Genomic DNA, 72089 nt, shown 5'->3' with positions numbered 1-72089 from the left:
ATGTGGACGACATGATCGCCAAGTCTAAAACCGAGGAGGAACACCTTGTCAACTTGCGTAAGTTGTTCGAAAGGCTTAGGAAGTATCGATTAAGGTTAAACCCCGCTAAGTGCACCTTCGGGGTCAAGTCAAGGAAATTGTTGGGTTTCATCGTAAGCCAGAAAGGGATAGAGGTGGACCTCAAAAAGGTGAAAGCCATCCTTGAGATGCCATAACCGTGTACCGAGAGGCAGGTCCGAGGTTTCCTGGGGCGTTTGAACTACATTGCCAGATTCATATCACAGCTCACCGCTATCTGTGAGTCGTTGTTCAAACTCTTACGCAAAAACCAATCCGTCCGCTGGAACGAGGACTGTCAAAAGGCGTTTGGAAGGATCAAACAGTGCCTCATGAACCCTTTCGTGCTTATGCAGCCGGTGCCCGGAAGACCTCTCATCTTGTATATGATGATTTTGGATGAGTCAATGGGGTGTATGCTGGGGCAACATGACGAGTCCGGGAAAGGAGAGCGTGTCGTCTACTACTTGAGTAAGAAGTTCACGGCCTGTGAGATGAACTACTCCCTACTGGAAAGAACGTGTTGTGCTTTAGTCTGGGCATCCCACTGTCTAAGACAATACATGCTGAGCCATACCACCTGGCTGATATCCAAGATGGACCCGGTCAAGTACATCTTTGAGAAGCCTGCTCTGACGGGGCGGATCGCCCGGTGGCAGGTTTTGCTATCTGAGTTCGATATAGTCTATGTCTCCCAAAAGGCGATAAAGGGAAGCGCCTTGGCGGATTATTTGGCTCAGCAGCCTCTCAACGACTATCAACCCATGCATCCCGAGTTCCTGGATGAGGACATCATGGCCTTGTTTGAGGAAAAGCTAGACGAGGATCGGGACAAGTGGATCGTGTGGTTTGATGGAGCGTCAAATGTTCTAGGCCATGGCGTTGGAGCAGCATTGGTCTCTCCGGAAAATCAATGTATACCTTTCAAAGCCAGGCTGGGGTTCGACTGCACCAACAATATGGCCGAATATGAAGCATGCGCCCTGGTCGTCCAGGCAGCAATTGACTTCAATGTCAAGCTACTCAAAGTGTACGGAGACTCGGCGCTGGTAATTCACCAACTGAGAGGGGAATGGGAGACTAGAGACCACAAGCTGATACCCTACCAAGCCTATATCAAGGAATTGGTTGGTTTCTTTGATGAGATCTCCTTCCATCACGTTCCCCGAGAGGAAAATCAAATGGCGGATGCGCTTGCCACTTTAGCGTCCATGTTCCAGCAGACACCGCACGGAGACCTATCGTACATTGAGTTCAGGTGTCGTGGCAGACCCACACACTGTTGTTTGGTGGAAGAAGAGCGGGACGGTAAGCCTTGGTATTTCGATATCAAGCGATACGTTGAAAGCAAAGAGTACCCACCGGAGACTTCTGACAACGACAAGAGGACGTTGAGGAGATTGGCGGCCGGCTTCTTCGTGAGCGGAAGCATACTATATAAGAGAAACCATGACATGGTTTTGCTACGCTGCGTGAACGCTAAGGAAGCTGAGAACATGCTGGGGGAGGTCCATGAGGGCTCTTTTGGTACGCACGCTAATGGGCACGCCATGGCTAGGAAGATCTTAAAGGCGGGTTACTATTGGCTCACCATGGAGAGCTATTGTTGTCTCCATGTGAGGAAGTGTCACAAATGCCAGACATTTGCAGACAATGTCAACGCTCCGCCCTTGCCTCTGAATGTCTTGCCGCACCGTGGTCGTTTTCCATGTAGGGAATATATGTGATTGGGGCCATAGAGCCCAAAGCTGCAAACGGACACCGTTTCATCCTAGTGGCAATTGATTACATCACTAAGTGGGTCGAAGTTGCGTCGTACGCTAGCGTCACCAAGAGTGTGGTGGTCAGGTTCATTAAGAGGGAGATCATCTGCCGGTATGGTTTGCCGAGGAAGATTATCACGGACAATGGCACTAACTTGAATAACAAGATGATGGGGGAAATGTGCGAGGAGTTTAAGATCCAACATCACAATTCCACACCCTACAAACCAAAGATGAACGGAGCCGTGGAGGCAGCCAATAAGAATATCAAGAAGATTATCCAGACGATGAATGTGTCGTACAAGGATTGGCATGAGATGCTCCCATTCGTGTTACATGGTTACCGAACCTCAGAGCGCACGTCAACCGGGGCAACACCGTTCTCATTGGTATATGGAATGGAGGTTGTGCTACCGTTTGAGGTGGAAGTCCTGTCATTAAGAATCTTGGCGGAATCCAGATTAAAGGAATCGGAGTGGGCCCAAACACGTTTCGATCAGCTTAATCTCATAGAAGGCAAGCGTTTGTCCGTCATGAGTCACAGGCGTTTATATTAGAAACGAATTAAGAACGCTTTTGACAAGAAGGTACGCACGCACAGGTTCAGCGAAGGGGACTCGGTGCTAAAGAAAGTCTCCCAAGCTCTGAAAGACAACAAAGGAAAGTGGGCCCCGAACTACGAAGGGTCTTTCGTTGTAAAAAGGGATTTCTCCGGAGGGGCCCTGGTGCTCGCCAACATGGATGACGAGGAGCTACCTTCACCCGTGAACTCCGACGTTTTCAAGCGATACTACGCATAAGATCAGGGGCAATTGAGGAAGTCGCTGCATGTTTTTATTTTTGTGTGTTCTTCTTGGTTTCCCCCAGGGATTCTTGTCCTTTTTATTTTCTCTCATCGCGATCTTTTAAAAAAGGGAATGTAGGATTGAGGTTCCGATCCTCGCTTTGTGCTTTAAAAGATGTGTAGTATTTGATAACCTGAGCCTTTTTACTCAGTCCATGGGATGCCCGACAAGCTTTTGCTAAAAAGATTATTGCATTTAAAAATGCTTATGCATACGCATACACATGCATATTTGTTATCTTATGACAGGAACCAGATCATTTTAGGCAATAGTCAAATACCGAGCCAAATCCAAAGACAGAGACGAATCGAGGTAAGCGATAACGCGGCCACGTGCTGCGCAATGTCATTTCCTGCTTTCAGGTACTTAGGGACGGACACGAGTAGAGGCTAGGCCCATGATCGACGGATCGTCGTCCCATGTCTAGCTCCGGACAAGCGAGAAGCGGTACTGGGAGGAAGCCTAGTATCCTTTAAATTCCTAGTTATTATTACTGTTGTGTCTTTAAGGTGATGGTCGGATGCCTAATTTACCCTAAGGGGGTTTGAGTAAGTGAACGCCGACCCATAGAGAGCGCGTACCTTTGTTTTTATTTTTAAAAAAATGCCGGGTTAGCTCGCCTGGGCGAGCACCCCCTGCACGAAATGGCTTAAAAAGAGAGGGGGAGTGTAGTTTTCACCCAAGAAACTTCTCCCCTCACTTAAGAACGCTGCACTCACAGGATTGTTGGATTTTTCTGACCTTAGGCCACCATTGTGTGATTTTTTTTTGCTTCCATTTTAGTGTCCTTGCCACTCCATACAAGAAATGGCTCCGAAAAAACTCTCCACGAAGAGGTCTAGAAGAGACGCCACATGAGAAGGGTCCAGTGCCGCCTCAGAGTTTGATAGTCATCGTTTCCGGAGTGCCGAGCACCAGCAGTGCTTCGAGGGCATCAGGGGATGGTCGTTCCACAAGGAGAGGCATGTCCAGCTCAGGGAGGATGAGTATACGGACTTTCATGAGGAGATAGCTCGCAGACGTTGGACACCGCTGGTGACTCCCATAGCCAAGTTTGACCCTGAAATAGCCCTGGAGTTCTATGCTAATGCTTGGCCCACGGAGGAGGGAGTTCAGGATATGCGCTCATGGGTGAGGGGTCAGTGGATTCCCTTCGATGCAGATGCCCTCAGCCAGTTCTTGGGCGACCCGCTTGTTTTGGAGGAAAGCCAGCAGTGTGAGTTCAGCCAGAGGAGGAACAGGGCCGACGGTTTCGATTAGGAAGCCATCGCCCAGCTGTTGTGCACACCGGGGCAGGATTTCACCCGGACTGCTACAGGGAGGCGGGTGCGGATCATGCACACTAGCATGACCACCTTGACCCAGACATGGATGACACTGCTGCTCAGCAATGTCATGCCTAGCGATCACAACTCCGATCTCCCTCTGCCTAAGTTCCAGTTGGTGTATGCCATCCTGACACGGATGAGCGTCCACGTGGCCCAAGTGATTGCTAACGTCATTTATTTGTTTGCAGGTATGGTGCCTACTAGGCACCCTCTAGACCCAGATAAGTCCTACAGGGCCCTGGGGTTTCTAGCGTTGATCACCGGCCTCTGCTAGTCCTATGGAGTTCCCATCACCCCCAGTAAAGTAATCCGACCGCCGATCACCCGAGCCTTCATCGAGAAGTACTGCACGCCTAGGCAGGAGTAGGGTAATGCACATCAGGGCGCAGACGCACCGCCACCACCTCGGCAGGCCGATCCAGCTGGGTCACTGGGCGTGGAGCGTTATCTACAGCATTTGGTTCGCCAGCATGCGGCCAACCACTGTGGGTAGGTGCAGATACATGAGTGTCTCTACTGGTTCAGCCTCAGTCAACAAGGGCAAGGTTCCACCCCTTTTGTATGCCCTACCCCGGAGCAATTTGGGGCTGAGGTCGCATGGCCTGGAGACTGGCCCGATGCCCAGGCAGGGGAGGAGCCTACAGGATCCCTCGGTGAGGCAGATGAGTCCCGTATGGATGGGATATGACTGACCTGCTCGGTTTCTTGGGAGGGAGCGGAGCCACGTGACCAAGGTCACCGTACTTTTGTTATTAACATTACTGCTTTTGGTTATTGTTTTTGTTGTTATTAACATTACTGTTTTCAGTTACTGTTTTTGCTAGAATTTGGCATTATGGCTCTCAGTTATTTCGTCACTATTTTTATTGCGACTGTCGCAACATGCCCTTTTGCGGGCGTGCAAGGCGAGGCTCACGGGTGCGCTTTCCAAAGGAGGAAAGATGCGCGGAGTCGCCACCAACGTTTATTTGTGGAAAATGTCGGAAAAACCGAAGGAAACCGATCAAAACGAAAATTCTAAGTTCGGGAGTTGTATTTACGTTTGAGGAAGGTATTAGCACCTCTCACGTTTGTCTCAAAGGACAACAGCCTATTTTTTAGAATTGTGGAAATTGTGTTACCTTAAATTTCATTTCTTTTTATTTTTTGAGCTCGACAAAAGCGAGACTCTTGCTCCTACGTACCCTCCATCGAAGAGGAAATCAGACATACGTAGTTCTTTCTTAAGAGTGAATCAAGCGATTCTTTTTACTTGAAATGTGATCATTTTAAGGCGTTGGACCTTAAAAATGATCCATTTACTTGGTAAGGAAAACTGAGATAATAAACTTTCAAATTCTTTTTTGTGACTTTTTGTGGACGAGCTTGACTAGGCGGGTTGATTTGAGCCTTAGTTTCACCTTAGTTATTAGTCAATTCCATTAAGAATGAGAAATCCCAAAGAGAAAATGTCCGATTGATTTTTTTCCGCTTCATTTTACTGAAAGGTATTTTTTGGATCATTATATTATTATTTTACCTCTTTTTTTATTTCCAACGTGGTTACAGCATGACCGAACAATCGGAATTCATTTTAACAGAAATTAACAGATATTACAAATCAAATGAACGGTGGAAATTTATTTTATTTTTTGATTAGGCGAGAAATGACTTAAATAAATGACTGAAGCACGTCAAAAGGGGGTACGGAAAGTAAATGAAAGCGAGAATAAAAATACATGAAACAAAATGGGGACCACCACGGGTACATAGAATGAATTGAAAAGCTCGGTTTGGGATACTTACCAGTTGAAGACCGAAGAAAACGAAGAACGAACGATGAATGTCGAAGAACGGTTGAAAACCTTCGCGTAATTACTCACGGAAACGTTACAAAAGCGCCTCGGCTTCGAATTTCTTCACGGAAACAATTTTCCTCAGCAAATTTAAGAGAATACGAAGTGTCAAGAAGGTTGAACCCCTTCCTTCTTCACTCCTCCCCCTATTTATAGCAAAATAGGGGAGGAGCTTGCCACCCAGCTCGCCCAGGTGAGCAAGGTTGCTTCCTCCAGAAGCAACAGCCTTCTAGAGGAAGAATTTGGAAGGCCCAAGTGGGCTTGATTTCTATTTGTACCCCCCTTTTTTACTAAATGCACCCCCTTCTATTTTTTTTGCAATTCTTTTTCCGTAACATTACGAAACTTTACGCATTTCGTAACGATACTTATTTTCTTTCCGTAAGGTTACGAATCCTTACGGATCATGTATTTACTCTTTTTTAGCTTTCGAAGAAGTTACGGAAACTCACGGATTGCGCAACAACACCTCCTTTTGGTTTCCGCCGCACTACGGAATTTCACGGATCGCATAACCCTGCTTCCTTTTGACTTCCGGCGCGTCTCGAGACTTACATATTGTGCAACCAAGGGTGCCAAGTATCTTGAAACGACCAATCAAAGGTTGCATGTCATCAAGTAATAATCCCCGGACGAAATTAGGGTATGACACACATAAAAGCTTTGTGTAATCAATTACACTAATTTGGTAATCGATTACCAGTGATTGTTTCTGAATAAAATCAAAAGATGTAACTCCTCAAATAGTTTTTTGACTTTTTCAAATTGGTTTTTAAGTTTTTCTAAAAGTCATAACTCTTCTAATGGTTGTCTTGACCGGACATGAAGAGTCTATAAAAGCAAGGCTTTGTTTTGCATTTCAATAATCTTGAATACTTTTCCAATCAATTTCTTACAATCCTTTACAAGCCTTGAATCTCTTTGAACTTCTTCTTCTTCTTTGTACCAAAAGCTTTCTGAAGTTTTTTGGTTTTCCAAACCTTGAAAACTTGTGCTATTCATTTTTTCATTCTCTTCTCCCTTTGCCAAAAAAAATTCGCCAAGGACTAACCGCCTGAATTCTTTTTGTGTCTCTCTTCTCCCTTTTCCAAAAGAACAAAGGACTAACTGCGTAAATTCTTTTGTGTCTCCCTTCTCCCTTGTCAAAGAATTCAAAATGAAACAGTCTTAGAATTCTTTTGATTCTTCCCTTTCCCTTATACAAAAGTTTTCAAAGGACTAACCGCCTGAGAATTCTTTTGTATCCCCATTGACAAAGTATCAAAGGTTTAACTGCCTGAGATCTTTGTCTTAATGATGGAAGCTTGCTTGTGGGGCTTCTATGGAGGCTGGATCTTTGAGCTTCAATGAGGTCCTTTAATGGTGATTTTCCACCATGGAGATGCAGCGAAAGACAAAGGAGAAGAGGTGAGAGGAGGCGTCATCCACTAGGGAATAAGCCATGGAAGAAGGAGCTTCACCACCAAGATGAGCCTTGGATAAGAAGCTTGGAAGGATGCTTCAATGGAGGAAAAGAAAGAGGGAGAGAAAGAGAGAAGGGGGAGCACAAAATTGAAGGAATAAAAGAGGGAGAGAAATGGAACTTTGAAGTATGTCTCACAAGACTCTCATTCATCAAAGTTACAACAAGTGTTACACATGCTTCTATTTGTAGACTAGGTAGCTTCCTTGAGAAGCTTTCCTGAGAAAACTTCCTTGAGAAGCTTCTTTGAGAAAACTTCCTTGAGAAGCTAGAGCTTAGCTACACACACCCCTCTCATAACTAAGCTCACCTCCTTGAGAAGCTTCCTTAAGAAGATTCCTAAAGAAGCTAGAGCTTAGCTACACATACCTCTCTAATAGCTAAGCTCACCTCCTTGAGATGAGAAGCTAGAGCTTATCTACACACCCCCTATAATAGCTAAGCTCACCCCCATGACAAAAAACATGAAAATACAAAAAAAAGTCCTTACTACAAAGACTACTCAAAATGCCCCGAAATACAAGGCTAAAATCCTATACTACTAGAATGGCCAAAATACAAGGCCTAGACGAAGGAAAAACCTATTCTAATATTTACAAAGATAAGCGGGCTCATACTTAGCCCATGGGCTCGAAATCTACCCTAAGGCTCATGAGAACCCTAGGGCCTTCCCTTGGATCTCTAGCCCAATATACTTGGAGTCTTCTACCCAATGCCCTTGCGGGGTAGGATTGCATCATTCCCTCCACCTTGGAAAGGATTCGCCACGCCGTAACCACATTTAAAATCAAAAAGAGGCAAAATAATAATAAAATAATCAAAAATATCTTTAAATAAAATAATAATAAAAAATCAATCGGACATTTTTCTTTGGGATTTTTCTTAATTGAATTGACTAATAACCAAAGTGAAACTAAGGCTAAAATCGACTCACAAATCAAGCATTGTCATTAAAAATCACCTAAAAACCATTTTAAGGTCCAACGCCTTGAAATGGTCCTCTTTGCTTTTATTGGTTAAATGTGGACTTTTGAAAGCCTAAAATCAACACATAACTTTGTCACCTCTTTCAAAAAACCAAGAGATCATTAATGGTCCAATGCCTTAATGTTTTCTCTCCTTTCAAAAGAATCAAAAGATCGTTTAATGGTCCAACGCCTTAAATGACCTTTTATTCAGTCAAAATATATCTTGCAAAAAAGATAAAAACAACTTAACCAACGTTTAGTTCTCAAAGACCTACGTAGGTCTGATTTCCTTATCACAATTGAGGAATACGTAGGAGCAAGGGAAACACTCTTGTCAACCACAAAAAGATAAAAATATAAAAGGCATAAAAAGACATAAAAAGCGTAAAAGAGAAAATAAGACAAATTGAAGTCATATTTACACACTCGATTAAAGGCTGTCGTCCCTTGTGACGGACGCGTGGGGTGGTAATACCTTCCCTGTGCGTAAATACAACTCCTGAACCTTTCACACTTAAAGTTCGTAGACCACGCCTTTTTCGGTTTTTCCGACGTTTTCCTCAAATAAACGTTGGTGGCGACTCCGCACATTTTCCTTTCTTGGAAGACGCACCCGTGAGTCTCGCGTCGCCCTCTTGCCGAAGGGTAGGTTGCGACAAGTATAAATCTTGTGTTTGTCTTCTTCTTCCCTACACTCTTTAATTTCCGCTCTGTACTCTTTATTTCCGCTTTACTTTTGTCTAACTTAGTAGTAAAGCCTAATTGAATCTAGTAATATTAAGAAGGATACATTTTTAATTAGTCTAGACATGTTCATAATTAATTCAACCCCCTCTTCTTAATTATTCCGAGGCCACTTGATCCAACATTTTTTAGTATGTTTACACTGGTAAAACATACAATTAAAATTAATATGCCTCAAATTGATATAAGCCTTTGGATTTTTGTAGCTTCTCAAATTGTTAGTTTTTTTTTATATGCAATGTTACGTTCCCGAACTCAAAGGAGATAACTATAAGATATGGAAGAATAAAATTCTTCTATGATTGGGGTGGATGGACATAGACTATGCTATAAGGAAAGATGAACCACCTGCAATCACTGATGAAAGTAGCCCAAATGTTGTTGTCCTATATGAGCAGTGGGAGTGATCCAACCAACTCAACATAATGTTCATTAAGAAGAAAATCTCGACTGGGATACATGGTTATGTTGACTAGCATGACAAGGTTCGAGACTTGCTTAAGGCTATTGATGACCAATTCATTACTTTAGATAAGGCTTTGGCAAGAACCCTGATCATGAAGTTCTCCTCTCTCCTACTCACCAGTGTGAAAGGTGTGCGTGAGTACATAATGCAAATGCGAGATATTTCAACTCAACTTAAGAAACTGGAGGTTGATATGTTTGAGTCCTTCCTAGTGCGTTTTATTTTGAACACCCTTCCGCTGAAATATGGGCTATTAAAGATTTCCTACAACACACATAAGGACAAATGGTGTATTGATGAATTAATGATCATGTGTGTTCAGGAAGAAGAAAGGCTTGTAATGAAGATGGGTGAAAGTGCATTGTTAGCAACTGCTTGTGGGGATAACAAAGATACTAAGTCTCAAGCTAATCAGAAAGGAAATGGTAAAATACCACCTCCAGTTGGTATTAAGAAGGTGACAAATATTTTCTTCTATAAGAAGAAGGGACACATGAAAAAGAATTGTCCCAGATTCTAGAAATGACTTGAGAAGAAAGGTAAATTAATCTCTTTAGTATGTTACAAATCTAATATGGCTAGTGTTAGTATTAATACTTGGTGGATTGATTCTGGATCTACAATCCATATTGCAAATTCTTTACAAGGTATGCAAAACCTAATAAAACCAGTGGGAAGTGAGCAAAGAATTTTATTAGGCAATAAGCTAGGCTCACATGTGGAGGCTATTGAAACTTGCATTTTAACTTTAAGTAGTGGCTTTATTTGGAAATTAGAAATGACTTTTTATGTGCTAAGTTTTCCTCAAAAATTGATTACTATTTCCAGACTCACCACTTTTGGATATTCCTTTAATTTTAAAGATGTATTTTTTTATTTATTTTATAATTTTGAATGTGTTGTGAATGATACCTTGTCTGATAGTCTTCATCTCTCTACATACAATATTTCATAAATTCTAATGGTGTGAATGTGAGAAAATAAGTTCCGAAGGTGGTGTCTAAATTTTAGAATGATCCAACGGTTAACGAATCTGGGATCGTAGTTTTATTAGGACAAATTTGGGTGTATGCGAGAAAAAGAGAGGGTTTCGGGAGAGGAAGAAGGGAAAACTAATTTGGTAGGAAGAGAGAGCGTAAAAACATATTGTAAATGTAAAAATTCACCTAATATGTCTCTTCTTCATCAATGGAGTCTTTTTCTTCTTAAAGATCAATGGCAGCGGAATGGAGAAGGAAGAAAAATGATTGGAGATGCCACTTTAAGAAAAATATGAGTCAAGAACAAGCTCACCACCATAGGGAGCCATGGATAAGAGCTTGAAGGTAGGAGAATATGAGTGAAGGGAGAAGGACAGAAAGAGAAGGAAATTTTATTCCTCAAATGAGGTCTGAACTTTGAAGGGTAATTCTCAAATGATCAAAGTTGAAAAAATGCACACACTTTGTAACACCCTAAAATATTACTAGTTATAAATCGATGTTTATTTATATTTATCGTGTTATTTGACTATATGGTTGACTTGAATGAGTTGAGGTATGACTTGAATTAGTCATGTGTGAATTTTTTGATGTGGATGTTGAGTCATGTGGAGTTTTGTTGAGCTAAGTTGAAATTATGAGATTTCAAATTTTACCCAAACCTATTTCAGTAAAATCGTGATCCCAAATTCATTAACCATTGGATCATCTTCAAATTTTGTTTGGAGCTTCCTAAGACATCTCCCCATAGTCCAACCGTTGGGATTTTGAAAATAACATCTTTTGATGTCTTGCTAAGCACGAAGGGCGCTCTAAGCGCAATTCCAACCCGAGAGGGAATTGCGTTGAGTGAGAATTGGCCCGCTGAGCAAGCCTTAGTGTAGAGGGAGTTGCACTAAGCGCAAAAAGTGGACTCCCGCTTAGCGAGACAAGCTCGCTAAGCGAGATCTAGAGCTTATAAATACGTTTCTTAGCGTGAAAAACATGATTTTTCACTCTCCTCTTCTCCAAAACGCCACCTAAACCCAAACACCTCCTTCTCCACCAACCACGAGCACCGGTGGCCGCCACGAGCCGCCATTACTTGCCGCCAAACCCCCACACCAACAGGAACATTTTAATCGGAGTAGAATCCTTAGAATCCTCCTCAAGGATTCGGTGGAGAAAATTCCCCTAATCCTCCATTTCATAGCTTCTTTGAGGTAATCTTGACTTCTAAGCCGTTCTCCTAGTTAGTTTGAGTTCCTCTTAGTGTCTCTTGTGTGTTGGGTACCATAATAGGGTATTTTTCCACTTCCTTTGAAAAACCCTTAAAAATGAGACATTGTAAAAGTTATCTTTTTATAACATTGATGTTATTTTCGTGACCTTCACTGAACCCCGGTCACATTGGCGTAATCGGAATTTCAAAATGATGTCTCCTTTTAGTAGAATCCGAAACACTTCTCATCCCTTTTATGTTTTGACAGGGGTATTTGACTCTGAACATTGTCATTAACCTTGTTTCTGAAATCTATACTAAATTTCCTTCAATTTGGTATACAGAACCTTGTTTTTGGACTGACAAATGTGAACAAGAGAGGTCTCTGAGTGACGCAAAGACAAACTAACATAGAGCTCACGATAGGTGAGGGGAGTTTATTATTGTTTACAGTTTTTAATATCATAGTTGGGGTCAGGGAACCTAATTATGGGGATGTATGCCTGTCCCTGTTGCATGCTGGTTTTCAAGAAAACAATATTTTTGACTAATTGGATGCGATATATCTATTATTGATTAATAACATTATTGTTTCTTTTAGACTTGTGTTGTCTGAAGACCTATGGAGTGTGAATCTCATATATGAACTGTATATGTATATGTGGAGTGTGACTTACTGATGATATTTCTATTGATGACATTAATTGATATGAGGTGATGTTGATGTTTATGATAATATTGATATGAGAAAATGTTGTTATTGATGATTATGTTAATATGAGTTGATGTTGTCATTGATGATTATGTTAATATGAGATGATGTTGATGTTGAGAATGATATTGAGATGAAATGTTGATGATGTTGAAAATGCATTGTGATGATGTTATGTTGTGTATGTACATGGGGCTGTAGTGACCTTGTTGGATATCCCTGGTAGGGGAAATAGAGTGGTTAAAGAGTTTTACGCATCTCTAGAGGGGGATGGCTTAGAATCTTTAATTATCCATGGTCAGTGCATTGATGGTGCCCATGTTTCATAAGTTGTGTGTTGTGTATGTACATGGGGGGTGCAGTGGCCTTGTTAGATATCCCTGGTTGGGGAAATAGAGTGGTTAAAGAGTTTTAAGCATATCTGGAGGGGGATGACTTAGAATCTTTAATTATCCATGGTTAGTGCATTGATGGTGCCCATGTTTCATATGTTGTATGTTGTGTATGTATATGGGGGGTGTAATGACCTTGTTGGATATCCCTGGTGGGGGAAATAAAGTGGTTAAAGAGTTTTAAGCATCTCTAAAGGGGGATGGCTTAGAATCTTTAATTATCCACCGTCAGTGCATTGATGGTGCCCATGTTTCATACTTCATATGACATGGAAATAGTATAAACTTTGTCAGTAAGTACTTGTAGTTTCTCATGAGAAGGAATACTTGTATTTGGGGGCATGTCACTCGGTTTGGAACTCCCTTTAAACTCAGGCTGATCACCATGGGGGGGAGTTGCCTGTGCACGACAGGGTGACATCAACACTTACTGTCTAGTTTTCTTAAGTGAGAATGTCGTGTGGATACGCTTAGGCTATTTCCTTGGGGATGGTACCACATTGCATTTGAGAGTTGAGGTCAGGTGCATGCATCATACTGAGCATGATTGATTGGAACTATGGATTGATGATGACTATTTGTTGAGCGTGTGTCGGACTAGTGAATGTTTGTGTAAGCATATGATATTTGTTAATGTTTTCTTACTAATTGTGGTTATTTGATTTTTGTATTAATTTCTTTTATAATAAATTCACCCCTCGCAATTTTTGTACCGTATGGTTGGTACCTGTGATGATCGCGAACCTTTGTTTGTGGGAGCATAATGACAACAGTAGAGTACGAGAAGTGAGATTCTTTTGTGGAGCCGCCGAGGCGACGTGATAACATTGGGATTATTTTGGAAGAAAGTTGTGTTTTGTTAATCAACTCCTCCATAGATGGTTCTATAATTCTTTTTGTTGAATTGAGGATGTAAATCACAAATTTAATTATATGTATGAACAAATTTACTTTCATGTACTGAGTTACTATATATATATATATATATATATATATATATATATATATATATATATATATATATATATATATATATATATATATATATATTTACATATATTTACTTAGGTAATGGTGCGTTGTTTGGTGAATGTATATCGAGAAAAAAATTACTTTCATTTTTTTATAAACAAATTAAGGGGTTTTTCATTTAAAAATTGAAATTCTCGCGGTTTAGAGTGGTGATATCATAGCGACGAGATGGGTCGTTACACACATGACCTCTATTTATAGCCTAATTGTCACACAAAATTGGAGGGAAATTTGAATTTTTATTCAAATTTCTCTTGAATTTTGAAATTGCATATGTGGAGCCAAAATATCACTAATTATGATTAGTGAATTTTAGCTATGGTTCAGTCCACTAATCCAAGATCAAGTCCAAGATTCTCTACTAAGTGCACTTAGATGTCATGAGGCAGGTAAAGCATAAAGGACATGCATAAATTGTGACTATATGATGTGGCAATGGGGTGTAGCAAGCAAATGTTCACCTCCCCCTCTAAAATTTAATTGGATTTGAGCTTCTCCTAATTCTATTAAATTTATTTCCCAACACACACATCAAATATTCACTTAATGTATATGAAAATTACAAAGCTACCCCTAATACAAAAACTAGTCTAGATGCCCTAAAATACAAGGGATGAAAAATCCTACATTTTTAGGGTACCCTACCTATATTATGGAGCCCTAAATACAAGGCCCAAAATAATGAAATTCTAATCTAATTTGTACAAAGATAAGTGGGCTCATACTGAACTCATGGGTCCAAAATCTACCCTAAGGCCCATGAGAACCCTAGGGCCTTCTCCTGCATCTCTGGTCCAATACTTGACCTTGACTTGTTTTGAAATAGGTTTGAAACAATAACCCACTCCATTTTAGAATGAGTTGATTGGTTGATTTGCCTAAAAAATGAAAGAAATAATTAACAAATAAAACAAAAGGGAGAAAAATTTTAAAAAAAAACTTAAAGAGAGAATTATTAAAGTCTTATCTAATATGATAAAATTGGCTGATCATAATCAAATTGAAATTATAAATAAATTCAACAAGCTTCCCCCTTGTTCATTATTTTTCTTAACAAAAACATAATTTTGTTGTGTATTTTACTCAAGGAAAATATGTTCTATTGTGTTAAATTTTTAAGATTTTTAATTAATTATGCAAATTATTTTTATATTAATCAAATTAATTGAGATATAATTTATTTTTTAAAATTAAAATTAAATAAATTAGATATAAGGTACCATTTATAAGATTAATTAAATTAATTATTACATGAATTGTCTTTATTAATAGTAATCAAATTATTTTTTTTGAGAAAATAATAGAATTAATTATGATACTAATTATTTTCATAATTAATTTGATTATAATTAAAAATGATAATTTTTGCCATCATTAATTCAAACTTAAATTAGAAAAGGTAACGTGTGAGTGTGACGTTATTTAATTAAAAAAGGTAACTTATATTATTAACCATAAAAAACAAGAGATGTAAAAATAGTAACTTATATATACAATTAATTATAATTTTTGTAAAAATTTAAAGAAGTGAAAATGTATTTTGATTGTGTAACAAGATATGTGAAAAATACATAACCGAAATACATTTTTATGGTAAAATGCACAAGGAAGTACACAACAGAAACATTCCGTTGTATAGTTTTTGCACCTACTCTTACACGATGAAAACATGTTATTGTATACTTTATACAACAAAACGTGTTTATGTTAAAAAGGATATTTTGAAATGTTTTTTTTAAAGCTATTGGGCTGTGAATAGAAAAAGTGTTCAGAAAATAACAAATTCTTTTTGAATGGGGTGTTATTACGCACACCCAGCAAATTGCTAGTACACCCGCATTTGTGCACGATTCCCGTTTTGTCCTTCCTATATCCGTATGAGGCTTACGAATTAGCCCAATCTATAATTGGCCCAAACAATTTTTTTAATTTTTTTAAAATATGTTTTACGAATTAATTTAAAATTAATGATCCAAGTAGAAATCAAACTTGTGACTTTGGCGTTATTAGCACGACACTCTAACCAATTGAGCTAATAAGTCAATTATGTTATAAAATAATTAATGTTGTTATATATAACACTAAAATTTTTAACGTATATTTAATGCGCATGTAAATTTAAATAATAAATTTTGTGAGAATTAATTTTGATATAATAATTATTATATTTACATATATAAATTGTAAATAAAAATCATATGTTTATTAACATAAATATACTAATGTATTTTTTGACCCTTTTACAATTGATTTTGATCTAATAATATATTTTTTTACATATATAAATTTTAAATAAAAATCTTAGGTTTCATAAAAATTCATATATGTAAACATATTAATTATTATATCAAAATTAATTGTCATAAAATATATTATTTAAATTTACATGTCCATTAAATATACATTAAAAATTTTAGTGTTATATATAGTGATATTAATTATTTTATAACATAATTGGTCTATTAGTTCAGTTGGTTAGAGGGTCGTGCTAATAATGTGAAAGTTGGGTTTGATTCCTACATGAGCCATTAATTTTAAATTAACCTGTACGAGACTTATGGATTGTCCAATCCGTATCAATTTTATGGAAGGACAAAACAGGAATAACGCATAATTGCTGGGTGCATATAGCAACACCCTTTCGAATGGTATGGTACCCAAGGTGGATAGGTCGATAGGTTGTAAATCCATAAATGAGTAAACTTTGCTATCGACACCCCTTCATTGCTATTTAACCTTCCTTTAAAATTGGTTTCTTCATATTGATGAAAATGTCTCTCACAAAGGAAACAAGTATTCCTTGTGTATGTCACCACTTATGCAACAAAAACTTGTTTTCATTTTGTAGTTGGATACAATTAAAACAAGTTATCATTGTGTAATACTTTTTCACACTCCTTATTACACAACGAAAGCTTGTTCGAACTTAACACTTTGTGATAGTTTTATATTGTCACAAAATTGGATGAGAGACTAAATTTACCTCTTTTCAAAAGTTGAAGGAATCAATTCATAATTTGAAACTATATGGTCCAAAATCAAGTTTGACCAAATATAAAAGACTAAAAACATTTTTTCCCTTAAAATTGTTATATTTTTTATCTTTACAAATATTGGTTAGAATTTGGTCCAATACTTAGGAGAGATTATACCTTTGTTTAATAAGATGTGTGTGACAATTGTATGTTTTTGAATTGTATTAATAAGCATGCAATAAACACTTTAACATTAACATGTTATTTTGTGTGAGTCATTATACTATTAGCGAGATATAAAAATATATCTCAAACTATTTCTTATTTTTCTTGATATTGCTCATTGTAAAAGGCACATTGCATACCATGTATACATGTTTATAAACCAATTAAATAATTCAAGGAAAAACGTTACGACCTTCATACATGTAAAAGCTATTATAATAAGCCTCTATGAAATCAATCATGTGCAATCCACAATTTTAAAGCAAATCTATATTTCTTTTAATATATAATTAATTGTGTTTGTGATAAACAAAATGGACAATGATAACTCATTGAATGTACTAATAAATATAAAGATGACAACATAAATATAGGAAGCCCAAAATAATTTGAATCTCGATTACCGTAAAAAACACTACATTTCATATATTGGTCTATTAACCAATGAAATAACGACAATCATAGTAAAAGGGGGTTGAGTATTGTGTTAATCAAAGATAAGAACTTTTTGCTATTAAGTATTGTATTACTGGTTTAGAAAGATATATGTACTAGAGTCGTCCATTGATGAGAAAAATAAATTCGATCATCCAAGCAAAATGTTCAAAAAGGTTTTCAAATAAGCACTTAAAATGACAATGAAAACTAAGAGAATACTTAGTAAAACCACTTAAAAGAGACATAGAAACACTTGATTTATATTGATTCAGTCAAATAGAGATACATCCAATTCTCTTTTACGCAACTGTAAAGGGTTCCACCAATCAAAACTTTGATTACAAAACAAGTATTGTGTCCATTCCTTGCTATACAAGTATTATGCTAGCCATTTATGTAACTCCCTTAGATTCCCCTTGAATCTAAGAACACCCAAGTATTGTTTAACAATAAGTCACTCATGGCTTTCACAAACAAAAGTTTGAATGAATACAATGATTCAATAACACTCAATCGAGTGAATAAACAATAAAGCTCAAATAAAAAATAACTTTGCTTAGTAAAGAATAGACAGTGTAAGATCACATGTATTGTCCAATGATTTTGTAGAGTTTTGCTTAAGAGAGTTTCCTTATTTCTTTATGATAATGTTTGTACTTTGCTTTTGGGTAAAGATGGTCTTTTATAGACTTTAGTGAATGCTCCATTATAGGATTAGCGTCAAGTCTTGAAATGGTCGTTTTCTAACACCGGAGGCAAGGCGACATGACACGCTCTAATTGGAGAGGAAAGGAATCAAAGTATAGACAATAGCATGTACTCCTTATTTGCGACGAAAACGGAGTATGAGGAATTTCTGTAAAAATCTTTTATCCTCTTCTATTTTTTCCTTTCCTTAAATTCAAATGTTAGCAATTCAAATAAATAGAGACAAAATTGAATTTCAAAAAGAGAGATTGTGTACTTCCCTTTGCGGCTAACACTATATTTTCGTACATATTTGGACATCACATATAAAACTATACAATGAATATTTAAGTGACTTATACCAACTGGGTGTGAGTAATGAAAACACTCAATGTATAAACACTAGTTTTCACAAGAGTGGACACAATTGATTTTACTATGCGTTGGACACTAGATATACCTTAACAAAATGTTTTTCACTTTAAGCATGGATGTGACTTGTAGATAACAATTAGGTCCTTTTACGAAGTTAGTCATGTCCAATTAACATCAACTCATTAGATTATAAACAATTTATACTTTAGTAAACATCAAAACCTAAGGTGTGATAGATCATCTAGTTTAGTGGATTGTCCAGACCTAACAACCTATTCAATAAAAAAATTTAGAAATATGTATATGAAATCCATATATACATACATACATACGTTATTGGTTCCTTGAATTTATAAATATTTTAAGTCAAATAATATGTCTTCAAACAAAACATGAATCAAATCATAATGTGAGAATAAGGGTGACGACAAAATAATCCAAAAGTAATCCTATAAAATATTTAAATCATAAGTAATAAATGTTAATTGGAACTATAAAAATAATAAATAAAGTCATATAATTGAAATAAACTATTCAAATAATTATTTGATAAAAATATATGTGCAACATTCACTTTAGGGAATGGAACAATGTCGATCAAATGAGTCATATGATTTTTCATATAAATTTCATACATTGTTTTGTCTACAAATATACAGGAAGAAACTTCAAATATTTTTTATGTTGCTATTCTTTGATATTGTTATTATAGGAGCACATTAAATGCATGGAAAAAAATAATAATTTTTTTAGCATACCATCATTAACATTTATTTCCACACAATATCAATCAACTAGTGATTATAAATATTACATATTTATACTCACAATATAACATACAAATAAATATATAACACATAAATATATTCACTCATGATGATAACACTAATCAATATAAATATGACAATACATATCATAAACAATTATCTTTGCTTTCTATTTTAAAATTATTAATTAATATGTATATAATTATTTAGATTGCATATTGTTAGTCGTTATTTACAACTAACTTTTATATTGAATAGTTATATGAAATTAGCATTTTTCCTCCAATTTATGGTTCTTTTTGTAGGAATTGTACATATTTTTCATGTTTAGTTTGATTTTACTAAGTAGGTACCCCCATTTTGTGAATTAATGTTGAATCAACTTCAATTTTAGGCTAAAAGAAGAAGAAGAAGGTTTAAGCAGCTGGTGTCTTGATAAACGAGGCATATGCGCTTAGCGAGTGACATCCACTAAGCGAGACACTCTGCTCGCTTAGCGGGTTGGGAAACCCTAGAAGAGGATCAGTCTCAGATGCACGCACCCAGCGCGTCGTCAGCTCGCCCAACGAGTTGTTTGTCCCTTCTAGTGCTCAGCGCGCTCAGCTCACTAAGCCAGAATTCACTAACTCACGCTTAGCGAGAAAATCTCCCTAAGCGAGCCTTCAGAATTTGAAACGTCAATGAGCTTTTAAAACACTAAAGTTGGTGTAAAACAAAAGGAGGAGTCGAAAAATAGAGCAAGAGAATAAGCTAAAATGTTAGAGCACCAGCCTCCAAGAGAGTTTAGGTTAGAGGAGTGATTTTAGGGTTTTAGAGGTTGGAGGAGATATCCTCAACCAATTGTAGCCTTTATCTTTCCTCAAAATCTATCCTTTGTGCTAAAATTTGCTAACTTGTAATGGAAGGCTAAATCTCTTATTGGGGAGTTCTGTTGAACCTTTGATGTAATATTCTCTTACTATCTATTTAAAGTTGTTTTTATGTGTTCATTGCTTCTATCTATGCTTATTTCTTGCATGCTTGTGGCTTGATCACCCATTTGTATGTATAGTTAGGATTTTTAGCATTGGGAAGTGCTTTAAAGCCTTAGAACTTGATAGAGCAAGCTAGAGAACTGTATGTCTAGGAATTGAGTGTAGTGATTAGTCTTTATTATGATGTAATCCTAATGCAACTCGTTTAGACTAAGTTTGTTGAAGGATCAAGGACGAAGTTTAAATAGAGTAAGGCCTATTCACTCGAGGGATCTTGGTCTGGGTAGTTTTTCAGCATAAGAACACTAAAACAGCGGTAAATAGAGAAAAATATTTAGCAACATCAAAGTAAGTTCAGTAGAATGACCCAACATTTTTACTTGACTATTTTTACCTCTCAACTTTTAGATATTTGAATATGTAGTTAATTAGCTTTTTAGACAAAATCCCTTCTTACATTTACTTGCTTTAAACAAATGTTTGTTCATTGAATGTATATTTTCTGAATGAAACAAGTTTCCTGTGATTCGATACTCGGTTCTTACCATTTTATATTACTTGTGCAACTCAGTACACTTGCTTATTAGCATCAGAGTAACAACCTGAACACATATATCCAAGAATCATACTTAATATGCAACACCCTTCATTACAATAACAACCCATAATAAAAAAATATACTTTAAAATGTCTATAAAATAAGAATTTAAAAATTTCAATGGTTCGAAATATGTCAAGTATTATAATACATGAGTTTTTACATAAATAAATAACTTTATTCTCAAATGTAGGCATCTACAAAATTGAACTAATAATAAATTAAGTCTTCAATTCTCCTTCGTCTTAAAAGTTTCTTCCTCAAACTCTAAAAATAACACTTTTTAATAGATAATAATATCAATGAATAAACACAAGTTCTAAAAGAATTTACAAATAATATTGTTCTTAGCTAGTGCAGTATTTGGAAAATCCAACCATGGTATCCACAAAATTAAATTAAATACACACACACACACACACACACACATAAATAAACACCAACACTTCACTGCATTCAATACTTGAACAAATAAATATCACAAACATAACTTAGTGATTCTCATAATTCATAGACTCAACTCTTTGGTTCCTAGAATCGGTGTGGATCTCATATTCTTCAAAGTATCTATGATAAATCTCATCCCCATCCCAGATGGAGGTATCTATGATAAATCTCATCCTCATCCTAGACGAAGGTATCTCATATCTTTTTCGCATCCCAAACGGAGGTATCTCATGGATATTCAATTCTCAAATAAAATATACATGATCACCATTTCCTAGAAGGTGATGACCAATTCACACATAATTACAAAACATCATTTTAGATAACTACTAAATAAATATTCTAATTTCATACTCACTAATCAATCTTTTCTATTCTCGTTTTTCAACAATGAAAATTTCTTCTTTATTTTCATTTTTTGCACTATTTTTTCATTGCTGATGAGAAAGAATGAATCATTTTTATTCCCATTATGCAAGAATAAAAATTCTCCCCTTTTCACTTTATGTATTGTTTTTCCAATTCTGGTGAGAGAACAAGAGCCTTCAAGTTTATTTTTTTAGATAAGGTCTTCAAGAACCTTTACAAAAAAAAAAAAAATTAGAATTTTTTTATTTGATAGTGTCTTTAAGACACATTATGTATAAATAAATTTCACATTTGTGTGAACAATATAACTATACATATGATAGTTATGAATAATATGATCAGGGAAACAAGACGAGTCTTACCTTGAACTATAAACTCAAAATAATATGACTTTTCTTGTACAAGATCAAATTATAATAAAATTCATAGGCCTTGACTATTATGACATTATTTTCCCAGTTTGAGTGATAAAAATTATTCTTTTATTTTTCACTTATGCATTATTTTCTCACTTTGGATGAAAAAAATGTTCTAAAAAATTTATTCTATGATAGAGTCTTCAAGACTCTCAAATGATCACATTCACAAATACTTAAATAGAACACAAATAGTCTACCAACCTTATAGTATAAATAGCAAAATTAGAGGGATGAAGAATTTGACCTTGAGACATGAATTTAAAAGATCAATTTTCTCCAATTGATTTCTTTACACGACTTTTCCTTGCAAGTTGCAATACCAATTGTCGATGTCATGTGGAAGAAAGACAATCATGCTAATAAGTGTTAAATGAAATACAACTCGGAGCATAAAAATATATTACAAAAATAAAGAAGAGAATCCAAGAGTTTAGAGAGAATGTGAATTGTGTGTATTCTTTCCAAGACAAGTAGCCTATTCATAGATACAAACGATATCTAGGAAGTTACAAGAGATAAATAGAAATAAGGATAAATAATAAAAGATAAAGAAACATACGGACAACTACAAACAGATTATTCATAACACACATGTCTTTATTGGCAAAAAAATAATAGTATAAAATAATTTTAGAGTGTCATCCAATCAAAATTCATTATGTATACTAATTTTGCTGATTTTTACAATTACTATTTTAAATATCACACCAACAATGATTTCTAATTAGAAGATAATGTAAATTTGTTTTATATTGTCAGTGTATAAACCATTAAATTCATTCATAATATGATTTAATTTTATGAATAAAGACATTGTTAAATTTACAAATGGAATGTAATGAATTAGGATTTTCAAAAACTACTTTGGCATAAAAAAGTCTTATAGATTTTAAAAGACTATGTAGAGTGTTATGATTTGTTATACTTCTATATAAGACTTTTATGATTAATATTTTGTAGTTTGGATTTTAATGAATTTATATTGCAAGAATTTAAAAGATTTGAAAGGATGTATAATTTTTTAGAAAACATTCAAAATTAGAAAGATATGATAAGATTTAGATAAATAAAAGTAAAACCAACACTTTTTTTTTCAATTTTCTAATAGCTAATTGATTTTAACTTCATGTTCTCCTATGCCTATGCATTAGCATTTTCTCGTTCTTAATGTTAGGTATGTACAATAGGTTCAAAATTGTGATCTTTGTGATCTGGTAAAAGACAAAGATGAACTATTGATTCATTACAACAACATTCTTTGCAAAGAAAATTATGAAGTCTTACACATGAATGGTTTTACCAGCATATCGCCTTCAACAAAGAGAGAATGGATAATGTGTGATGAGAGAAAGAAAAGTCTAACAAAATCTTAAAGGTTTGGGTGAAATTATTTGATAGGTGTACTATTTAGACTTCCTACTAAGAAGTCACATGAAACCCATTAAAATTCATCCTAAAATATAATCTATCGAAATTTGTATATTTTTAAATACCAAAGGAGTTTTTATAAGTTGTAAAAAATCTTAATTGAACACCACAATTTTTTTTGTCTTCCTTCAAAATCTCTAATAGTCTTGATTGAATACCACACAACTTAAGGGTTAAAAGATTGACTTGGTATTGAAGGGAGGTAGGGGTGTTCGCGGGCTAGTTCAGACTGGTTTTGACCAAATTCAAGACTTAATCCAATCAAATTTGATCAGTTTGGTTTGGTTCGATTTTCATAATTTTTTTGAAACCCAACCAAACCCATTCGTGAACCATTTGGTTAGGTTCGGGCCAACGAGTTACCCATTTAAATTTGATTTTTTTTAGAACTACTATTTTATATCGTGATTCATCTAAATATCAAATACAATTAACACAATATTATTAAATGTCTGAAAATAGTAAAATTGATTTATTTAATACCATCAATATAATATTCTAAAATAGACTAATACAAATAAAAAAATATTCAATGAGATTTACTACAATAGTGTGAATCACAATCATTACCTACAAACTAATTTCTTGCAATAAGCTTTGCTACAACCAGATTTATTGCAACTAGATTTGATGAAACAAATAAACAAAATATGATCCATTAATATTGTAAACATGACCAAAAAAATAAATATGAAACAAAATGTGAAACAAATAACAATGTAACTGAAAGTAATATCTTAAGAAGTTCCAACACTAGTAGTTAAAACACTTGTTGTTCCAACACTTGGAGTATCAATATTAATATCAATATTAGTCGTATTTAAAGCCAAATTAAACAATTCTACAAATTTTGATTGATTCGATTTTTATCGGATCTATAAATTTAAACTTATGACCCAACCTATACATGAACGATTTTGACCCAAATACATAAATGACCTAACCCAAATATTTGGATTGATTTGAGTTAATTCGAATTTGTGGATGACATGTAACCACGAGCGCCCCTAAAGGAAGGAGGAGAGGTCATGAATTCGAATTTTCCACTAACATAAAATTTAGCAACTAACATTTGTCAATAGAAAAAGAATACCACAAAACTTTTTTTAAATCATTTAAAAGTTTTCATTGAATACTCCAAGAAACGTCTTTTAAAATACAAATCCATATACACCCATAAATAACTTTTCCCTTAAATTTCAAAGTTTAATTAAAGAGAAACCATTCAAGTTTACTATACTTTAGCCATGGATTAAGAGAGTCTAAATTAATTGATTGAAAAATGTGTGCAAGTTATTATAAATTATTAGTAATTAAGTTCAATTTCTAAGAATACAAAAACTTTAATTATAGTGATAAATATTTTGCTATAATATCTTATCTATCATAAAATATATATTAACATAAATATCTGCATCTAATCTAATCTTTCTTTTTACACATGAATATATTTACAAAGATAATGTGTTTTTTTTTAAAATAGGGTTACATAAATGAAAATAAAGTAATATATTTATGATTATGAATTTAAAATCATTTAAATATGTTTTAAAACTTAAAATTATTTTCGTACAAACATATTTTAAATATATATATATATATATATATATATATATATACATATATATATGTGTGTATTTATAAAATAAAAAATATATTTAAATTATAATTATAATAATATAAAAAAATTGTTTTCCTAAAACACATCAAAATTTGTAGTGTAAATCATCACCGTGCATGACATAATCATAAAACATCGGTTAGAATTGGATCCAAGTGTGACACATATTTGGGAGAGAATATACCTTTATTCACTTGCATCTCAACTAGGGTTTGTTCCTACTATAAATATCAATCATCGAACCATCCCTATTGCCCTTCTAGCTTTTTCCCAGTCCAAGCAGCCTCCAATTCGTGCCACTCTCTTCAAAATGGCCGTTACCTTCTCAAATCTCCACACAGAATCAGGTCTCAAGTCCCTCGACGACTTCCTCTCTGGGAAGGTCTACGTTTCTGGGTAAGCACACTATTATCCACTCAATTTTCCTTTTTTTTTTTTCTTGCTACTCCTTTATTTCTAAATAAAAAAGTTTTAATTTTTAGCAACTATTTTCATGTTTCTGATCAATCCTTCATCTGGGTGTCTCTTGGTTTTCAGGGATCAGTTCACAAAGGACGACATCAAAGTGTATGGTGCTGTTTTGGAGAAGCCAGGTGACTCTTTTCCCAATGCTGCCAAGTGGTACGAGGTTGTCTCATCTCAGCTTGCTGCAAGGTTTGTTCTTTTTGCTCTTATTTGCAATTGGGTGTCTTTTGTTTTGATCTTTTTGTGATTCAAAATTTAGGTTTTATTTGGGTTTGTGAATTTGCAATCTATTTTGCTTGTTTATTAATTCTTCCTTTTTCTGGATTTGAAGCTTCCCCGGCAATGCTCAAGGGGTGAGATTCAGTGGCAAAGCTTCTGCTCCAGCGGAGGCTGCTCCTGCGAAACCGGTGTGCATATACTTTTTTATTTTTTACTTTTAAGTTACTTCATGGTTGTGATGTCTGTATCTTTGAAATTTTAAACGTAATTTTAGTTATGTAATGCAATTTTGATATTTAGTAAAAAAAAGTAGAACTTGATTACGTAGTCATGTTCATATCTTTTGTGTATTTGGCACAACATAGTTGCCTATCATTACAAAGTTTAAGTTGTAAACAACCTCATGGTGTTTTTCAGTTGTTTCCAAAGCAGTTGCTTGAAGTTTGGGTTAGAATAAAAAAATGTTAATTTTAGTGTTGTGGAAGTGAGCTTGGAAACTACCGAACCTCCATTTTTTGCAAGGCACATGTTTCTGATGTGACCTATGGTTACAGGGCTTTTAGACTATCAAAATTTAACATTTTTAATTATATACTGGACTTTTGGGGTCATTTGTTATAAAATAAACTACATGTATGAAAGTTGAAAATGGATGAAACATCAAGTTGGTTATTTGAGATTTTCCCTATCACATATGATATTATATGCTTTGCATGTTAATTATTTTATTGAGTGGCTTGAGTGAGGGAAAATGGTGGGGACTGGGGAGTGTAAATACTTAATATAATTTTCATTTTGAATAAAGTGAGTGGACTGTGGGCTGTGATATGTAATTTTTTTTAAAATATAGTAATTTCCTTTTTTTTTTTTCAAAACTAGTGTATCCCCTCACTTTGCCTCAAATCCCTTGGATTTGACTGTTGGAGTTGGAGTGGTAGGATAGGGTTTGGATGAGGTGATGAGCCCTCTAAACCATTCCACTCATTGCTCATAACTTTTCAAAATATTTTTTGTATAATAATCCATCCCACATCATTGCTCCAAATGTATATTATAACTATAACTGTTGATTATTGCTGTGTTAGTACTTTTACCTAGGTGGCTAGGCTTATTAGCTAATTACCTGAAGTCTTCAACTAGTTTGGTTATTGGGGTTTTATTTGAATTTGTCAGGATGCTTCTGCTGCTGAAGATGATGATGACCTTGATCTCTTTGGCGATGAGACTGAGGAAGACAAAAAGGCAGCAGAGGAAAGGGAGGCTGCTAAGAAGTCTACCAAGAAGAAAGAGAGTGAGATGTCTTTCAACTCTTGACTTAATCTTTGCTTTTTGTGAAAGCATTTCAGAGATAAAATATGTTCCTTGAATTTATATAACTCACTTCATTGCTTGTTACATTTGTTAGTGATAATATTTAGTTATATGGTGAAATTACATTGTTCTATTTGTTCTTCTTTTCTTGTTTTTCAATTGAGTGAGTGCTTAAAACTATCAAACATTGGCCTTTTTTAGGTGGCAAATCTTCTGTTCTGCTTGACGTTAAGCCTTGGGATGATGAAACAGACATGAAGAAGCTGGAAGAGGCTGTTCGCAGTGTTGAGATGCCTGGTCTATTGTGGGGAGCATGTATGTTGAACTTTGTTAGTTTTTCCTGTAAATATCTGTTGTGTTTAACTTCAATATATTATGATGTGAACAACATGTTTTGTTGGTGTTGACACAGCCAAACTGGTTCCTGTTGGTTATGGGATCAAGAAGTTGCAGATCATGTTAACTATTGTCGATGACCTTGTATCTGTGGACACCCTTGTTGAGGAGACTCTCACAGTTGAGCCCATCAATGAGTATGTCCAAAGCTGTGACATTGTTGCATTCAACAAAATCTAAGTTTTCATGTTGAATTTCAGTCATTTTGAAGCAGCCAATTAGTTTGTTTTTCTTTCTCATCCACTTCCTTCTAACTTATTCATGTCTAGTTTATGTTTCAGTGATGGTTTTGTTACTAGAATTCTGAGAAGTAAAAAATATATATTTTGAATATTTATGTTCTTGTGTTCCATCAATGTGTTGTTAGATTCTAATATAAAATAGGTGTCCTACTCCTTTCCACTATTACAATAAAAATTAATTATTCGAATTGAGATCGGATCGGGTTCAATTTAAAAGCTGGTTCAAGAAGGAAGATTGTGAGTACAAGTATTGTTTAAGTCATCATGAGATAAAACTGTACAATTTGTGTAGTATTAAAAGAATGCAAATATAAGATTGCAATTTGCATACGGATTGGTTTGATTTGTTTTTATTTCTTTAAAGTATAAAAAAGTATAAAACTTGGATGTAATTCTTTGTATGCTTTTTGTGTTCTCCAATCAGAATTTTCACTTTGATGATGTGTAATAAAGATTTGCGCCAAACTTTAACATGGCTATTAAAGTGAAATTATAATTAGAGAATAACACTTAAATTCATCCAAGAAATTGTATATTAAGTTTCTTCTTTTTTATTTTTTTAATATGAATTTATTCATTAATAGTTATAAAAATGTTATTCTATTTTGGCTTAATTGTGTTTAGTCCCTGAAATTTAGGGTAAATTTGGTTTTGAACTCCCAAAATTTTAAAAAAAGGAAAATTTTGGTCTCAAATTTTAAGAAATTCATTTTGTCCCTAAACACTAAGTTTTTGGGACTAAAATAATTTTTGCAAAGTTGTTTTTAGCCCAGAACGGTAAATTTAAGGGACTAAAACTGTATTTTTTAAAATGAGACTAGAAGGATCTTTTTTAAATTTGAAGGTCCAAATTCAGAGTCTTCTCAGGTTTAAGGAACTAAATAAATTCTATTTTTATTTTGTTTTTGGTATTAAAGAAATTTTAAGGATTATCTATTTCATATTTCATGTGGATGTTTGGACTATTTAAAGAACTTTTAATAGTACAGAATATTTATAGCTAGAAGTCTAAAACTCGTAGGGTGAGAGTTGTGTATTGTTCTAGATGGAGTCTATTGTGAAAATGAAAAACTTTTGCAAGAATAAAATGAACTATTAGATTATTTTATTTTCAAAATCAACGGTTCAGATCGTTACATCTCTTACACCTGCGCCACAGGGTGGTGTCACTATGATGGTTGATTTTTACCGTTAATGGGAATACAAAATGAAGAACAAGAGAGGGAAGAAGAACGATCTACTCCACCATCGTCAATGACGAACACTTCATCATACCTTGTAGTCGTAACACCACCTCCAAGGTTGCTCCGCTGCGAGTCCTGACTGTGGTTCCTCGCATAGTGGCACGCTCGCTCTCCTCCGAAGAGTGCGATTCCGATGACGGCGAAGTACATGGGGATGGTGGTGGTGTCAAGGAAGGAGAGGGATTCGGGAACCCTAACAATGAACTGGTCCTTGGTCTTCGAGTGTCGAGTCTTTCTCTTCTCCAATTCCAACGCTCTTTTCTTCTGTGTTTTTGACTGGGCAAAATGGTGGGGTAGTTGAGGAGGGGGTTTGAGGTAGATGAAAGAGAAGAGGGGAAAGAGAGGTAAAATTGGTAAAAAGAAGAAAACAAATAAAAAATAAAATAAAATATGAACAAAAAGAAGAACCCTTGATTTTAAAATAAGTTGATCTAATGGTTTAAATTTTTACTTTGGTACCGTGTGAAAGTAAAAAATTTTCACACGGTAAACTCCCTCGTTAGTCAAAATATGAAATAGGATAGTCCTTTAAGTGACTTCATTAAATGATATTGACGTGATTTTATTTAAATGTATATGTTGGATGTATGTCTAAGCATGCACTTCATATGAAGAAGTAGTTTCATTTTGTTAATTTCACACAAATCCACGTTTAAAGGAAGAATTTTGTTAAACGGAATGCATTAAAGATGATCTAAACTTCAATCGGCTTTTCTAAATAGGAAACCAAACACAATTGTTTTTTTCTTCGCAAGGAGCCATTCTAGGCTAATACGTTTTCTTTGTGTTTGGAAGAAATTAAAGTATTACTTTCTGAAAGATTAATTTACCATCCCACTTATCAAAATAATAGAATATAATTTTAATAGTATACGCCGTTAATATAAAACTTGTTTTTAACAGTCATTTTTGATAATAATATAAAAAAAACTCACCAAAAAAATAGAAAAAAAACTTTGTGGTAACTTATAAGGCATCCTATATTCACATTATGATTTGTAACACATTGCATGGAGAAAGAATGAGAAAATAAAATTGTAATTTCATTCAAGATTATACGAATTTTAATTTGTTCAATGCAGAAGGAGAAATAAAAATGTATCTTAACTTTTATAGGCGTTGGGTGAAGTCTTGAGAAATAATCGAGCACGTAGATTGTTTTATAAAATATCGTGTCATTAAAAATCATAAAAAACGAAAAAATTATATAATTGGAAGTGCGGATTTTATAATGATAGAACAATTCATGTTAAAAAAGTTACCATTAAGAATAAGGCGACAAAACTTATATTGTATCGAAAACTATAATGAAAATAACTAAATGTTAATATAAAATTATAATCGAACGACAAAGATAAAAATACATGATTTATGCGTGGTCAATTCAAGGTTAAAAAATATTTCCTTGTCATTCCTACACTCGTATTCAATCCATTACTAAATTTCGTCCCCTTTATATTTTGACAAAATGAGACGTGCAACAGAGATGGTGACATCCACGAATTACGAACATCTAAAATGCTATTTTTCTAAGGTTAGTTGGCATAGCTTAATGCAGAGATAAGGTTTACAAGTTTAATCGATATATCTTTTTCACTCTTCTGTTTCTTTATGAAAAAGGAAAATGATGCGTAGTATACGAATCGTGCCGCACAATAACTATATAACACATTAAGCTTTGTCCTATTTTATTTAATAGTATTGTTTTTTTAGTAAAAACCATAATGCATTTAGTAGACTTTCATAACATTTTTTTTTATTGAAATTGTGTTACCTCATTTCATTAATGATCATATTGTAAATACAAGTGAGAATTCTATCAAAATCTGAGACATGCATAACATGTTGCTTCCCTTGTAAGACTATAAACACAGATACTACATCAAGAGTAAGATGGGTTGACCCCACCTTAGCCTCTAAAAAATCCCCTCTTGGATAGTATTTATCTTTGAGCAACTTTGAAATAATAGTATATGGGTTGGTTAAGAGGTTCCAACCTTGTTTCCCCAGCAGAACAAGATTAAACCCATAGGTGTTTCTGAACCCTATTCCCCCCAACTCCTTAGCCATAGACAATTTATCCCATGATGACAAATGAATACACTTGTTGTCCCTTTGTCTCTGTCTCACCAAAATGAATTCATCATTTTTTTTTTTGAAAAGTATCAGCCAAGGATTCTGGGAATAAATAGATGCTCATACAATAGTTCGGCACAACTTGAGCCACTGACTTAAGCATAATTTCACTACCAGCTCCAAATAAAGCCCTTCCCCTCCAAGAATTTAGCTTCTTCCACTTATTGATTTAGAAAGGAAAATATGTTTTCTAACAATGGATTCCCAAGTCACTTCAAAGAAACACTTGGTGTAGGTAAAATGATTACATCGGAAACGAAGGTGAAAATGATAAGAATACAAAAAAGAACAATAAAGAGATTCAAATCGAAATAATAGAAAAGCTCCTAAATAGACAGGACAAGAAAATCCGTACCCGTGGGTACCCGTCTGAATCCGTCTCAACTTTAACGGCTAATATCCGAGTTGACCGGGTATGAGTTCGGGTTTTTTCCGATAATCAAAAGTCGGGTATGTGTACGGGTATGAGATTATTACATTCGCCCCGATCCCAAACCCGGACCTGTCCCACCACTTGAAATTTTTAGAATTTTTGCATAATTGACCTAGAATTTTTATTACTTGTTAATTTTATTATAGATTTTTTACATTATTTAATCTTTTCTTAACAATTTTTGTAAACACATGCACTATAATAAATTTATTGACATATAAGTAGTTAAAAATAAATGTTTAACAATCAATTTATTTTTTCTAGAATCAAATTTTTAATATTTTCTTTACAAAAAAAATTATTTTTCTAATTTGAATCGGGTACGGGATGGTGTCGGGGATACCCAATACCCAATGGGTACGGGGATGAGATAATAAATTTTAACCCGTCGGGTATCAGGTATGGGGACATGTTAGAGAGTCGGGGTTGAGAATTGAGGAGATAATACCCGTCCCCGCCCTATTGCCATCGTAAATTGCAATAATATAATAATTAGAAATAAGATATATTGATTTAAATTTGAGTTGAAGGTCCATTTCCAGTTACAACTTGGGATATTTAGAGCTTAATAAACCGATCCATATAAATTTGGATCTTGCTCACAGAAATAGTTTTGCCCACTATCCTTACTTGCTCCTAAAATCTAGAAATCATATTTGAGTGTTGCTAGGTGCACCCAGCATTATTGTTGGTGCACCCAACAAAGCTATTAAATGCCAAAATTGCCTCTACTTGTTTTTCTTCTTACGGATCAAGGTGATCCGTACGTTGATAGTAAGACACTTACGGATCAACTTGATCCGAAAGTGTTTTACGGATCAACGTACGAATCACCTTGATCCGTAAGAAGAAAAACAATTTATTAATTAGTTTGTTATATATAGAAATCTATTTTTTTAGTTAAGATTCTTGTAATTGAAAACGATTATGCAATACATGAATTCAAACAGTACATTAACTTCAACATAGTCAAACAAAATTAAATTTCCATCAAATACTACAACTAACTAACTCATGCTAATTTTGCGACAAGGATAACTCGCCTTCCATTTGCGGTAAAGGTTTACTGAAAACAACTAAAATTTCTATTGGCCCAATCTTTTTCCAGTAGTTAGACTCAATGAGCACCTTCATCACGTCCTCGTTGGTTTTGAGTTCAATTATTTCAAATTTTATAACTTTTTCTGAATACTCATGGTGACTTGGTTTCCGAAAAAACAATCGCGTTACCATTTGTATTTCATCAACACCATAAGGGGGAATCCCACGAGGCGCAACTTGTTTGATCAAATCCTTCAGTTCATCCATGGTACATCCGGTGGGAATGTCAAAGTTTTTGGGATTTTTTCCTGTGAACGAGTAACCAACAAACTCATTTTGGCGTGACATGTTCCACCTCCCATTGTAATATAGCAGGGCATCATGAGTAGGGGTCATAGTAGTTTCAAGTAAGTTTAAAATACCATCTGGGGTTCTAGCAATGCTACATAATAACTCAATCGGACCAACAAACGAAAATTCATGATTACACATTAACATTGTGTTAACATCAACATCATCTTTCAGTTGCATACATTGAAACCGAAATTGATTACCTGCATACGTGAAAGGCTGCCGGTAGTAAATTTCATCCAAAAATTGCTTGTCGGTTAGCTTAAGGGTATTGTGTATTCTGGTTTTTAACGTTTGAAAATCACACCCGTTAGGTACTCGAATGGGAACTAGAGTGGAAGCTTGGAAGGAAACACCACTGTCGTTGTTAACAATGGATCCATTTGGAAAAATAAAACCTAATGTGGAGTTCACAACTGTCTGACTGCTTGTCTCTCCCAAGAATGCCATAGTTTTTTGTAAGACTTGGGTTGATACTGAAACTTGTGCTTTCTTACAAGGTTAGGTTGTGCCATATATATAGATGAGTTTTAATATTAGTGCTGCATTTTTTAAAGATTGAAAATACGCATGCACATGCTTTCTGTATGTGTTGTCAACTACACGAATGACATGACATGCTTTAGCTTCCTGACACCCCCATCGTTGTATCTACAAAAAGGAAAAAAAAGATTATTTACTCATCAAACCACTTCCTGGAAAACTATTGAGGTTAACCCATTCAATCTCATTGATCCATCTTCTAATGTTATCAACATATATTTATTAATTTCTTCTAAGAACAAAATCAATTCCCCTTCTTCCAAAACAAAGTGAAGGATGATGATAGCTTCAGAGGAGGAATCAAATGATGTCGAAGAGATATTTTTTATTTCCATCAATTGTTTCCCTTATCAATCGATCTTCTTGTATTTATTTATTCACTTCCTTTCAAGAAAACATTCGTGTCAATACCATAGCACCAAATGTTTCAAAAAAAGGAAGAAGAGGATAGGAATGATGATTTTATACAAAATCCTCCTTCTGTTGATTATGAGGCTTGTGATGAATCTACACCTTCTTTTCAAATCCCTGTTTCGGCTGCACCTGTTTCACAAATTCCTCCTCAGCCTACAACAATGAAACCTCCATCACGCTCAACCATCCCTACTATCTCTAATGAACACATGACTCAATACTTTATGCCACCACTTGCTATTCCACCTATGCCGATCGAAACCTCACCAATTCAAGTCCATTAGTATCACGTCAAACAAGCCTTGGAACAAGACATTCCCACTGCTAAGGATGAAGTCAAATCCCTTCAAATGTCTTTCTTGAAGATTTATCATTCTCTAAATCTTCTGTCGTCTTAGAAAGTTGTACTCTCAACTATGGTAAGGAAGTTAACCAAATTATCTTTCAACCATGTTAAACATAAGGGTAAACATGCTTCTGCTTCCTTTGACCTTAAACATCTTAGAGATCTCTATAGTAAAAAACCAAGTATTTTGCCACTTTCAAGAAGATGAATGAAGAGAGAACTCAACAAAAACATAATCAAACTCATCTTAATCAACGAGTTTCTGAATTGACTGAAACTCTCGAGAAAATTGAAAAGGAATTAGCTGAAATAAATCCTCAAATCCAAGCAATTACCGACAAACTCAATGCTTTAGTCGATCAACATGTTCCCCTCTTCATACAAGCAACTAACATTGATACTAAGCTTACCTTAATGCTTCATAAAAAAGAAGCTTTGGAAATTGATCTAAGGTTGAGTGAGGAACAACATATTAAGGACTTAAAGTCCTGGATCACCATCAGGGATCAACTTTCTCAACTTGAAGTTGAGTTGGCAATCGATCCAGCGAATACATGGGACATTTTATCGACAACCAATCTAAGAGCTTCCTCATCTATTCTAGATTCTATGGCTACCAAGGATAATCCCTTTGTCGCGGTCAGACCCTAATTTCATCTGAGTATGATGTTTTATCATTCACCTGTGATGTTTTGATCATTGCTAGTCAAATTACGACATTTGGCACTGATTAAAGCGCGAAGCCAGGGATCACTCCAGGTTTTGATCAAGAAAACAAAAAGATATAAGGGAAAGATGGAAAAAGGGTCATTTTATGGATATTTATGGACCCAAGCTCGCCCAGGCTAGCATCTGGCTCGCTTGGGCCATGAAATGCTTTCAGGCCTAAGCAGCCAGCTCGCCTGGGTGAGCTAATTCCTTTAGCCATAAGTAACTGGCTCGCCTGGGCGAGTTGCCCCTGCCCCAAATGACCTTTTCTTATAAATAGCCATGCTGGGGGAGGGGTTTAGGGGTTCAAAAAATCTTTGGAGGAAGGAAAAATGAAGGAAGAAGAAGAAAAAAGGAAAAAAAGCGAAGTCGGGGCGCTATCGAATCGCAACCGTGGATCATTACCTACATCGTTTCTCTTGCTAGCCTTGTACCCTGTGCAATAGTCGGTTAGTTTTTTCTTCTTTTCTTTTCTTAAGAGTTAAATATAATCCATGTGCCCTTATGGGTCCTCTCTAACATTATGTATGTATTCATCTTCTCCCCTTCTTCGTTAGTAATTTCATTTTGTTTGTAAGGCTTAATTCTAGCTGATCACCAATGTCATGAAGTCGTTTTCTTTTCTTTTGTGAGACTAGAAAATAATAAACACAAATAAATGAAAAGGAAATCAATTCACAAACCAAACTTATTTTTATCAAATATCACTTGAGATCGTTTCAAGGTCCAACTTCTTAACAATTCTCTCTGCTTTTCAAAATTTAAAACATCGTTTCAAGGTTCAACGCCTTAGCGACTCTTTGTTCGCAATTAAAATAAATCTTTCAAAAACATAAAATCAATTTAACACACAAACATTCAGACTTAAAGAACTACGTAGGTTTGATTTCCTTATTTCACTCAGGGATACGTAGGAGCATGGGCAACATCCTCGTCGATTCAAAAAAATAAAATAAAATAGGTAAAATAAATAATTTTGAAGTCTCGTTTTTGCACACTCGATTAAAGGTTGTCGTCCCTTGTGATGGGCACGTGGGGTGCTAATACCTTCCCTATGTGTAAACAACTCATGAACCCTTCTTTTCAAAATTCACATACCTCTTTTGGTTTTTTCTAACATTTTTCTTGAATAAACGTTGGTGGTGACTCTCACTCGTTTTATTTTTCAGAAGACGCCCCTTTCATTTTCCTTCATCGTCCCATCGTGAGGTAGGTTGCGACAGTCGCTAATCCTTTATTTCCAAAATGATTTATTTTGGTAGGTATAAAGGTTGGCATGTATCCATCTTTGAACCATTTCCTTTTTATGATTCCTTCCATATTTTTTCTAACATTTTCCTTGAATAAACGTTGGTGGCGACTCTCACTTGTTTTCTTTTTTAGATGACGCCCCTTTGGTTTTCCTTCGCCATCTCATCGTGAGGTAGGTTGCGATAGTCGCTAATCCTTGATTTCCAAAATGATTTATTTTGGTAGGTATAGTGGATGGCATGTATCCATCTTTGAACCATTTCCTATTTATGATTCATTCCATATTTTTTTAACATTTTTCTTGAATAAACGTTGGTGGCGACTCTCACTTGTTTTCTTTTTTAGAAGATGCCCCTTTCATTTTCCTTTGCCATCCCATCGTGAGGTAGGTTATGACAGTCGCTAATCCTTTATTTCAAAAATGATTTATTTTAGTAGGTATACTGGCTGGCATGTATCCATCTTTGAACCATTTCCTTTTTTATGATTCATTCTATATGGAAGAATAATAACCTTTCAAGCATTTCTTGTTAATGCTTGTATTTAATTCTTTGCTATCAACCTTCATTATTCGATATGAACCATTTCTTAACACTTTGCCTATTATTTATTGCCCTTCCCAATTTGGCGACCATTTACCTAATTATGAATCATGAAATCCTAACGACAAAATAGCTTTCCAAACTAGATCTACTTCTAGAAAAGATTTAGGTTTTACATTTTGATTGTAAACTTTTTCAACCCTAACCTTATATAAACAAATACTTTCCAAGGCCATAAGGTTGTCTTCACTTACCGAATCCAATTTAGTTAACAAAGCCTCATTATATTGGTTAGCATCTAAAAAACACTATTTCACCACCCTCAGATTTATTTCTAATGTTAAAACAACATCTTGCCCATATGTCAACTGAAATGGTGTAAAACTAGTAGCTTTACATCTCATATTTTGGCATACTATTCGCCTGCCCAGACAGTTCCTTTTTCCTAAATTTACAAACACTTATATCAAAGGGGAAGTGATATACCGGCAAGCGCACCGGGTTGCCAAGTATTTAAAATTAAAATGGAATGATCCGAGTATCGAACACAGGGAACTTGTTTATTTGGAAAAGCTTTGTTCAATAATTAGGCATTTTGTTGACAGAAAATAATAATTGTGAATTGAAGTAAAAGTATGATATATCCTAATTAGAAAAACAATAAACACAAGCAATTAAAAGTGACGACAATGGTTTAAAAGCGTTGGGTCTTTCTAATAAACGAGTTGATGCATATAAAGATATTTCTCTAATTAAGAATGTTCTTGTGTTCTATGCTAAAAGCTAAAGTACTAAACCTCGATCCCTCGTAAGTTTAGACTAATTTAAACCAAGCTTCGTCCTCAGATCCCTCTTGCTGGACTAGGCTTAATTTAAACAATATTATAATCATAGCATAATTAAAAACTAAAAAACTTGCAATCTATCCCTAGAAATGTAGTTATCTAGCCCTGCTCTATCAAGTTCTCAGGAAACAGTACACTTCCCAGTGCTAAAGTTCCTAACAGTACACACCAATGGGTGATCAGACCAAACGCATGCAACAATGAAGCATTGATAGAAGCAATGAATAAATAGAACACACTTAATCAGATATGAAAAGTGTTTACATCAACTGTTAATTAGAAATCCCCAACTAGGGTTTTAGCAAGCCATAACAAGGAGGCCTTTTCTACAATTAGACAGAGAATACAGAGAAATTGCTGCTTACACAGGAAGGAGGATCTCTCCTCCTCTTCTTGGCACCTCACAATCACTCAAACACTCTCTAATCTCGCTCAAAGATGAACCCTAGGCTCTTTGCTGTGCAGCCTCTCCTCTGCTATCTTCAGAGCTTACTCTCCAAAGTTTGTGTGTAAAATTCTGTGCAAAAGCGTAATAATTTCGTTACCCTAATTCTGACAATTCAGGCTTTAAATAGGCTCTGAAATCGCACCGCCGCGCTTAGCACCACTATCGCACTTAGTGTGAGTAAGTGGATTTGGGCTTGGCGTCAATGTTGTGCTGAGCCTCGCAAGAGACGCACGACTCGCTTAGCGAGCTGATCTCGCGCTTAACGCACTACTTTGATTTAGGTGCTCTTCCAGATTCCTTCTTCATGCTAAGCATGCTTAAGTCATGCTTAGCAATGGATACGCGTTAAGCCCACTGAGTTCGCTTAGCGCGATAGCCACTTTGGCACTTCAAGAAATTAGCTCATTTTTACCTAAAATTATACATATTTTAACATTAATTCCAATAAAAGAGACCCTAATGACAGAGATCAATACACAAAAAAGTTTATTTACAATTCCTACAAGAGAACTATAAATTGGGGAAAACTATACATATTTTGCAAAAGTTTTTCTATACAAAAGTTAGTCGTATAAGACGACTAACACATACCCATAAAACATCTATCAATGCTTCATGCCACCTTTGATACTTTTCTTCCATACTCTTGTTAATCATATCAATTAAGATCTTGTTGGTTGATTCCGCTTAGCCATTTTTTGGTGCATAATAAGGCGTTGAATGAATCAATTGAATTCCAAACCGTTGCAAAAATTAAACAATCTTTTTCTCCTATAAACATAGTCCCTTGATTTGTAGTAATTATTTGTGGAATACCAAATTTGAATAACGTTTACCATAGGTATTGCTTCAACCCATTTGGTAAAATAGTTTGTCGATACTAAAATGAACGAATGTCTCTTAGATGAAGAATGATGAATCTTTCTAATAATATCCATGGCTCATCCTCTAAATGAATATGGTTTAATTATGGAATGTAATTCATTTGCTGGTACTCATTGTATGTTACCATGCTTTTGACATTCTACACATCCTTTGGCATACCTGAAACATTCCTCAGTAACCGTTGGCCAATAATAACCATATTGATTAATCATCCTTTTCATGTTGTTCCCAGATTGATGCGCTCCACATAACCCTTCATGGACTTCTCCCATTACTTTCAAAGCATCTTTATTGTTAAGGAATTTGAGAAAAAATCCATTAACATATCTCCAGAATAAAGTGTTATCAATCATTATGTATTTCAATGCTTTTTGTTTTTACTTGATATGCACCATTTGAGAAGGATTTTCTAGATACTGAATCAATTCATCCTGCCAAGAATCTAAATTATCAGCATCCAACATCAAGTAATCAACTAGAGGATATTCTTCTAGTTGAATATTTTAACTCAAAGGATTATATCCATCAAACATTAAAACTCGAGGCTGTAAACCGATATAATTATTCATTTTGGCAATAACATCTTATATTTTGACACATGGATGTTTTGCTAGAAAATTGGCTAATGCTTGGCCCTTAATAGGATGTAAAGGAGTGTAAATTAAAGCAAAAGCACTTAATTTTATTGCCTATTTCATTAACCATCCTTGTAACACAAACTGATTCAATAAATGTTTAACTATGTCTATTTGGCATACCACCAACACTTCTCTTGGCATTAAATAGTATTCAAGTTTAGTACAAGCATGATATACCTCATCTCAACATTATTCAACAATCAACTTAAGTAATACACTACCCTCTTGGTGTCGTTATCAACATCCTGAGCTAAGAGGCAACCAATAAACTCATCAGCAATTGATATTTATAGGTTTAATGATTTTTCAGGTTCAGGCAACATTAACATGGGTGGATTTGCCAATGCTTGCTTGATCTTCTCAAAAACTTCTTGAAACTCTATCTCCCACCTAAACATATCAACCTTTTTTAACTTCAATAATGGCAATAAAGTTTTCAAATTCCTAATAGAATTAGCATTAAACCTTCACATGAAATTGATCTTCCTAATCAGACTTTGGAGCTCCTTCTTATTCTAACATGGTCTCACTTCCAATATTGCTTTAGCTTTGTTTTTGTCTACCTCAATTCCTCTTTGTTGGACAAGAAAACCCACAAATTTCCTGTTGATACTCCAAAGGCACATTTCTTAGGATTCATTTTTAGTTTTTGAAACCTCATCCTTAAAAGAGAATCCTCCAAATCACCCAAGTTTTTTTCAAAATTAGTTGATTTAGCAACTATGTCATTAATGTAAACCTTCATCGATTTTCCAATCAATTCAGGGAAAATAGCATTCATAGCCCATTGATATGTAGCTCTTACATTCTTCACACCAAATGGCATTACCAACCACTTATAAATTTTAAGTGCTCATAGACACTGGAAAGCAATTTTTGCTACATCCTCATTTGCTAAATATATTTGATTATATCCAGAATGTTCATCCATAAACATAAGGATTCCATGTTTGGCTGTTGAATCAACCAACATATATACAATTGGCATTACATACTCATCTTTTGGCAAGACAAGGTTCAAATCTCTGAAATTTGTACATACCTAGAGTTTCCATTCTTTGTCACCATTGGAACTATATTAGACAACCACTTAGGATACCTTGTTGTTTTGATAAACCCTACCTTTAATTGTTTTTGCACCTCAACTTTAATTTAAGGAATTAACTACAGATTATACCTCCTTGGTGGTAGTTTAGGAGTTTAAAACCTAGTTTGACTAGCAACCGATGTTCTACTAACTCTCGAGACAATCCATGCATCTCATGATAATCCCAAGCAAAACAATCTCGATATTTCGTGATGAGTTCCACTAATTGCTTCCTTGCTCCTCGTTTAACAAACCATTTACTTTTGTCATCCAAGGTTCCTTACTAGTGCTAAGATTCATTTCCATCTATGGATTTTGAGCTTCAAATGAAGGAATACGCCTTTGAATTGGTTGACCTACTTTAGTTGTTATTTAGGCAGAATGCCCCAAAGGATACTTAAATAGATACCATTCCTTGTGTATCTTCCTGGTGAGATGAATATAAATCAATCAACTTATTCCCTATATGAAATATAACTAATTTATCTAACAAACCCAACATTGCCTCTTTGTATTGTATCATGGATCAACAACCGCCTCAGCCATGGAATCAACCAATGTCTCAATTTTAAACCCTTTTGTAGTCAAGTTATAGGCTTTTCATGCTTCTTCTTCATATGATTAAGGCACCTGTATTGGCTTCATATAAGGGGAATAATCGATAGCTTTAGCCATATGTACATTGGTTTCAAATGGACTTTTATCAACATGTACCATTTCTACCTGGTCTCCACCCTAAAACATCAAGAACTGGTGAAGAGTTGATAGGGCACACTTAATTCCATGAATCCAATTGTGCCCCTACAACAATATAGGTGTTGGTTTAGCATTCACCATAAAACACCATTTTTTGTTTTGTTTTGGTCCCAACTGTAATATCGGCTACTAACACCCCCAAAGCATGAGTGCCACTGCCAGTAAAATTAATCATCTTCATGTTGGTAGTTGTCAAATCTCTTATTCTGTTGCCAATTTTCTTCAAAGTATTAATTGGCATCACGTTTAACATAACTCCACCATCTATAATTACTATGCTCAAAGTTTTAACATTAATTTAGGCTCTGATATACAATGGCTTCAAATGTTTCCCTATTTCTTTTATGGGCTTTTCAAATATCATTGCTTTCCCTTGTTGATCTAGATCTTCAATCAACGATGCCCATTTCGCTTCTTCAGCAAACACATCACCGTCCAGTTGATTTGACTGTTTTGCATAAGCCTAGAAGTTACTTGGTATAAGACTAACTATATCGACTTCAGTTGTTAAAAAGTCAACCTCATCTCCCAACATAAAATCCAATAGGGAATCCTCAAATTGCTGATCTAAAACTGAAACGGTTAATTGTGACAAATTATCTATGTAATCAACTATTCTATCTGTCAAATATGCACTCAATTGTATTTCCTTATCCTCCTGGTACACTTTACTAAGCTTTATCCTTGTTTGTTGCTCTTCATTAGCAAAAGCCTTCTTTACTATTCTATATGACAAATTGTATTTCCTTATCCTCCTTTTGACATGAAATCCTTCTGCAAAGCCTTCATTACTTTAGAAGAAAACACCTCATTAGAACCTTTACCTTTTAATTAAAAAATAAAAAACAAGGGTTGTTTCATCTTATTGATTGCCTTCTTTTTTTGGAATCTCATTTTCTGTGTTTTGGTTAATTTTCTAGGTGGTAGTAGCCTTTCCTTTTGCTGATTAATTGTCCATTCCTCTTCCTTAATATTAACAAAAGGTTTGATCATTCAACCACTTAGATAATCACTATTTTTCACAATAATCTTCAAAGTTCTCATGTCGTTTTCCACTTTAAATTCTTCCATTTGTTTACCCCATCTGGAATTGGTTTGTCATCAATAATTGACATCCTTGCTTCAGGGTTACATGCCTCTTCATGGCATCCCTAACTATATTGTCGACAACTTGCCATTACTAGCCTCGTCTCAAAAGTTTTGTGGCCTGTTAATCACTTTTTTTTCATGATAGTCGATCGACACAAACATTTGGCTAAACAACGCCCTTTAACCATCTCATTTGGTGTTGAAAATGTTTGTGGCATGAAGGATTTCATCCTCCATAGTTGCTCAAACACACTATTCTAGGTTGGTTATTTGATCCTTGCATTTGTCTCTGTTTCAACTACTGAATATGCCACTCTTTCTTCCTATTTGGGTTGCACGAAACCATGTTAATATCGATACTTGGAAAGAAATCAATATCTACAATCATTTATACAAAGCTCTTGTCGAATAACTTAAACCTTCCCTCTTTAAGAGATCTCTAAATAGCTTGCCAAAATACCCAACATTTGCTAGAGTTGTGATTATATGAATTATGCCACCTGCAATATTTCTTATCTTTTATCTTCTCGGATGAAGGAATTTTGTGCCCATCCATCAACTGTATCTGCTGATCTTTGAGAAGATAATAAAATATTTGATCCGCTTTTGAAATCTCAAAGGCATACTCAAATTTATATCCAGTAGTATTGGGATTTTTGGCCTTGGTAGCCTTCAATGCCAAACAAGAGAAAGGCTTGACTTTGATGATTTTAGTTACCATAGGTATCGCAATGACATCATATTCATGAATATCAATAACTGATACTAAATCAGACCTCGTCCCTTACTCACTTGTTTTTGTCCTTGTCTGTAGTGAAATGCTCTATTCTAGTAACCCTTGAAGCTAGTTGATTCTTGTCACTACATTCCCGAGCCACTAGTTTCTCCGTCAACTTAGAATGCATATTACTTATGGCAATAGTTGTGTATTTGACTTCAAGAAACTGTATCGAACATCAACCAACTAATTATTTTGAACTTCTCTAGGAATTCCATTACCGATTTGTTGACCTATTGTTTCAAACCCATCAAATCAGTGATATTAATGTCTTGCTGAGGTCTATATTGTGAAAACACCTCTCCATATCGTTCCAATTTTGTACTAAATTTAGTGGCAGTGTCAAATACCAAGTAAATGTAGTCCTTGTAAGGTACATATGAAGCAACTAGAGCTTATGACATTCATTTTGGCTTGCCTCTCCACACTAGGCCATAAATCATCGCACATGTTCCAAGGTATACTTGCCATCATCTCCTAAAAAAAAGTAGTGCAATTAGGCGTCTTGTAACCTTTAAGGGAAGGAACCATTATGTCAACCCACTTAGGGTATGATTTCCTATATATAGGACCTTCCAATGGCTTCAGTTGTATCCCAAAGTTCTTCCTAATGGCTTTAGTTATTACTCCAGGGCCAATCAACTAGGATCTCCCTATTGGTTGATTAGATGCATGCATCCCTCCATCATGACTTCCTATCGACAACTAATTCTTGGTTGTATCACCATTGGTAACCATATTGGAAATCGACACACCTATTTGCCCTAATGGTGGCATGTTGATATGGCTTGGGCTAGGTGAGCTCCTCGCCAAGTTAACCTACCCAATGTAAGGATTATTTTGAGTCGTGTGATCGGTAAAAAAAACTATGCCCTTAGGATTGGGGTTTTTTGAATTCAATGGCATATTAAGCGGAGGTGCATAAATTAAATTCAGAACCTAAACATGACTCAGTTGGACTGATGGAACTAATCTTGTCGAAGGCATAACCATTTTAATGTTGGGAAAAAATGCTATATTCGATTGACCCGTCATTACTAAAAAAGCCTAAATTGACCCACCTTGTCCAAAAGGAACTGAGATTGCCTAAATTGAACTAGTTTGATTACCCACCAATGGTCCTCCTACTATCAATTTTGGTTGTGCCATGCTTGTTTGGACAAACAGACTTAGTCCACTTATCTGCATGATCCCTGTTATTGAAACATGCTAAACATCTCCATTCTGTCCTATTTCTGTGTTTGGATGGATGATCCAACCTTGCGTGAAAGAGGTAACAAAACTTTCCCTTGCTCTAGACAAACACTGATCTGACTCCTTTGCATTATGATATCCATTGTGTACCGTGGGTTTAACAAAATCAGCAAGTTGTTTGGAAACTTGCTACAATATATCATGAATGCCCAGATCAATTTGTCTAGATGAATGACGTAGTCATTACAGTAGGCGTCTCTATCACCATTGTCGTAGTATCGACACTTAACACAACCATAGGAGTATATGTCAACATCATTGGAATGGACTATGTTGTCGGGATTAACATTGTAAGAATGGACTATGTTGCTGGCATTCCTAAAGTTGGTCCTTCATGGTCTTCTTGCTGCATGTTTTCTTTTATTAAGGCCCCATATCTCTTATTGTCTTACCAGAGTGTAAATGCATAAGCTGGTGCAACTCGACTTTAGATTCAAATTGCCTAATCAATTCACCTACTCTAGTCCCACTAGGCATGCCAATTTTGTTGTTGCACAGAATCAAACCAATGATATTGGCTTAATGCTAGCTTCAACATGATTACAAAATAATGTTCAAATGATTGACATTAGAAAGGGAAATATGCTTTCTAACAATGGATTCCCAAGTCACTTCAAAGAAGCAGTTGGTTTAGGTGAAATGATTATATCAGAAACTAACATGAAAATGATAAGAATGAAAAAAATAATGATAAAGAGATTCATAAAGAAATTGAAATAATAGAACAACTCAAATTTCAAAAATATAATAGCTAGAAATAAGAAATATTGATTTGAATTTGAGTTAAAGGTCCATTTCATGTTACAACTTTGATTATAACTCAACAGACCGATCCACATAAATCGGGATCTTGATAACTGAAATAGTTTTGCCCACTAACCTTCCTTTCTCCTAAAGTCTAGAAATCATATATTCTCTAACAGTTTCACTTAGCTTTGACCAATCAACCCTTATCTTCAGCTACTAAACACCTTTTCTTAATTAATTAGGCTTCTATTAATTAAAGGCCCAGTACCTACTCTTAATCAACATCTAATATCGATAACTTTTATACCATTGGCACCCAATCGATTTCTCAAACGGACTCCATTATCTAAATTTTACTAAGTTACTGAATTTTTGAATTTGGTTACCAATAAAAAGCAAAAGAATAATAATATGTTGTTGTGCTGACTGCAGTACTTAGAAAGTTGTACTTAGAATGTCATGCTTAAAAAGACATTGTTCAAAATACAGCTTCAAGCTTTTCATGCACAAAATCATTTTCATGTTTTCTGAAATTTTTCATACTTTGATGCATATGATTGAACTAGTTTGAGACAACTATCACAAAGATAATTTAGTTTAGATATGTCATTTAACAAAACAATTAGGCTTGTTACGAACACCTTCTTATGTATGCATTTTGATATATTTCATTCTGATGCTTAGAATGTTCTGATGCAGATGCAATATAAGACAATAAATACCATAACATAATGAGGAAGGAAAGAGGAGATTCAACACATAGATTTTTATATAGGTTCACCCCAACCTTGGGCTACATCCAGTTTTCACCCAAATTGTTGAGATTTTCACTAACATAACCAATAACATACTAGATTTTTACAACTGTCAACCACTTGTTGGACTTTACAACATCTCCCTTACCACAACACCACACATGGTCTTGGCTTAGAGATAACTTGCCTCAGCGATAACACCATGGGAGACACAATCTATTAGCTCCTTCCGATTAGCCCATTTTGATGATCAGTTTTTGAGCAGCTTTCTGAAGGTCTCTTAGAAATATTCTGATGTTGTTGAGGAAGGACCTACTTTGATATGGGTTCCTTTTGATAAAGATAACATGATATGATAATTTAGATAGCTCAGTTCCATCAATCCAAACACTTCATAACAACACAAATCATTCTGAAGTAGCATACTTCAACATAGGTAACATATAAAGGTGGTTGTTGTTGTTGTTGTGTTAGTTTTTAGTCCTTGGTTTAGACTTTATAAAGTCTCTTCAGTCTTCATTCTGATGTTGCACACTATATTTCTCAAGGAAATTCTCAGCTTTCCACTTATGCATCTTCTAATCCAATTATCATTCACTTTCTGATATGCCCTCAACATGTGTGGCAACATATGGAAAATTATATGCTTTCAACCTCAGTATTCTAATGCGCCCTTTGTATGTGTGGTAGCTTATGGAAGAATTGATGTTGTCTTTGAGGTTCATTATGAGCATTTATGAACCATTCTGAAGATTAGTTTTCAGAGTCAAGTTTTTCACAATTCTAATGTAGAGTCTAATGCAGTTTCATTATGATGCATAAATATTGCATGATCTTGACTTCAATACTTCATTTTGATGTAGTCATCTCATAATCTATTTTGTCATCAAAGTATCATTTTGATATTCTCATTCCCAGAGTCCTTAAGTACACCATTTTGATGTTGACTCTAAAACAACTTCATTTTGATGTTGTCTGCTCAATATAGCCTTTGATAGATCTTCTAAGTAAGACCTTCTTGATGTCTTTGAAACATGGTAAGATTGAGATCTTTAGAGGGAAGCACAACTTCATTAAAAGATGGGTTTTTTTTTCAAATCCTCTAAAGCTTCTCACTTGAAAGCATAGTCAAGACATCCATTCTACGCTTGTTTTGAATTCATCAAAATACTTGCTATGTTTTACTCTTTATATATCTTTCATTTGCATATATGTTGGCTTGCATAGCTTTCCTACATCTAATGTTGTGCTTTGAGATAGTTCTCTGATGTAGATAGAAAGCCACTAAATGTTCTTCTTATAGGAATACTTTTATGAGATGACATGACAAACTTGTATTCCAAACATTCTAGTGTGAGCTTGTTGTAGCATGTTATGCTTGCTACTATTTTTTGTTTCTTTGACCATTTGAATGGCCAAACTAGCTTTTGATATCTTCATGAAAGTTGTATAGAATTATATCCTTGACATTTAGACACTACTCATGTCATTTGAACCACTACAACATAAGCAATCTTCAAAGCCTTGCAGATCTATTATATTGTAAAGACAAAATGATATCTCTATCTTGATGATCAATTTATTTTGAGATCCAAACCTTATTAGCCAATGAATTCTTCATGAAAGATGCATATATTTCTCTTAGATTTCCACAACCACTAAGATTATCTTAAATGCACTTCTATAGCACAAGCAGTCTTCAAATTACTGCACACACATCAAGTTGTCCAAGCAGACTAATGTCTACAACTTCAAGCTTAATTTTGTCCATGATCCATATTGTATTTGTAACATCCCAAAAATAATATAATAATTATCTAGATAAAGATATCTAAATATATCTTTTAGTAAAGGAAAAGATAGATTAAATTGTTTTAATATATTAGATTGTTATTTCTATTTTGAAAAGATGATAGTATAATCATGTATTAGATTGATTAAAGATAATATAAATAATAGATAAATAAAGATCGATTAAACAAATTTTAAATTACATAAATTTCTTATATATTGGTAGATAGTTTATCCTCTTAAAATCACACACATAAACAGTCTCTCTTGGTATTAGTGGGTTGCTCAGGGACGGAGAAAAGGAAAGAAAGCGGGGGAATTCTTTTGACGCAATTAATGGAGGAGAAGATGAGAATGAAGAGCATGAATTTCTTACTTGAAGAGGTGAGTAAAACAACTTTTTCTAAACTTCCATGGTATGAATTCTTGAGAATGTGTTTTCTATATATATATATATATATATATATATATATGTATGTATGTATATGTATATTGACATTATCTAAAGAGCTTTATCATTGAATGTATAATTTAACTTTTAGGATTAGGACCAATTTGTACATATTTGTGTTATGTTCTAGCCATTGTAAACATTATATGTCTTAGTTATTATATTACGTATATAATTGTGGTCATATATGTGGTTTCATATTATTAGTTGATTCTACTATTATTGCGGTTTGATTTTGAGAATTATTATTGGATGCACGAAATCAGGGAGCTTGTTTGGTAGTTTTTTTTAAAGTAGTATTCTTGTAATTTTGTGAGTTGGTCATCACCTTCTAGGAAGGGATAATGATGTACATTTTATTATGAGATTATATGATAGATACCTCCATCTAGGATGGAGATGAAATTATTATTGATACCTCTATCTGGGATGGCGAAGAGATTCTGGATACTCTATCTATGATGAGAAAGACACTAGGATACCATTGCATGGAATATGAACTCATAAATCCTTTGAAGAATCTGAGATCTATACTGGTTTCGGGAACCAAAGAATTGAGTCTTGTGAGTCTGTTGGAATCACTAAGTTGTGTCTGCTATATTTATTTGGATGGGATGAGGTATTGCCGTTTATTTAAATATTTATTTATTTAGAATGTCATGAATTGTGATTGTTTTAAGATGATTTTTATTGGAGTGTGTGTGTGTGTACACACACACAATTTTATTTTAAATTCATTACAGATACCATGGTTGATTACCCCACCAGCTAAGAACAACACTATTTGCAAACTCCTTTTAGTTGTTTTATTCACTCGAATTATCATCTCATTATAAGTGTTGTTTTCAGAGCACGAGGAAGAAGTTTCCAAGTTTGAGGAGACTTGAAAACATTGTTTTCTTAGTTACATTTATTTTAGCTTGGTCAGTACCTTAGAATAAGACGCTAGATGCGACTACTTTTGTTATATTTTTATCATTCATGTAGTTTAGATGCCCATGTTTTGAGGATAATGTTTTCTTTATGTAAAAACTCGTTTATTTGACTTATTTTATTATACATGAGGTATTCTTTTTGGTATATTTTATTATAGGTTATTATTGTAACAAAGGGTGTTACATTTTGGTACCAAACCACAACTTGTTTATGAAAGTTGAAGAGCTTTCTAGAATTGCATAGACAATGTCAAGAATGAACTCATCCTGTTGATGAAATTCCATTATGAGCATATTGCAACAATCTTGCTCTTCATGTCATGCTCATTGTGCAGATCTTCGTGTTTGCAAAATTCTTCTTGTCCTTTAGTTGTTGATCACTTTCATGGCTTCAAGTTTTTATCTTCATCTCGTGAGCATGTTGACTTCTTTATTACAATACACAAACAAAGACACATTGTGTCTTCTTTTGAGCTTCCAAGCTTATCATTCTTTTTGAGTGACTCATGATAGTCTTGAGTTTACTTCAATTGTTGTTATTTACAGAACTTGTCTTTTTTTAATACACTTAAGAAAACTCATCAATAGGCATAAACTCAAAAGGCTTATGATTTGTGTTCAAAAGGTTTGTCATAATTAAAATACCACGAGTTTTAGACTCAACACAGTTTGGGAATGGCTTGAATAATTTGTTTGGAAGAGGCTGCAAGATTGCATTACATGATTCCATGGGAGAAGGGAAAATTCTTCTAAAGTTTTGTGAATTCCATTGGTAAAGAATCTTTTTTTTTGTAGGTTAGCCTTTTTTCAATCTAATTTTGTGATTTTAATGTATTACCTTTTCATTTTAGTTTTTCACTATAATTTAAGTAAATTTTGTTTGCCATGTGTTACGATGAGTGATTAGTTCTAGCTTCTAGTTGTAGAAAACGTTGCCCGCAAGAGTGGTTTTCCCCAAGCTTCCCATTCCTGCCACAAAGATGACAATGCGCTCTGTTGGTCCCTCTACTAAACAACAAATCAATTCATCTATTGGGTCTTCAAAGCCAACAACTTGAGCTCCATCAAGATGTGGGCAAACTGTTCGGGGGTCTATCCATTTGACACTTTGGCTACTTATGTTAATGCTTTGTCCTTGTTCAGAAGAAGGTTGATTTAGGAAGTTATAATCTTTTCGTCTTTGCTTGAGTTCATCAAAAACTGACTTAATCTACTGAATCTCTGATGCTAGTTGATGGCAACACTTCAAAGTTTCAATAAAGTGAGTGATATCACACTTAAAGAGTAAAGCTGCAAATCCTAGAGCATCAAGTTGTTGTTCCACATAAATCTTGTATTCATCAATGACATCTTCTATGCAAAAAGATGTTTCCCTGAACTCTTTCACCCATGTTTTGATTCCCTTATTTGCATTGGCTTTTTCATCTACAACCCTTTTATCTACATCCTTGAGAAAGGCTTGAAAGTATTCTAGTTCTTTTTTTATGTCTACAAAATCTTTGGGAATGTCCTAAAGTAGTTTTGCTTCATCGCCTAGTAATGGAAGCAAATTGTCTCGTGCTAAGGACACTGCCACTTTCGCCATTTGAGTCTAGCTAGCTTTAATATTGTGATATGAGGATTTTGTGTTTTGAGAACTTATGTATTGATCCCAAGACGCATCTATGGTAAATATGGCTTATGGTGGGCAACAACGAGGTAGGCATGCTCACATTAGATGAAGATTTGAAGCGTTATCGTCGCTGTACAAGTTGAGGTAGGAGAGGAGATCGTGGAGGGAGGTCGATGAATGGAAAGAAAGAGGATCATGATGGCGGTGTGAGCGGCGATGCCACTAATCAATTTGGAAAGGTGAATGAGAAAGAGGCGGACCTCGATTTGAAAACAGTGGTAATGACAAAAAAAATTATTTTTTTAATTTTCATTTTTAAAATAAAATATTTATTTATTTATTATTTTTCTTGCAGTTTGAAACCTTCAATTACTGGTTATTTTTTTGTTTCATATGTGGTCCAGGATCTTAAGACTCCACCATAGTCACGTCCTTGATCTCGAGTTTCCAAATTAAGTCTACAAGAGAGAGGGGAAGATTTTCAAGTATTCCTAAGTTTTTGTCTAATATTTTGTTAGCATGTAGAGCTTTTTTTCATCCTTGTTTTATATTATTTTTGTCATAGTGGGGAACTAGTGAATATTGATTTGGCTAATTTTTAAATGAATTGAGATTAAACAAGGGAGTTTCTATTAGCACTAGTCACGTGGGTGCCTTTTAACAGTATCCGAAAAATGTTCTTTTGACAAAAACACAATAGAATTGTTTCCTATATTAGGGTGAAAAAAAACATAATGAAAACATGATTTCATTGTACAAGTGTGCAATGGAATCATGTTTTTGTTGTGTAACTTTTTTCACGCTCAAATAACACAATGAAATCATGATTTTGTTGTGTATTTTTTGCCCCTAAACAACACAACGAAATTATGTTTTTGTTGTGGTTTTTTTACCTCCAAATAACACAACAGAATCATGATTTCATTGTGTATTTTTTCCATCCCTAAATAACATAAAAGAATCATGATTTTGTTGTATATATTTTTCACCCCAAACAATACAACAAAATCATGTTTCAGTTGTGTAATTTTTGGGGGTATAAGAAACCTCAAAAGGTTAAAATGGCCATTGCCAAGACTTCATAGTGTCAATAGCAATTATGGTAGTGATAACAATGTCCTTAAACAATTTTAGTTGTATATGTCAATACCGATAAAATTAGGATTTTACTTCCCACACCTCCCTATTTGCTTCCTGCATGAAAAAAATTCCCTTTTAGAGCCAAAGACTCAACACTCCCAACCCACCCCCTACCGTCCTTTGCATCGCCGCAAGACACCCCAAACCCACCCCCTACCGTCCTTTGCATCGTCGCAAGACACCCCAAACCCTTCCCCTTCTTATGTTGTACTCATTCTCGTCCGTCAGTCTTCTTTGCGTCCCAACCCAAACACCGCCACGCTAACCATTTGCATCCCAACTTTATGTGCCCCAACACCCTAACCCATTCGTCCATACCCTAATATTCCTACAGTAGTTTAGGAAAAGGCAAAGGCGAAGCTTGAGGAGTGACAATGAAGTGAAGTTGTGACAACGAAATGAAGAAGGAACAAGAACGACAATGAAGGTAAGTATTCCCTTTTTTTTTTTGTTTCTGTGGCATTCCTCTTCCCCTAGTTTGTCACCCTTCCCTTCCCAAACTATGCAATTTAAGGGTGGTTTAGGTTCAATGGGTTATAGATAAATCCGGTATGAGTAATTCAAAATTCATACCCTTGAATTATTAATTGGGTACTCAGGAATGCCTTGAACATTTAAAAATAGGTGTTCCATAACAAGCTTGCTGCAATCATGGAACACCTGTTCTAAAATGTTCAAGGATTTTTGGAGGACCTAGTTCGGAATTCAAGGGTAGGATCCTGGATTACTCATTCTGGAAGGGTAGGAATTCCGAATTACCCATTCTAGAGGGGTAGTAATTCCAAATTATCCATTCCAGAAGTGCTAGGGACTTCTAGAATGCACTTTCCGGATTGATATTCTTCTATGTTTTTGGTTGTATTATTTGAAAGATTTTGTTTCTACTGTGATAAAGTGATACATGTTTTTTTTCTTTCAATAATTTGTAATTGTATTAATTTAACTTTCTTTAAAATTCTATATTAACATATGCTAACTTTCTCTATAATTGTATCAAAGAAAGGGAAAGTAGGTATATGATGTCCTATTTTAAGATTGATACAAATGAAATTCCAAAAATTTAAGGATTACACCACAACAGTCCTGAATGTAAATTAAAATGAAAAATTATGAATTCCAAAAAAATTTCAAGTTTCCCTTTTCAGAATCTTGTTTTTTGGAATAGACAATCTGTAGTACATAACAACAACTTCTATAATAGTCTCTCCAGCCTACACAAACCACCCTTCCAAAATAGGCTTTCCAGAATATGCAATAAACATTCCATAATAGGTATTTCGGACAACTAATTTTACCTTTCGGAATAGCCTTTCCAAACTACAAAAATAACCATTTCATAATAGGTATTCTGGACAACCAAATTTACCTTATGGGATAGCCTTTCATGACTATAAAATCCTCACTCTGAAATAGTCTTTTTGGACTACAAAAATAACCATTCATGAAGAGCTATTCCAGAAACTATAATATATATTTTGGAACGAACAATCTAGAACTTGTATTGCAGTTTCTGAATAGCTATTCCAGAAAGACTATTTCGGAGTCCAATATACTACTTTCGGATAGGCTTTTGCATAACGATATCCTTCTGGACTAGCCTATCTAGAAACTTCTGGTACTATTATTCTTCGTCGAGACCTTGTTTTTTGGAGAGAAAAAAACATGAATAAAAGTAGAAAACAACACACCTTAAAGTATGGGTGTCGAGCCAGCCTCACATGAGCTATGCAGATGAACGAAACAGAGCCAAATAATTGAGATAAACTTCAACCTTTGTGAAGGCTATGGAAAAAACCAAACTTTAGCAAATGGGAACCACCGCGACAGCAGAGACGCCAATCCAATGGAGATCAAGGCTGCTGAGAGTAGCTGAAGGGGGTGTTTGGTGTGTTAGGAGAAATAGGTTCAAAAGAGGGAAGAGGAAAGTTATAAAATGAGAAGGGTAGTTGAGGGATATTAAAAAAGTGGGGGCAGGAAGCAAGATGGAGGTGCAGGAAGTAAAAGGCATAAAACTAAACCCACATGCTAGTTTGGGCGGTCAATCTGCTACAGACCAATTTTTTTATAGCCCATGCCGAATGCAAAAAATTATGCAAGGCCAGCTGGTGGGAGCACGTCAAGTTCACATTTATATAATATACTTCTTCGTTTTAATTATAAAGAGAAAGTTGTTAATCTCGTAAGCTAAGCTTTATACTTTTACTAATTTGTAAATTAGCTAAACAATACTAGTTTTGAAAGAGTCCATGGTTTGCTTGTCAAAATTGTATTGTAGATATAATTTTATTTTGATCTTTTTTTTTTTTTTTACCAACTCTTCCACTTCATCCCTGTCTATGTATAGAAGGGATTTCTCTAAAAAAAATGTATAGTAGGGATAAATTCGTATCAATATTTTTTTAACCAAATTTAATATATTTATAATTTTAATATTTTAATATTAAATTTATATTACACAAAGTAAAATCTAGAATGTGTTTAGGTAAATAATTTAGTTAAGTATTTATTGAACAAATTCTCATCGAATGTGAGTTTCTTTAGTAAGCTTGACGTCAAATTTACTGAAATATGTTTAAGGAAAACTTATATTATAAGTCTTTCCATGAATTTTATTAAAATAAATTGAAAGTATTTTAAAAATATCATGAGTTATTTTCATACTGTTTTCCAAACATTTTTAAAAAGGAAAAATTGTGTATAATTTTTAAAATATGATATTTTATTAAATTGCTTTATTTTAATATAAGTAAATATTTTTTATTGTTTAACTACATGTTTGGAAATGTTTAAAATATTTGAAACTTAATATACACGATTAGTAAGATAATGCTGTTTATTGGTTATCTTGGAAAAAAATTAATATTTAAAAAATAATTATTAGAAGTGTAAATTTACTAAATTTAACATAATATAAATTTATTTTCGCCGATTAATCAATGTGTATATGAGCTTAACAATTTTAAACCTATCAATCTTTCTCCTATTTTATTTAATATATTTTTAATAAAAAACATAATCTGTGCAAAAGTTTTGCATGTGTTTGTGCATTTAGTAGAGCTTCATAACTTTACTAGCTTTGATTATTTAGAAAAATATTTGGTAGATACTCCATATGTTTTTCAACACCTAAAATGATGGAAAAAAAATATAAATATGATAAAATTTATGACATAATATGAAGAAAAAAATAGAGAGAAATGAGAGATATTAATAAAGATGCATAAAATTATGAATGGTTCATATATCACTACTCGAGTATTTATTCATAATAATAGGTTCCAATCTAAAGATGATGTGGTAGTCCTCCAGAAACTTAAAATATAAGAAAATTAAACCCATTTCCATTCAGATCTCAATTTTTCGTATAAATTCAAGGATAGTATATCCTTATGGTCCTACATTTTTGTCTATTGCATGCATATCCAATTTTGCAAAGTGTTGTGTTTGTCTCCTTAAGAGGTGAGACAAATACTAAAATACATGAATATCAAAGGAGGGCATAATTAAGGTCTATACATTATGGGATGATACATACATAGGTTAAGCTCCACAGTTTCTCTTTTATCACTCACCTTTCCTTCCCCTTTGATTCGTTTTCCTCTTATCTCCCAAACACATTCAGAATAGACCATGCAAATTACCTACAAGGTTAAGCTACTAAGCAACCAAAAATATAGAACGAAAATTGCTTCCAAAAATATTGTATTTACAAACATTTTCACATACTTCTATGATCTAATAGTATCTTTATGAGATCAAGTTCAAAGCATTCAGAAGCTTTATTCATGTCATTTAAATAAGCATTATTTGACAGCTGGAGAAGAAATGAAACTCAGTTAACTTCTGCCATTGTTCTGGTCAAAGAGTTGTAGGAGAGTAGTATCCCCAGTCTCAGCTCCAACGATTAAGTATTTGAATTAGAAGAAAGGATTGGCCGCAAAAATTCAAAAATGATAGTAGATTTCTCCATCCATCGTTGAACTGTCTATTCTCCCTACCCCTATAGATATCATTTTCACTATTACCATTGACATTCCTTCCTCTCCAAATTTGACTACCACGAGAACTAACATGTCCTTCGGGTGGCAGCTTACCACGGCAAACAGGACATGAGTTATGATGAACTAACCATGGAACGATGCAGTCTGAGTGGTAAATGTGGTCACATGGCATCTTCCTGGCCTCAGAACCCACTTCAAATCTTTCTATACAAACTGAACACTTTGGATTTGAGTAGAGGTGTTCATGTGTGATCTTAATAGTTGGCATTGCATCAATTGAAGATTGTGATGCACCAAGCGGGTCATTTGTAATGTGTTGTTCAAAGAATCCTTCCCGATCTGCGGCCACCTCTTGATTGGGAAATATGAACACACCTCGAGTCCATGATTCAGGAAGAGGGGTAGAACCAGGCCTCCTAACACCAAAGTTTATGTATCTTCCACCCATTCTTGGTTCAGAACCTCTTTGTTCCATACCTCCTTGCAATTCATCAAGTTCTTGCAAGAAGCCTTCGTCACAGTAGGGGCAAATGTGATCCCTCCTTGCAAGGCAGATTGGCTGCCTGCATGTGTAACACCAGTATGTTGCTCCACTTGACATCCTTTTCTTTCACTGGAAACTTAAATTGAAAAGAAACACCATAAGTTCATTTTTCTTCTGCACCAGGTACAGAGCTTCAAAAATAATACTATAATAGTAACCAATGAAGAAAAAAAAAATGGGTGATAAAATTGACAACAAAAGTAAACAGCTAAGAAGTCCTAAAGATTTAACAATTAGCTGTGCTAGTGAAATCTTTTGGCAGCACACCAGATGCTCAATTTTTAAGTATGTCCAAAGGCTTTAAATTAAGGTAAATTGAAGTCTAGTGGTTGCAGCTTCATCACGATCATTGATATTGTAGGAAATTGCAGATAAACCTTTGTATATCTATAAAAGGAGTTAAATGACAAAGCTGAGAGAGATAGGAATAGGGGAACTCCAATTTATTAGAACCAGCAAAGGGACCGAAACAAAATCAAAACATTCTTTTAACCCCCAATTTCAGTCTTGTCACCAGACAGGTACTTAATGTTTCAAAATGTTATTCTGGACCTCAAAAAATGCTTTTTGACAGGGGATGCAATAAAACTTGATTCACAAAGAAAACAAGATTAACAAGAAATGCAAGTAACTTTGGTAGCTAGAAGCCGAGAACTCATGTAGTTAAGTGAATGCCCTCTCTATTAGGAAGCTTTTGGAGAAAATAATGTTATTTTGTATGCAGTCTCTTTGCACAAGGTTGGCAGAGTAATTAGGTCCCAAATTATCATTTAAAATGTTAGATGGTTTCTGATACATGCAATCGTTGCAATATTGAAGAAAACAGGAGAAATGCTATTTTTAATGTGTTTGTGTGCACTGATATTTTGAATCAAAAACACCCTTTGTTAACCAACTATATAATCATTACAAAAAATTGGGTATCTCATGAATGCCTAATTAGTAACTTTTAATCTTGTGGCTTTGGATTCTTATGGTTCAACCAGAACAAAAAATTTCGTTTGTAGATATAATAATGTAAATCAAAACACAAATATAGATAATATCAAGATGGAAGAACAAACAAAAACCAAGTACAAATAGCTAATTAGGCTTCAATATAAAATGAATCATAATAAATAGAAGACAGTTATTATGGAAATTTGCAACTTTATTATTATTTTGTTAACAAAATAAAAAAGAACACGTGAATCAGCAAACCCTAGATTAGAGAAGAAATGCAGAGATAAGAGACAGAGAGACGAACCAGAGAGAGAGCAATTTGCAACTTTGTTATTTTTCTGTTAATAAAAAAAAGTGTGAATCAATAAACCCCAGATTACAGATTAAAGAAGAAATGAAGAGATGAGAGAGACGAACCAGCGAGAGAGAACTTGAGCGAGCTAGCGAAAGAAAGAAGACGAGTTAAGCTGTGTTTGGATAATCGTTGAGCCCACGTTCAACCGTTGAGCCACAAAAAGGTCTGTACTGTGTAGTGTAGATTATAGAAGCTTGAGTGTTTTGCGACGATTTTCCCATGCAATTCTCTAATATTTGAAATATTTAGAATTTGAATTGTTTTGATTTTAATTTTTTTTTCAACGGTTTTATTTGGATAAATTAATTCAATTTTTTTAAAATTTAAATTCTTTATTTGGATAAACCAATTCAATTTTTCTCGTATGCAAAATTTTAATTTTATATTTTAAATAGGTGAAATTTTAATATTAAATTTTATAGAAAACAAACACAATTTAATATTGAAATATTAATTAAAAAATATTTTTCAATTTTTAATAATTTAAAAATATAAAATATCGATAAGTTTAACTAGGGTTGTTTTGTCTGACCGAGTGATGTTTTTAGACCAACATCAATTAAGATTATTTTTCGATTGACATCAAATAAGATTTTTTTTATCAAAATATGTTGGAAATATTTGTCAGCTGATATCAACTGGAGTTATTTTTCGTTATTTTAAAGCTGATGAGTTAGAAAAGGGTAGTGGTTAGACTACTATCATCATGTTACCACTTTGAAACTAGGATATATAAACTATAATCAATTGTGGTTTTCTGGCAACAAGTATTTGTTATTAGGAAAAAAAAATTGTTACAATAGTTGTCTTGTGTCTGTCAATTAGTGTAGAAGATATTTGCAGTTAAATAAATGTTGTAGTGTGAAGTGTAAAATGTGTAGAATAAAGTATAAATTGTTCTAATGTTTGTGAAATTGAAATTGATTATCCCTTCAAGTTTGGAGTGACTTGAATATGAAACTCATGAAATTCTATTAATGAATACATGGCACTTTAACTGACCAATGGTTATGCAGTGGGGAGTGTTCCTGCCTCCTGCCAGGCTATTTGAGCTCTATTTATTCAATGTTTACGAAGAATCATGATAAGGGTTTGCTTTAAAACACTTTGAGATAATTAAATAATTATATTGGTTACTTAGCTTGCTTACCAGTCATCTAGTAGACCAGAAGTGGAATGCTTGACAGCAGATATACATTGTTTTATCCTTTTATTATGTATAAGGTCCATTTGGTTTATATTGTCAAATTATTATCCTTTTAGATGCTATATACATACCATAGTCTTATGCAATCCTTTCTTAATATTTTCCTTTTCCTACATGGTTTTATTTAAATAGGGTTACTCTAGCTGCTAACATTTTTTTTTCTTAATATTTTAGAGTATCCCACTTCATATCTTTTAAACTCTGTCTCCTGCTTCTTTTTTTCTTCCTAATCATTCCTTCCTATTATGATAGAGGTATACTGCATCTATATCAGCAGCAAACTGGAAATGGTATGTTCATGTTTTCCATTTTTTTTTTGAAATAATTTGCATTTAGTCAACATATTTTTTTTAGTAGAGCAAGCAAGGGCAAGTACAGATTTGATTGATGATTGATGGGTTGGACAGGGAAGCTCTGCTTTCTGGAAAATTCTTCATTTTGGGTTATTATTATTTTTTTACTTATATCCACTTATGGCAACACTGGCCGAAACAAACTTCATTTTCTCTTTGAATCGACAAAAACTTTGTTGATATTAAAACCCTTCTGGCTGTCTGTCTAATTATGTTCTCTTGTGCTTTCTGCAGAGGATGCTCAACTGACTCCTCTTTTATGTCTTGGAGCTGGAGCATGTGTTGAAATAATTGCTATGTCTGCGACTTATCCAATGGATATGGTTCGAGGCAGGATTAATGTGCAGGTGTGTTTTTTTTTCATTTTTTTTATTTTTATCAAATGCTTGTTTTTCTTGTTGTGAGCTAGAATGGTAGATAGAAGAGTAAAACACATTTGTTACTCGTCAAAATGACTTTATTAAGGAATAGACAATCTTCTATAAAATTATTTTGGAAGAGTAAAACACTTTTTTTCAACTAAGTGTCACGTTCAACAAAGACAATTTCAAATATTGCAGATGTAAATCAAAATGAATAACGATAACATGATTACAAACATACAGTATATTCACCAACCAATATTAGAAACATCTAAAAAGATAATTCACCAACCAATATTATAATAACAAAATGAAACATGTTCCTTTAAAAAAAATGAAACATGCTACAGACATGATACAAAATGCGTAATTCATGTTAGTAGGTTCACCAATGGGTTATTCATTCATGGAGTAATTCCAACCAAAATTTACACAGTATCACTGCATCATTCTCCAATACTCCAATTAATATGCATTGATAATTTCATGGTAAGCAAACAAATCAATGGCATGTAAATAATTATTATGAAGGAACATCATGAGCAATATAGCGGTACTATGTTATCGATGTTTAACTAGAACTAAATATGCATATTTTATATACGAATAAAGCATGAATATTATAGTATAGTAATTGTAAAATTCCAATTGTAAGAATATTCAGTAGTAATAAAATATCAGAAAAAGAAATAAAAGTAGAATCACATTGGCTCTCTATGACAAAACTAATAAACACGCGTTCTTGAAGTTTTTGAATTGAAAAATATGAGTTTTAGTAGCAATAAAATATCATAAAAGAAATAGAAGTAGAATCACATTGGCTCTCTGTGACAAAACTAAACACGCTTCTTGAAGTTTGAATTGAAAAATGAGTTTCGTGCTGATAATGTGTTATAAAAATATAAATTTGGAGTAGAGAATACAAAAAAGAAAGAACAAAAGAAAATAGAGTGAAATGATTTCCTTGTGTATTCTCACTAAAAAGGAATATGAAATAGGTACAAAATGCAACTTAAAGGATATATAACTTAAAAGAGTTGGTTAAATTGACATGCAATCATTATTGGTCCTAAGGCATGATAAATATAATTTTTTATTCATTTTCGTATATATGTGTTCAGCCTCCCTTTAATTCAAGTCTAGTTCAGTCTTGTAATATGACCAATCTATGCTCCTTTCATTTGCATCATCAATAGGCAATTTGGCATGTGCCCTTGTTAATCTGCTACACTAATATCAGTTTCTCTTTCAATCATTTTGTTTGAAAAGTGGAGATGATGGAAATATATAATACTACATAGCCTTTGAAAATATAATATTACATAGCCGGTGAAAATTTTAAAAAATCAACTTGTTTTTGTTACATAGCCTGTGAAAACATAATATTACATAGCCTGTGAAACTTCTTACTTACTATGTCCCAACTTGTCATCAACTGTTGATTTGTAACTGCTAGTTATTATGTTCTTTTTCTCTAGTTTGCTTTGATGCAAGTGTGAATGTGATGACATTTATAAGTCTTATACTTGATAAGTTGTAAATCTTTGGATTTGTTGGCATTTCATTAGTGATTCAGTGGGGTTGCACAAACACCACGTACGTGGAAGCACAAACTTACAATGAAGACATGAAGCTTACCTCAAACACAACAGCGACTATGCCGGCGAGATTGTACCTCAGGTGAAATGTACCTCAGCAGACCACAAACACCACGTACTACTAGTCAAATGTACCTCAGGTGACCACCAATTCGCCAATCCTTGCACCAGAAACCAAAAAAGGTCCTTAGCTTAACCAAGGGTTCCAGAAATAGACCTAGCACGAAAGGGAGAACAACAGCCTTCGATAGAACAACACGGGTAGACGAAGCGTACATGTCACGGTCTTCAGTGCAATGGAGAACAACAGCCTTCGATGATGTTTACAGTGCAATGGAGAAGAGAGCGCGAAAGGGTTCACAGAGAAGAAGAAAGCGACGGAGAAGAAGGGAGCGCGAGCGAAATAGGTCGAGTCAAATACAATTTAAAATGTAAGTTTAACATCGGTTTTCAATAAAGCACCGATGTTAACAAATTGATGTCAACGTTAACATTGGTTTTCTTCAAAAAACCGATGTTAACTGATTATATATTAACATCGATTTTCTGAAAACCGATGTTAACGAATCGCCTATAACATCGGTTTTTTTCAAAACCGATATTAACGAAGTGACTCTAACATCGGTTTTATGAAAACTGATGTTAACGTCGCTTCGTTAACATCAGTTTTCTTGAAAACCGATGTTAGAGTCACTTCGTTAACATCGGTTTTCATAAAACCGACGTTAAGAAATACACATTATTTACAATTATGCCACCGTGTTTACGTTAACATCGGTTTTTTATGTTAATCCGCCGATGTTAAATCAACTTTTTCTAGTAGTGATGGTGAATGTTGGAATATACAAATGAATAAATGGATGAATATATTTAAGCATAATTTTTCTTAAGCCTTTGAACGTTTTCTTATGCTCTCATACAATTAGTGTATATTTATATCATTAGTAGTTTATTTTAATAAATATTGGTTATCATTTACTAAATTCTATCCAATTACAACTAAATGGATACAATTATATCATATATTTAAATTTGTAACTAGCTCGTGCATCTGCACGGGTGCCATACGAGATGTAACATCTAACTTTATTTTATTTTATATTTATTTGTAATTTAAGTACATTATACTATACTAATATTTGTAAAATTTTGTTTATAACTCTTGGTGGTGTATTTTGTGAGAAATGATGCTAGGAATGCTTATTCTATGAATCTTTTGTGAACTTATCATTTTATGAATAGACAATTTATTACATAAAATATATTGTGTATTCCAATTTTATTATATTTGGTTTTCATTTACTTCTTTTTAAGGATGCCTTCCTGATTTATTTTTGAAGTTTTTACAACTTTGGATGTTGAGTTGTGTTATATATAGTTATGATTAGTGGTTTTCAACTCAGTTGATTGATTCATAAATATTTTAGTAACATGTAAAATATAGTATCTTGTGTTTTTCCATTTAGATGTTTTAGTTTTAACCTTTCCTAGTAATCTTATGTTAGTTTTGATTCTCATTTACTAAGTTTTACAAAATTACAACTAATATATATACAATTATACTATAGATCTAATTTTATAGCTTATCCGTGCGTCCGTGCAAACACCCTCAACTCATCAAACAAAAAAAAATGGCGTATTCTTCAAATGATATTTTGTAAACATTACATATTTTAAATTAAATTGAATGTGAAGTAGCTAGTTTTTCTTTCTACCAACGTTTTCAAATAATATTATTGTTTTTCTATATTCAACTGACGTATAGAAGTTCCTTATACTCTTGTGATAGTATAGAAATCCAAATAGAAGTGTTTTCAATTTAAAGGGAATTGTAAACTTTTAAAAATATAAACGAGTAAAGAAGTATATAGATAAATAATAGTTTGTCTTTATATAAAAAATTAGGTTCTATTTTTTTATGACTGAGATAAAATTTTATTAATGTTAATACCCCTTTATTTCAGACATGTAGCATCACCAGTGAAAAATATTATGATCTCCCCCCCCCCCCTAAATATCAGATATTTATATTTTTAATACTTTCAAAATTTTATGTTAATATTTTATATATTTTTAAAGATTTTAGTGCTATCCATTTTTCTATAATTTTTTTACATTGTCAATTAATTAGACATTATCATTAGCATGCATGACTTTTAATTTTCACTGCATAAAAAAATATATAGTTTTTAATGTAATAATCATGAAAGTCCTCAAATCGAACCAATTTCAATCCACCTTATAAAAATAGTTCAGGTAATCAAAACACTTTTATAAAATAGATCAATTGTCTATTTTTCATTCATATATGAATAATTTTTTTAAAGGACCAAACCAGATCAAATTGAACCTCTTTTAAAAAAATAGTTTGGTTAGCCAAATCATTTGAAGTTCAGTTTGGTTCATTTCATTTCTTTTTCAAAATGGTTTGGTGTTTTAAAAGTGATCAGGTTTGATTTTGGATCAATTCCATTCAATTTGGATTTTAATTTTGTACACCCCTAAATTATCTATTGTGATTTAAATATTAATTTCTTAAATTTTATTATGAGATCAATTTGATATACTTTCTGTATACTTTCTTATAATTTAGATATTTTTTGTTAAATTTTATTACAAGATCAATTTGATATCTACAACTATCTATTGAATCATATTATTTGTCATTCCTTAACTTAATAAGTTAATCCAAAATTTATTTATTGGAAGAAAATAAGGTTTTTTTTATAAAAAAATTATTTTATTTTTGGTCCTAATATTTTTTAAACCTTTTGTCCTTAATAAACTTTTTATTTTATTTTTGGTCCTTATACCATTATCTAAATAACTTTATTTCACTATTCAATGCTTCCAAAAAAAATTCACTTTTTAAAGTATTATCTAAGCAAATTTAGGAACAGAAATAAAATAAAATAAATCATTAGAGACAAAAGGTTAAAAAAAATTGTACCAAAATCAAAATTTGAAAATTCATCAGCAACAAAAAACACATTTAAACATGATGTCTTTAAAAATAAAGTTGCTAGATTGAAGAATTTGTTTTCACGTAAGATCTAAAATGATATTTTCGAAAAATAAGTTTTAAACCATCTGATTTATTTTCAAAAATAAGTAAAAATTATTTTGGATTAGGTCCCAAAACTAGTCTATATTTTAAAAAAATAATTATTCAATTTTTTCATTTTAAAGGGGAAAAAACTCAAATAAACCGTTATCCGTTTCATTTTGAGTTTGGTATAATATTGACTTTGATAAAATTAATCTTAAATTATTAAACACAACTTTAATCAATTCTTATACTATTAATTAGAATGTACAATTTGTAAAGAGAAATCCAGTAAAAAAATCACTAAGAGTAATAATTAATATAAACCGTTACATTAAAATAAAATGTCAAGATTAAAATATTTTGATAATAACCACAACTATAGTTATAAAAGTCAATGGTAGTATTAATAGTCATGTCGCAACGTGCCCTTTTGTGGGTGAGCGAAGGCGAGGCTCATGGGTGCGCTTTCCAAGGGAGGAAAGATGAGCGGAGTCGCCACCAACATTTATTTGTGGAAAACGTCAGGAAAACCTAAGGAAACCGGTTAAAATGAAAATTCTAAGTTCGGGAGTTGTATTTATGCTTGAGGAAGATATTAGCACCTCTCACGTTTGTCTCAAAGGACAACAACCTATTTTTTAGAATTGTGGAAATTGTGTTACCTTAACTTTTATTTCTTTTTATTTTTTGAGGTCGACAAAAGCGGGGTTCTTGCTCCTACGTACCCTCTATCAAAGAGGAAATCAGACCTATGTAGTTCTTTCTTATGCGTGAATCAAGTGATTCTTTTTACTTGAAGGGTGATCATTTTAAGGCGTTGGACCTTAAAAATGATCCATTTTACTTGGTAAGAAACTGAAATGATAAACTTTCAAAACCCTATTTTTTGTGGACGAGCTTGACTAGGCGAGTTGATTTTAGCCTTAGTTTCATTTTAGTTATTAGTCAATTCAATTAAGAATGAGAAATCTCAAAGAGAAAACGTCCGATTGATTTTTCGCTTTATTTTACTAAAAGGTATTTTTTGATTATTATATTATTATTTTACCTCTTTTTTGATTTCCAACGTGGTTACGGTACGACCGAACGGTCGGAATTCATTTTAACAGAAATTAACGAATACTACAATTCAAATGATCAGTGGAAATTTATTTTATTTTCAAATTAGGCGAGAAATGACTTAAATAAATGACTTAAGCACGTCAAAAAGGGGTATAGAAAGCAAATGAAAACGAGAATAAAAATACATGAAACAAAATGTGAACCACCACGGGTACATAGAATGAATTGAAAAACTCGGTTTGAGGTACTTACCCGTTGAAGACTGAAGAAAACGAAGAACGAACGATGAATGTTGAAGAACGGTCGAGAATCTTCGCGTAATTACTCACGGAAACGTTACAGAAGCGCCTCGGCTTGGATTTTCTTCATGGAAATAATTTTTCTCAGCAATTTCGAGAGAATAAGAAGTGCCAAGAAGGCTGAACCCCTTCTCCCTTCACTCCTCCCCCTATTTATAGCAAAATAGGGGAGGAGCTTGCCACCCAGCTCGCCCAGGCGAGCAAGGTTGCTTTTGCTTCCTCCAGAAGCAACAGCCTTCTGGAGGAAGAATCTGGAAGGCCCAAGGGGCCTGATTGCTATTTGTACCCCCCCTTTTTACTAAATGCACCCCCTCTACCTTTTTGGTAATTCTTTTTCCGTAACGTTACGAAAATTTACGAATTTCGTAACGATACTTATTTTCCTTCCGCAAGGTTACGAGTCCTTACGGATTATGTATTTACTCTTTTTTAGCTTTCGAAGAAGTTACGAAAACTCACGGATTGCGAAAAATACCTCCTTTCAATTTCCTTCACATCACGGAATTTTCACAGATCGCATAAGCCTGCTTCCTTTTGATTTTCGGCACGTCTCGGAACTTCACATATTGTGCAACAAAGGGTGCCAAATATCTCGAAGCGGCCAATCAATAATTGTATATCATCAAATTATAATCCCCGGACGAAATTTGGGTATGACAAGCCACAACAACAATAATCATGTTTGTGGTTGCGACTATTGATGAGAATGGTTATAATAACAGTCATGATAGTTATGTCATAAATGATAATAATGAAGGTAATTAGTCATGGTGAAGATAATTTGAGATATTTTATGACGTTATAAATTAAAATTTTAAAAACAATTCAACGATTAAATAAATAAAAATCATATTTTATATAAAAATATAAAAATAATATAATAATTATCAAAAATACATATTATATATATATATATATATATATATATATATAAATTCATAATCTTTCTACCAATAAATCATTTGTTGAAGTAATTTTAGACTTAGTTTTTTTTAAGTATAGACATAAATTTATCATGAATAAAGTGTATGTTATGATTAAAATTTGCAAACTTAAGTTTACAAATATTGGATTTCAAATCTTTCTTTTATAAAACTGGGTTTCAAAAGAAAATTTTCATTGTAAACACACTTTTGATAGTAACCAAATATGTTTCCAAAATAAATTTACTCAAAAAATACGTTTAGCGTCCAAAAATACATCATCAACCGATCATCAAACATAACCAAAGTCGGATAGATATTTCGTGTGAATAATATAATAATAATAATAAAAAAATCATATCTTTTTTCTTCTCAACCGCCGATACTATGCACCGGCCGAATCCGTGTATATCAACTTAGTAACACACGACATATAATAAACATTAATAAAACAATTATACTATTTTTTTCTTCTTAGTACTATGCACCGGCCCGAATCCGCGTGTATAAAATTAACGACACGTGACGTATAATCGTAAGTTACAGTTAGTTTAATATTTATACGCACGACATCTCATTTTCCTGCAACTTTCTTTTATGATATTTAATATAGAATAGTCAAACTTCTTAACAGGTGAAAATTACAAAGAAAGTTCCCTGAAACTTAGTGTGAACACTCCATCAAATCAATCGTGTATTTGTAGAGAGAAACAAAGTTCTCTTTTACTTTCTCTCTCCTGCAGGCTCAGAATCCTTTTGTAACTATTCTCTGAATTTCCATTCATTCTATGTAGTTTCCTCTTTTGTTTTCTCTTCTTTTTCCTTGGTAAGTTCACTCTGATCAATTCTGAATATTTCTCCCTCTCCTTGAATTCTTCCTTCTCTTAATTTTTTGGTTGCTTTTTAATAATATTTATTCAGTGAATTGTATGAGGGTGTGAACTCTATGATCTTTGGAATAATGGGTGTTTGTTTAACTGAGACTCCATTTGAAAGTTACGTGCTTTGATGACAAACATGGTATGGTTTTTGTGGGATTTTAGTCCTCAATTTCGATTTTTGTGCTTCTTTCATTCTCTTCTCTTTCTGGCTTTGTGGTTGTGGTTGAGGAAAGGTTCTGTTTCTGTGGTTTCAGCTACCTGGTTCTTGCATGAATTTTGTTTCTCCTTAATTCATCTGTGGTAATTGAACTTTTCTTTTTTAGTTGAGGGTAAAAATTGATATCATTTCAATTTGTATGTGTGAAGTTATGGAGCTTTGTTTCTCTCTGGAATTTCTGGAATTGAACTGTTTTTGGTTTGGATTATGGAAGGAAGTATTCCTCTTGTCTGATAATGATAAATAAAAAAGTAATCCAAAATTCATTTGATTTTTCTTTTTTGGTCAATTTTAGATGGATCTCTTGCACCTATTTAAGCCAGTTAATTCAGTGATACTAAATTTTTTTAGAATTTTAGGTAATTCTTGTAAATTTTGTTGTAATTCCTCAATGATTTGATTACAAGAGATAGTTGACTATATGCTCACAGTTCTAACTTCCTGCGTTCATTTCTAAGATTTGATTTATAATTTCCTTCTTGTTTGGCAGTTATGTATTTTCTAATCTGAAATATGTTGTTATTTGCGTGAAAACCGATCAAAGGCTTCGCTACTAGTTTACTTTAATTGAAAGGGCAGGGAGGGAGGAATCTTTTATTTGCATTTCTTGTTCATATTATTTTCTTTTCCCTCAACCATCCAATCCACCCTATATCTCCTCATGTCCAGAATAATATTATGAAACTTAACTAACTGATCTGGTGACTAGACTAAAGTTGGGGATTAAAATATAGTTTTTTGATTTTATGCTGGTCCCTTTGCTTGTTCTAAACAGCTGGAGTTTGCTATTCCGGTCTCTCTCAGATTTACCATTTTGCTCCCTTTTAGGATTATTATCAATGTTGAGCATATGGTGTGTGCTGCCAAAAGACTTCACCAGCATAGCCTACTGATTTATCAAATCTTTAGATCTTGTTATCTGTTTACTTTTGTTGTAAATTTTAAGACCCATTTTCTTACTTCATTTGTGAATTGTGATTCTTACTTGTGAAGCTCTATACTATTCTTGGTGCAGAAGCAAAGTGAACTTGTGGTGTATCTTTCCAATTGAAGTGAAAGAGTAAGGATGTCAAGTGGGACAACATACTGGTGTTACACATGCAGGCAGCCAATCTGGCTTGAAGGGAGGGAAGCCATTTGCCCCTACTGTGACGGAGGCTTTGTGCAAGAACTTAATGAGCTGCGAGGAGTTGCGCGCCAACACGGCTTCTCATCGCGGATGGAAGATGCTCATCAAATGCCTGACATTATGGATGCTGTAAGAGCTGTTATGGAGCAAAGAGGTTCTGAACCGAGAATTCGGGTTAGAGATGCTGTTGATAACTTTATGAGGCAGAGAATGGCTGGAAGATACACAAACTTTGATGTTAGAAGGAGGTCTGGTTCTGGTTCTGGTTCTGGTTCTATCCTTATTCCTGATGAGACTTGGGGTGTCTTTAGTTCTGGTCCTTATTTGATATTTCATGGTCAAGCACCAGGATTCACCAATTCTAATGGTAGCTCAAGAGGTGGTCCTAGGCGTGTTGATTTTGGTGACTACTTTCTGGGTCCTAGACTAGAAGGACTAATTGAACAACACATTTCAAATGACCGGCTTGGTCCACCCCCTGCATCGCACTCTTCGATTGATGCAATGCCAACTATTAAGATCACACATGAACACCTACAGTCTGATTCACACTGTCCAGTTTGTAAGGAACGATTTGAACTGGGATCCGAGGCCAGGAAGATGCCATGTAACCACGTTTACCACTCAGATTGTATTGTTCCATGGTTAGTTCTGCATAACTCGTGTCCTGTGTGCCGTGTTGAGCTGCCACCGAAAGAACATACTAGTTCTCGTGGTAGACGAATTTGGGGTAATGGCAGTGGTAGTGGTAGTAGCAATGATATCTCTAGGGGAAGAGAGAATAGACAGATGAACAATGGAAGGAGAAATCTGCTATCTTATTTGTGGCCATTCCGGACCTCTAGTTCAAGTACTTAGAGTGTGTTTGTTTTATCAGAATCACACTTTCCAAAGCATGTTGAACGTGATTTCTATGAGATTGATTTTGAAGGTGATTCAAAGCCAAACCAAAGGCAACCTTAATCATTGTGCTGAGACCGGGGAATCTACTGTTTTATATCTCTTTGGCCAGAACAATGACAGAAGTTAAAAAGTTTCCTTTCTTCTTCGAGACAAGTGTAATTAGCTGTCAAAAAATGCTTGTAATTTAAATGACATGAAGAAAGTTTCTGTAGATTGTGCTTTGAGCTTGATCTCATAGATCATAGAAGTATGCGAATATCTTTGTAAATACAATATTCTTAAAACCAACTTTTGTTTTATATTTTCAGTAGTTTAGAAGCTTTCACTTCGGTGCATAGGTAATATGCATGGTCCTCTTTAGGATGTATTTGGGAGATAAGGAATGAAAGGGGAAGGAAAGGTGAATGATGAAAGAAAACTATGGATAAATCCTTTCCCTTATTTAGATATTACCAATTTATAAGGAAATGAAGAGTTAAACGTTTGATAATAATGTAATTTTGGAAAAAAAATTATTTGGCAATCTAAGACTATAAAGTCTTTGTTGTCTTTTCCAATATCTGCATGACATTGTTTTAAGTTTTTCAATTCACGGAAAAAAAATTAATTACACTTGATTACATGTCATGTAATGATTAAGTATTTTGGGAGCTTTGTATTCAAACCGGACCAATGTGATTAATTTTCTTAGTTTCTTTGATAAATTCATGATCTTGAGTGAATACATAATAGGCTTAATTATATTTTTTATTTTAAATTTTTTATTTTTTGATTAATTTTACTCTAATAAATTAATTTGACTCATTTTATTTCAAACTTTTAAAAAAATTATAAATTTTAACTTTTATTGTTTGTCTGTTAATTGATTAACCGATAATTAACGCAACATATTGACATAAGCGCAATCAAGCCAGCCTATCAAATTGGTCCATTTTAACACTCCTATCATAGCTTGTGTCGATAAGTAATCAATGACCAAGAGATAAGAGACGCAAGGAGAGGACATATTTTTCATAATTGATGAAGGACTTTTCGAGATGTGACCTTTTTTGCCACATCCAAAAGGCACAAAATGAGGGACCATGTGTCGCCATACAGTAATTATCAGCAGCAGCAGATTTTGTGCCGTGAGTGAAGGGGTTGCATGTCAAAAGTGAATTCTAACTTGCACCTTACGCGGCACTATCAAATGAGTGATTAGTTATATTACTTTAAAATTATTAAATTAGTTATAAAAACGGTTAAAGAATTATTCATTAATGGTATAAACAAACTATTTAGCTCCATAATTATTTAATAATGACCTTATCTTAGACTTAAAGGGAGTAAGATACCATCTCCCGTCTAGTTGGTAGAGAAAAGAGAAAAATAGAATAGATACAAATAAAAAAGGATGAGAGTAAATACGTGAAAAACAAAATAAATATAAAGATATTTGGTTAAAGAAAAATATGAAAAGAGAAATAAAAATAAGTAAAAAAATATATGAAAATAATACAACAAATTCTATCATTTTTAAATAATTTTTCTCTAACTCTCCCCGGTTGTATCACCAAACTAATTTGCATCTCTCCTCCTTACTCTTATTTCTTCTCCACCAAACAAATAATAGAGGTGAAAAATATATATTTAGTAGAAAAAAGATTATTTTTTAAAAAATATAAATATAAATTTTGAAAATAAAAATAGCTAAAATTTGAGGAGAATATTTGAATAAGCTTAAAAAGGAAATTTTAATAAAAAAATAATTAAATATAATTAAAATTGAGATTCGATATATAATTAAAGTAATCATAAATTCAAAGAAATTTTGAAACAATTAATAATGTAAAGAATTGTCAAAATATACAAAATAAATGTTGAATAGTTATACAGCTACTTATATATCATAAGAGAGAAAAAGAAATAGTACAATAGTTGTTTTCTCAAGTTCATAATTCAAATTTATAAGTTCATTTGGAAGAAAATAAATGTGATGAAAGAGGTTACACCAATGAAAAGGAAGAACATATAAACTTTTGTTAGGTTGTTTGAGGAGAAAGAGTCAAGAAAAGTTGTCGTCAAATAAATGGTAAGTTCCACAAGTTTCATTTTTTCTCTCCAAAATTGATGTAAAAAGTGATGAAAGTATAAACCAAACTCGTGTTTCTGAAATTGTCCCTAACCTCGTGGGACGCATGGGAGAGAGGACACCATTTTTCAAAATTGAAAATGAAATTTATGCACATGCAAAGCTAATTGACTATGTTTCCTTCAATAATCGAATATGCATTGAAAGCATAATTGACTATCCTTTGTGCATG

The 72089-nt window shown here is 33.9% G+C and overlaps 3 protein-coding genes and 1 long non-coding RNA gene across 7 annotated transcripts; 3 read left to right on the top strand and 1 right to left on the bottom strand.

The window, feature by feature from the left end:
• Positions 1 to 25377: 25377 nt before the first annotated feature.
• LOC100306132 (uncharacterized) lies at positions 25378 to 27795 on the top strand. Its single transcript, NM_001251140.1, is given in 6 exon segments — positions 25378 to 25504; positions 25646 to 25762; positions 25905 to 25980; positions 26966 to 27083; positions 27305 to 27418; positions 27516 to 27795. Coding segments are annotated over 6 exon segments (675 nt in total). The 5' UTR covers positions 25378 to 25418; the 3' UTR covers positions 27680 to 27795.
• A 24234-nt stretch (positions 27796 to 52029) lies between these two features.
• LOC102668968 (uncharacterized) lies at positions 52030 to 61863 on the top strand. Of its 2 annotated transcripts, XR_001384021.3 has the most exons (4): positions 52030 to 52388; positions 59263 to 59300; positions 59598 to 59710; positions 61294 to 61863. It is a non-coding gene; the product is annotated as an uncharacterized lncRNA (long non-coding RNA). The 2 variants fall into 2 exon arrangements; XR_417388.4 differs by lacking the exon at positions 59263 to 59300 and having other exon boundaries at positions 52032 to 52388.
• LOC100815972 (E3 ubiquitin-protein ligase RZF1) lies at positions 55636 to 58170 on the bottom strand. Of its 2 annotated transcripts, none has more exons than XM_006593565.4 (3): positions 57866 to 58170; positions 57753 to 57786; positions 55636 to 56575 (listed from the first exon to the last, which is right to left on the bottom strand). In XM_006593565.4, the coding sequence occupies exon 3, from the start codon at positions 56561 to 56563 to the stop codon at positions 55853 to 55855; it is 711 nt and encodes a 236-aa protein (XP_006593628.1). In that variant the 5' UTR covers positions 56564 to 56575; positions 57753 to 57786; positions 57866 to 58170; the 3' UTR covers positions 55636 to 55852. The 2 variants fall into 2 exon arrangements, with proteins under 2 accessions (XP_006593628.1, XP_003543313.1); XM_003543265.5 differs by having other exon boundaries at positions 55636 to 56582; positions 57866 to 58169.
• A 5379-nt stretch (positions 61864 to 67242) lies between the features above and the next one.
• On the top strand, positions 67243 to 70074 carry LOC100819514 (E3 ubiquitin-protein ligase RZF1). Of its 2 annotated transcripts, none has more exons than XM_003543272.5 (2): positions 67243 to 67482; positions 68770 to 70074. In XM_003543272.5, the coding sequence occupies exon 2, from the start codon at positions 68821 to 68823 to the stop codon at positions 69739 to 69741; it is 921 nt and encodes a 306-aa protein (XP_003543320.1). In that variant the 5' UTR covers positions 67243 to 67482; positions 68770 to 68820; the 3' UTR covers positions 69742 to 70074. The 2 variants fall into 2 exon arrangements, with proteins under 2 accessions (XP_003543320.1, XP_006593629.1); XM_006593566.3 differs by having other exon boundaries at positions 67481 to 67676.
• Positions 70075 to 72089: the final 2015 nt, after the last annotated feature.

This window comes from Glycine max, chromosome 13 (assembly GCF_000004515.6).
Source record: "Glycine max cultivar Williams 82 chromosome 13, Glycine_max_v4.0, whole genome shotgun sequence".
NCBI classification, from domain to species: domain Eukaryota; kingdom Viridiplantae; phylum Streptophyta; class Magnoliopsida; order Fabales; family Fabaceae; genus Glycine; species Glycine max.
This window is presented reverse-complemented; position numbering and strand designations above follow the sequence as displayed.

Coding starts and splice junctions, on each gene's coding strand:
- LOC100815972 (XM_006593565.4), bottom strand. CDS start 56,563: ATGTCAAGTGGAGCAACATACTGGTGTTACACATGCAGGCAGCCAATC.
- LOC100819514 (XM_003543272.5), top strand. CDS start 68,821: ATGTCAAGTGGGACAACATACTGGTGTTACACATGCAGGCAGCCAATC.